The sequence below is a fragment of the Eretmochelys imbricata genome, chromosome 13 (assembly GCF_965152235.1).
Source record: "Eretmochelys imbricata isolate rEreImb1 chromosome 13, rEreImb1.hap1, whole genome shotgun sequence".
NCBI lineage: Eukaryota > Metazoa > Chordata > Testudines > Cheloniidae > Eretmochelys > Eretmochelys imbricata.
Window position 1 is genome coordinate 13,277,880 of NC_135584.1, and position 72,089 is coordinate 13,349,968.

At 41.6% G+C, this 72,089-nt stretch overlaps 2 protein-coding genes across 2 annotated transcripts; both read left to right on the plus strand.

Moving 5' to 3' along the window:
* The first annotated feature begins 16,920 nt into the window (after window positions 1-16,920).
* Window positions 16,921-37,279, plus strand: LOC144273795 (uncharacterized). The gene is made up of 8 exons (XM_077832499.1): window positions 16,921-16,955; window positions 21,451-21,541; window positions 22,117-22,203; window positions 25,010-25,162; window positions 27,774-27,903; window positions 28,015-28,047; window positions 29,661-29,764; window positions 37,175-37,279. Exons 1-8 carry the CDS (start codon window positions 16,921-16,923, stop codon window positions 37,277-37,279), a joined length of 738 nt encoding a protein of 245 aa, XP_077688625.1.
* Window positions 37,280-58,111: 20,832 nt separating this feature from the next.
* On the plus strand, window positions 58,112-64,886 carry CBLN4 (cerebellin 4 precursor). Its single transcript, XM_077832249.1, has 3 exons — window positions 58,112-58,402; window positions 61,164-61,280; window positions 64,689-64,886. Exons 1-3 carry the CDS (start codon window positions 58,112-58,114, stop codon window positions 64,884-64,886), a joined length of 606 nt encoding a protein of 201 aa, XP_077688375.1.
* Window positions 64,887-72,089: the final 7,203 nt, after the last annotated feature.

The window sequence follows — 72,089 nt, forward strand, 5'->3', positions numbered from 1 at the left end:
TTCAGCAACATATCATCCATCCACCGGTGGATTATCTGAAAGATTTGTGCAGACAATGAAACAAGCTTTGAAATTGGCAAGGGGACAATTATCCATTCAAAAGCGTCTGGACACTTTACTATCCTACAGAAACACCCCTCATGCTACAACCAAGGCATCCCTGGCCTTTCTAATGATGGGATGACAGCTGCGCACTTACTTTGATCTGCTGAAACCTTCTGAATCCCGACAAATTGTTCAACATCAGCAGCAAGATCAAGTCATCAGGCGTGCACCCAGTGCAAAAGACTGAACCTTTAGCCCGGGACAGCCGGTTTTGGCTCGGAATAATACTTCTGGAGCTAAATGGGTCCCTGCCACTGTCATCGCTCAAACGGCCTGTTTCCTACACAGTCCGGACTGCAGAGGATCTCACCTGGCGGTGACATGGAGATCAGCTGCTGCCAGGTCCTACCAGTCCTCAGGACACATCTTCAGTTGACTTGCCTGACTTCACCACTTCCAACGAGACACCGAATCAAGAGTCACCTGTTCCTGAGTTTCCCCTCCATTACTGCTGGCAGCAGAGATACCCCCCCTGCCCGGAATGAGCTGATACCACATCCTCACCCTATGAGACCTGAGCCCATTATCAGGCCCGCTCCCAAGACACTTTTGGGAACAACAACACCAGAAGTCCGCCATAATCCACCTAGAGATAGAAGGCCTCCTCAATGGCTGGGTCTTTAGCTAGGGCGAACCCATGGTTATGGGGCAAAATAATCCCGGGGTTTAGCTGGGCACGGAGGCAGTCTACCTTCCTTCTGTAGCTTCATGTTTGTTTTATTTATGGGATGTTCTCATTAAGGGGGGAGGAATATGTTGTGTATTTGGTTGTCGTGGTAATAGAACCTTGTTGTTGCTATGGCAACTGAGTTAGATTATTAGGGGGTAGCCCAGCCAGTTTTGGCTTGTTTTTGGTTAGTTCAGTATGTGGCAATAAATGGCTGCTTTTAAGGTTAACAGCTCTCTGTGTCTCCAGTGAGTTCTTCCTAAAACTGTTTTCCCCAAGGATATAACATGTAGGGCAGAATTTTATTTTCAGACAGACCTGTAAGGCAGCCCATTGGAAAGGGGAACACTTTAACTCTGAAGAGAGAGTCCCTCATGATGAGAACTAATTAGTAGGTACAATTTTCCACCAAGTTAATAGATGACACATTCCCTTAAGTAAGGGGTACAGTTGTGTTCTTAGTCGCATCCCGTCAGCCTCCTTTAACACAGTGGCATGTGGCATATGTAGTCATGTAGCTGTTACGTATTTCAATTTTGTGTGCTGCATCTTTAAATTACTAAAGAGCTATCTGTCTATAGGAGCAGCTGCCATTTTGTTTGTGCAGCATGCTAGCAAGAAGACACACTCTGCTCTCTCAGGGAGACATCACGTTTCTTATTTCCCTGTTTTGTTCTCTTCCTTAATCCAAATCAAAAGTCATTAAGTAAATGGCTGCTTTTAGTGTTGGGAAAGCATACCATAAATGAGACCTGAGGAGTTCTTCTATAACTCACTCTATTGTTAAAGAAACATGTCCAGCTTTGTGATTGGAGGTCCAGCACAAAGAAGATGGATTCATTTCCCTAATTTCAGCTGGAATGTGGTTGGGTTGGGAAACTATTTAAACAAACCAACTCACTTCTCTCCCATTGCCTGTACTTTAACTCAGACTCAAGCTTAAACTTCTCCAGGCAGCTATTTCCTCTTTATATGAGAAAAAATATATATGTAGATATTTATGAGAAAAATGAACTGAGGCCATCCTTGGGTTGCAGAAAGAGTCAGAGGTTTCAGTCTTTCCCCAGTAAAATACAGTAAGTGGCAGGAGATAAAAGTAGTGGGGACAGAACATAATTGAAAACCAACTTGGATACAGTTACTGAAGCTTGCAGTAACTCGGCAATGTAACGTTGTAAGGGCTCATGTGACCCTTCTTTGGTTTGGAGGCTTGCAACTGGTGAGTTTCCCTTTGAGTTTCAGGCTCAGACAAATCCTAAATTTCACCAAATTTCACACTGGGTCTAGATAGATATGAACTGAAGCATCTGGCTCCAAACTCTCCATAAGGGCAGGGATGCTCAGGTCTGGAGATTTGATTCAGCCCATTATATGGGAGGCATTAAAGCCACCTGCAAAGTTTGGGTTAGAATTCAAACTTTCACGATGCCCCTGGGTGTTCTGATTCAGCCAAATGTAGACGTGGAGCCAGCTACAGAGTTCAGGTCTGATTCTGAACTCTCTCAAAATGTGGAGGGGTTTTGGCTCTCGGGTTTTCGTTTGGGCCCATCTCTATTGGAACCTTGCAAAGCTTATGAGAGTTTGCAGGTTTTCCCAACAAAACCATATTTTAGTTTAGATTTGCTCATTTTTCTGTCCAGGTTCATTTAACACTAGGCCTGGGTTCAGCTGAAATGGATCATAAGGCTGTCAATGAAGTCACTCCGAGTCTAGAGTTTGGAATGAGACCTCAACCTAGTCAAATGTTACCTGTTTTTTAACTGAGTGCTTGGTGATTTTCAGAAACTTAAATTGTACAAGTAAGTAAGGAAACAATATGAGAACAGTAACAGAGAGATCTGTGTTTGACAATAAGCCTTTTTAGGAGGAGGATATACCATGCTCATACATCTTCATGTTTAAGGGTAGAGGCATACCAGCAAATTTGCATTGAGCTACATCACTTACTTAGTTAATGTAAGAGAAATTAATCTCCCTCTTTAGATGTCCATTTTATTCACAGATACATTTAAAAAACCCAACCCATTAACATAGGCTGCAAGGGTGTTGGTATGTAAAACATACACTAGCTACTGTCACTTATTATACAGATATCACACCTGGTGAACAAAGTTACCCAGAGTAATTCATACAGGAGACCTGTAGAGTTCTGCTCTGGAAGACCTGCCAAATGTGATGTGATACATGAAGGACTACTGGATTTGCAGGAAGACAGTTTTGCATCCATTAAATGGGTGAAGTATGAAATATATTTTTCTTTTCATAGCAGTAATTTCTATCTCCCAGTTGCAGGAAGGGGGTGGATCTTTCACAGGCTCTGATAATTATTTAACACTAGGATTTTAACTTGTGGATCAAGAAATGTCATTTTGGTTCACTTTATGGATTCAAATTTAGTGAATGAGTCTGTCTGAAATGAAAAGGAGTACTTGTGGCACCTTAGAGACTAACCAATTTATTTGAGCATAAGCTTTTGTGAGCTACAGCTCACTTCATCGGATGCATACTGTGGAAAATACAGAAGATGTTTTTATACACACAAACCATGAAAAAATGGGTGTTTATCACTACAAAAGGTTTTCTCTCCCCCCACCCCACTCTCCTGCTGGTAATAGCTTATCTAAAGTGATCACTCTCCTTACAATGTGTATGATAATCAAGGTGGGCCATTTCTAGCACAAATCCAGGGTTTAACAAGAACGTCTGAGGAATGGGGGGGGGGGGAAGGGCGGAGGAAAAAACAAGGGGAAATAGGTTACCTTGCATAATGACTTAGCCACTCCCAGTCTCTATTCAATCCTATGTTAATTGTATCCAATTTGCAAATGAATTCCAATTGAGCAGTCTCTTGCTGGAGTCTGGTTTTAAAGTTTTTCTGTTGTAATATCGCAACTTTCATGTCTGTAATCGCGTGACCAGAGAGATTGAAGTGTTCTCCGACTGGTTTATGAATGTTATAGTTCTTGACATCTGATTTGTGTCCATTTATTCTTTTACGTAGAGACTGTCCAGTTTGACCATGCCCCTCTGCCATGTACATTGGTGAAACTGGACAGTCTCTATGTAAAAGAATAAATGGACACAAATCAGATGTCAAGAATTATAACATTCATAAACCAGTCGGAGAACACTTCAATCTCTCTGGTCACGCGATTACAGACATGAAAGTTGCGATATTACAACAGAAAAACTTTAAAACCAGACTCCAGCGAGAGACTGCTCAATTGGAATTCATTTGCAAATTGGATACAATTAATTTAGGATTGAATAGAGACTGGGAGTGGCTAAGTCATTATGCAAGGTAACCTATTTCCCCTTGTTTTTTCCTCCCCCTCCCTCGTTCCTCAGACGTTCTTGTCAAACCCTGGATTTGTGCTGGAAATGGCCCACCTTGATTATCATACACATTGTAAGGAGAGTGATCACTTTAGATAAGCTATTACCAGCAGGAGAGTGGGGTGGGGGGAGAGAAAACCTTTTGTAGTGATAAACACCCATTTTTTCATGGTTTGTGTGTATAAAAACATCTTCTGTATTTTCCACAGTATGCATCCGATGAAGTGAGCTGTAGCTCACAAAAGCTTATGCTCAAATAAATTGGTTAGTCTCTAAGGTGCCACAAGTACTCCTTTTCTTTTTGCGAATACAGACTAACACGGCTGTTACTCTGAAACCTGTCTGAAATGAAGAACATATAAAAGGTAAGTATTGTTAGTAGGCTTGCAATAGAACCTAGCACAGTGAAGTCCTGAGTGCATGGCAGATGCTTCTAGATGCTACTGCAATACAAATAAATAATACAATGATTTTAATGGGTGAGCCTGGAGAATTTCCTTCTCCTTCATTTTCACCTTTTTTTCTTTTTACCTTCCTAACTACCCCATTTTCAACCACTAATGAAAAGAAGTAAAACTTCTGTCAAAGTAGCTAAAGAAGGTAAGCATTCACCATAAGTTCTCTGCTAGAGGACAGTTTTCTCTCACTGGACAAATGACTGTTCTGCAGCCAATAAGTCAATTTCTGTAGAGATGACCAACCACTGCCCTAAAGGGAGGTAACTTTAGAGCTATGAATAATGGTGGGCTAGGATTTAGACTGGAACCTCCAACTATTTTACACAGGCCACTAAATAGCCATCTGCTGGTAACAATGACTTTTTATTACCCCTTCAGCCATTATTGAACTAGGAACCTCTCAGTGAAGGCTTTAAAATGGCTCTTCAGTTTGTTCTGTTGTTATGTCAGCTCATCCTGTCAAAAGATTTGGGGGGGAAAGAGGCCTATGGGGACCCCTCATAATGCAAGAAAGAAAGAAAGAAAACATTTAACATTGTAATTATCTGCACATAGTAATTATCTCAAAAGAATTTAGAGTTCCCAGGAAATGATTTTAATTGTTTTTAAAAGGCTACCACTGTATGTCTTGTAAACAGTATCCTCAAGAGCATCTTAGGATTTGCTACCCTGCTACATTTAACAGGTTTGCTAACAAACAAAAATTGACTTTTATTTATCTTGCAAAGCAAATCCCTGGTTGCTTCTCACATAATATTAATCCTCTTTTTCTTTTTTTTTTTTGGCAAAGTAAATAATGACGGAGACACCCAGAGATCCTATTAAGCCATAAGTCCCCGTTTTAAAGGAAGGAGCAATCAATATAGTTGCCAGTTCCATTAAACAATTCTTATCGCTTTGACTCAGCATGTAGGCGTAGCTGTAACTTACGTTTTATGTTTTATGTTTTCTTCTTCCATAGTAACTAAACTTTTTAAAATTATACCCTATGGCCAGTGATGGGACAGTAAATGGGGAGGGCTCTGATTTACTACAGCAAATTCTTTCCCAGGTGTCTGGCTGGTGGGTTTTGCCCACCTGCTCAAGGTCTAACTGATCACCATATTTGGTGTTTGAAAAGGATTTTCCCCCGGCTCAGATTGGCAGAGACCCTGGGGTTTTTTTGCCTTACTCTGCAGCATGAGGCCTGGGTCACTTGCAGATTTAAATGGTGGATTCTCTGTAACCTGAAGTCTTTAAATAAGGACTTCAGTAACTCAGCTGGGGTTGTGGGTCTATTACAGGGGTGGGTGAGTGAGATTTTGTGGCCTGCGATATACAGGAGATCAGACTAGATGATCATAATGATCCCTTCTGACCTTAAAGTCTATGAGTGTAATTCTTCATAATTACGTAATCAACCTGCCACACCTTGGGGAGGAGTGGGAGGGAAGCACTGATGAAACTAGTGTCAGAGTGATAAAGAAGCAAAATAACCCTCAAGAGAAGGACCTTTATTAAAGTAGGGGCTAGACCCAACCAAGATTGTGGCCTTCTTGTGGTAGAGGCTGTATGTAGTGTGACAGTCCTTGGGAGCTTACAATCTAAATAGACAAGAGAAAGGGGAAACAGCCACAGAGAGGTGAAGAAATGTGCCCAAGGTGACACAGCAGATCAATAGTAGAGCTAGGTTTACAACCCAGGTCTCCTGACTCCCAGTTCAGTACCCTAACCACAAGACCACACTGCCTTCTCTGCCTTTAATTCAGCGAAGCGTTGTCCTTCTTCTATATAGTTTAACTTGCATTCACTCATGTATTTTCTCTTCCTCCACATTGCAGAGGAGATAGTTCTTAAGTCAGGGAAAGGGGAGGTGGGTCAGAAACATGGCTAGTATTTAGAGTAGAGGAAGTTGAGCCTTATGTTATTATTTAACACTTATGTTACAGTAGAACCTAGAAACCAAGCATCTCAAAACCCCATTGTGCTAGGTGCTGTACTAATGTATAGTAAATGACAGTCCTTGCCACAAAGAGTTTACCATCTAAAACAGTGGTTCTCAAAGCCGGTCCACCGCTTGTTCAGGGAAAGCCCTTGGCAGGCTGGACCGGTTTGTTTACCTGCCGCGTCCACAGGTTCGGCCAATCACGGCTCCCACTGGCCGCGGTTTGCCGCTCCAGGCCAATGGGAGCTGCGGAAAACCACATGAGCCAAGGGACATGCTAGCTGCCCTTCCTGCAGCCCCCATTGGCCTGGAGCGGTGAACCGTGGCCAGTGGGAATCACGATCAGCTGAACCTGCGGATGTGGCAGGTAAGCAAATTGGTTCAGCCTGCCAGGGGCTTTCCCTGAGCTAGCGGTGGACTGGCTTTGAGAACCACTGATCTAAAAGATGAGATGCAGTCAGCAGATGAGAGAAATAAGCAGTTGGGGCTGGGAGGGAAGATGGGGTAACAAAAATAGTAGGATATGTACAGTTCTTCGCCCTTTAGTCAAGCCTCCTGGGTTTTACTCCTGGATCTGTCATTGGTTCACTGTAATATCATGCAAGGCATTCACCGCCCTTGCCTCAGTTTGCCCATGTAGTAGATGGGGGTAATAAAGCCTACCTTATGGTTGTGGTGTTAGGCTTAATTCTTTAACATTGGTCAGATGCTTTGTGATCTTGGATGAAAGATGTAATGGGAGTATGAAGACTTCTTGATAAAGGAACTTATCTTCTGCTGCTTAAAGCAGAAGGCAAGGCTAGTGGTGATAGCGGTTAAGCGAGGAATGTGCTGATACCTCTATCCCTTTGTCCTTGAGATATTTGGTGCAGCTAAGTGAAACAGAACTGAGCTTATCTTGCATCGGCAACAATGGAGAGAACAAGAATGAAGACCCTGTAGCAAAGACAATTAATTTGTCAGGTGGAAATGTGAGTGTCATTAAAGAGAATGGATATGATACTTTCTCCATCCAGACCAAGGAACACAATTACTTGTAAGTATAGCTAGTAATTAATAATTTGATAAACAGATCAATTAAAAATAAGGTTGAATAACCATGTCTCTAGATGCCCCAAAGTAGAATACAGCAACAGGAAAAAGCAGGCAGTCACAACCATGTGGATAAATGACTGGGTAACTGAGCTGTAGAAGTGGGTCTCAAAGTACCACAGAATGAAGTCAAATGCCTACATTTAAACCTGGGTAACAAAGGCTGTTTAGTCATCACTTTAGAGTTCATGGAGGGATTTATCCTTCAATGGCTATCTTAGTTGTAAATAGTTTCTGACTAGCTTGTAGAGTAAGCACAAGGGTAATACCAAGGGGATTGTTCATCTTTCCCCATGAGGAGAAGAGGAATTATGAGGAAACTGTACCATAGAGTCAATATATGGCAAAGCTTCAGCTCTCTAACTTTAGAAACCTAAGCAATTAACTCTGACTGAAAAGGTCAGAGTCAGCAGCGCTAGTCTCCTTTGACAAGTAAAGCTGTCTAGCACCATTCTGCTTAAATCAGAAATACTTGTGGTTGTGTTAGTCAGCATGTTATTTACACTATCTTGGGTTTATATAATCTCATTCTTAAATTTTAGGTTTCGAATACCCTTTACTGTTCCGAATAACAGGGCAGAGGACATTAGCAAGCTCCAGAATGAATGGGTGTTGCTCATAGACAGGTATTGTCTGCTGTGGAAGAATCGCTCAGAACCTCAGGAAGGCTTTGGAGAAGGCACCTCAGAGGCTGTATATGAAAAACTCATCTTCTCTCCAAATAAGCAGGCAGAAGGAGCCCACTACCTTGCTCTGGGTTCTGAAGCAGCTCCCCGATCAACCCCCCTGACAGAGCAAGCAACCCCAGCATCATCAGCATCATCATTTCCACTTTCCAGAGTTCAGGCAGGGGTGCCGCCACCACCTTCTTTCCTGCCACCCTCCTGCCTCTTGCCAGCATTGAAAAGAACAAAAGCTTTTCACTGGGATGTTGTTCCTCAAGGGAAGGTCAGGATAAAAAGTAACTGCTCTTCATCATGATCAAGTAGCTGATGCAGGAAGGGGAAAACTTTTTTAAAAAATGACAGGACGTGCAACTATGTTGCATGTACTACTGCAGTAATTATCCATGCAAGTGGAGTAACTATGCCATGAAAGAACCTGGTCACCTAACTGCATGTGCAATTATCCACTTTGCAAGTGGGATTGCAGTAAATATTCATTCGCATTGGTTGTAAAGTTGTACACACACATTTTGCACAGGCAGTTGTACCCTTGGTTGAAAATCTATATGTTAATATATTTAACAATTACCAAGGAATGAACGTGACAATGTTCTCATGCCAGTTTTTTTTCTTAAATGTTGAGAATAGGCAAAATCCACAGGCACATTAGCTGAAGATGTTGTCACAGTTCAGGGCAACTGCACCTGTATTACTCCTTCACGGTCCCTCGAGAGCACCCACTCTAGGCTCCCAGCTCCTCAGCCATCACCTTTCTTGGGCAGAAACCTGCATCTCTTCCACTCTTGACTGGGTTTTTATAAAGGCTGCCCGGTTCCCTGCCCACATTGTGATATTCTCGGCCAGCATCTGTGATTTCATTTCTCTTCAGAGTTAAGAACAGCATAATTGCCTGCATTACAGAGAGAACGTATTAAAAACAATAAAATAACCAACATGCATGCTAAAAAGCATAACAGAGGTAAGTGTCAGTCCTTCAAAACCCACAGCTGGATTTTCTCTGTGGTTTCAAGTTCATAGCCATCTCAGATTCAGAAGCAGAGCAACTATGGTTTTCTGTTATACAGCTTGGGTTTTTGATCTTGGTCTCACATAACAGGAGATCAGCAGACAATGACTATGCACTCCTCCGGGCATAGTTTCAAAAGGCTGGGCTTTTGCATTACTGTAGAGGGGGAATTTGCATTCACTTCCCTCTAGATATTCCCCTGCAAAATCTCTTAACACTTTCTGTTCCAAAAGTCCATTCTCGTCTGGCTCATTGGTCAATATAGTCCCTTGAACCCCCAGGTGTCACATCTGTGATGCCTCCCCTCTCTCGAGGTTACACACAGTGCTGGCCCACAATAAACCATTCATTTAATACAGTGGACTGCAAAGATATTTAAAGTGAATTCAATAATTCCCAAGGATATGACAGGTGATTGCCATATCTGTCAAAGATGGGATTTGCCCATCCCATGCACATCCTTAATGGCATCTTTTAGACCACCTGCTCTGCCTTCTCTGTCACTTCTTCCAGCCAGAGCCAGTGTTTACTCAGTCACAACTGGTGGTTGCCTTGAATTCCCCAGTATGCTCCAGAATCCTTTGTCTGAGTGACACAGGTGCTTCAGAGGAAGCAGTGCTGCACTCAACGTTCTGGGGCCCATCAGAGCACCAGCTGCACCTAGAAATAACAGATGGGGAAGAGACCTACCAAGCCACCTATTCCAGAAATGAAAGGAGGGGGGTATTGGTGGGAATTAAACTTCATATCTAGAGAAAAGCAGTTTAAGACTAAACTGCTGCTGAATGATAACAGCAGGATTAGTACTCTTCAGACACTTCCTTAGATGTGATACCCTATGCTGCCACATAGTCTATGCCTAAGGCTACACCTGATAATACATGAAGGCTTTCCCTACACTTGCTAGTGTTGTTTCCTCCTTGAGGAAAACTATGCACACAGCGTTGGGCAGTTCAAGCCTGGTTGCTCCATCCATTTTCTTTATCTGACTGTGCCTGTTTGGCTTGGAGCCAATGGCCTGAAGCTCACAAGATGAGAACAGGCTTTCCTGTGAGATGCCCAGAATTTCCTGCTTCTGGCAAGCCGGCAGATACACAGAGAATGCTCCTGCAGTATTGTTGGCACTGTACTTCCGCTTCGAGCTGAAACAGCGGCCTTGCCCTCGCCTGTGACAACTCATCCCTTCTGAGCTAGCTCCTTTGGTCTTAGTGCCCCCACCCCAAACCCTGGAAACGCGCATGACTTTTGACCTAAAGCCTCCCAACTCGGAGTCTGGTGCTGTGCTTTCCAGCAACATAGTCTGAGGTGAGCTAAAATAGATCTGAGTGTGGAGGGGGGATGGGTGATGAGAGAGTGAGAGAGCACAGTACATATCATGCAGTTAGGGGTAACATAGCTTGGGTGAAAGGTGGAACTTGGGAACAGCTGTTCTCTGTAGAACACTGCTCCGGGAACCTTGTGGTTGTCTAGATAGCATCTAGTGTCAGTTGCATACCTGCATCACCTTCAGGGAGGTTTGGAGCCTGTCTCCTGCTAAAGGGAGGATGTGTTAGAAACTCTGCAAGGTTCAGTGCATACCTTCCCATAGGAGGGTACATTATGGCCACTTACCACACGTGCAGATTGTTTGCAGCTATACCCTGGCATGCACAGAGTGATTTCATACTTCCATGTAGCTGGTAGTCCTGCCAGTTGTTTTCTGGTTTTGTCTTTTCAAATGATGGGTCTGTCACTGTAAGAACAACAGTAATTTAAAGAAGCTGTTTGCATGGAAACTTTGTGGTAATGTTACTGTGACTTAAATTTATGTTGTTACTCCTGTATTTTTAGATTCAGAAATCGATCTGGGCATCATGTAGCCTACATAAGAAAAAAATAGATGAATCTAGAATCTATGACCAGTTTCATATCCAGGACATGGCAGTATTTTCAGGCAATGAACCTTCAGTGAATCGGCATATTATGTTAAATCAAAAAATTGCACATACCTTCAGTAAGTGTAATAATATGAACTGTGTGCACATATTCTGAATGCATAAGGCAAAGCCTGCCTGCAGCTTGTATTTACGATTACCACAATATCATGTGTAAATCAGGTAGGTTCACATGTAAATGTCTAAATAGAAATTTTAGGACTGCATGGCCCAATTTCTCTAAATTTGACTCTTAAAGATTGTGTGTGTATGTGTGTGTGTGTGTGTGTGTGCACCCCTCCTCCTACCCCTCCCCCCCAAAAGATGCTTTGGGAAGAAGGACAAGGGCAAAGTTTACAAATATTTGAAGGGCAGAAGCACCAAAATGAGAGGAGAATTATTTAGGGTGCTGAGGTATAATTAGCAGCAGTGCGATGAAACTGAAAAAAGGGGCAATATAGATTAAATATCAGGAAAAGCTTCCTGACAGTGAGATCTATTAGGCTGTAGATTATTTTCCCAAGGGAAGCAGTTTTAAATTTCATGCTTTGGACACTGAAATCTAGACTAGACAAAACATGTGAGCACGTCCTGCAGAGCATAGTCCTTCTTTGACAGGGAGATGGACTGGATGATCCAAGGCTTTTCCCTCTCTCTTTTCTATGCTCCTATTCCCGGAGTCACCCTGCTTGCTGAGGTTTTGGCCCTATTTCAGGAGGGACCTCCACGGCCACAAAAGCTATCTTTAAAAGTCACAAAGCAAGCTCAGTTGCTGTTTACTGACCTTTTACTTTTAGAACCTGGCTTTCTCTAAGAGGTGAATATATATTTCTGTATGGTAGAGATGTACTCCTCTTTCGTGCTTTGGTGGATATATTGCACCTAGTCCCATGATGTCACAGAAGATGGGCATATGGGGCCTGATGCAAAGGCCAGTGGAGTCCATGGCAGGACTCCCATTGACTTTAAAGAGCTTTGCATGAGGCTAATGGCACATGTCACTGGTAGGGGGTGGTGGGGATAGAGTGAGGTACAGTGTATCAGGAAAACAGTGATACAGTTAATATTCTGAGTGCTTTGGAAATGTGAGAATGTAACTCATAGTCAAGGTTGCACAGGTGCCAATTTGTGGAGCTGCCTCCATACCTAGCCTCAGAAAAGCAGAAATTGTTCATAACTTCCTCTAAATTTCTAATAAAATACACTTATGCTCTTCAGATGTGCCAAGTGCACTAAATGTACAATGTCTTTCTTTTGTTGAATTTAAAACACTGACACACGAAGAGCTGGAGTAATCTAGTTACAGTGGGCAACCTGCAGCCTGTGGGCTGCGAACTGCGGCCCATCAGGGTAATCCACTGGGAGCTGCGGACAGCCGTGCAAATGTAAACAAACGGTCTGGCAGCCCGCCAGCGGATTACCCTGACAGGCTGCAGCTTGCCCACCACTGCCTTGGATTATTTACAGACCCCTGCAGGGAGAGCACTGGCTTTTTTTCCATGCAGGCACAGGTAGTTCAAACTACTAATGTAAGTTACCAGTCTGAATGACAGATCATGAATTGGAGTCTTCCTCGTTGTATCTGGGGTACTACTCATTGGCTCTGCAGAAGACCTAAACTGGAATGAACTCTCACAGCTAATGAAACAGATCAATGGGTTAACTTGACTTTACTAGTAAGATGATGGGAAACTCTTTCAATTACTCTAATGAGGAGTGGTAGTTGTAAAAGGATCAAGTATAATTGTTTTTCAGAGACTATTTTGATTTCTCTTACAAGCTGATCAAACTTTGATCAAAAGTTAAATTAATTCTAAAAAGAAAGTTAGATTAATCTCATAGTAAGTTCTGGCAACCACAGTTCTTAAATAAATTAATGAATAACAAGATGAGTCTCAAAAAGTCGTTAGGTTATAATTTCTTAAAAATTTGCATGTTTTTCAAAGCAAAGAGAGTTGGAAAGGAATTGGAAGAGAAAAAAGAATAAGAAAGCACACAATATAGCTTAAAATATAGCTAGAATTATAGCCCAATATAGTTTAAATTTTTATTTAATTTATTTTTAGCTATTTCATGGTTTCTTGTACAAGAAATAAACTGCTCTAGAACCTGCTTACATGTGTCAGTGTGACAGAGACAAGAGCAGTACTGTCAGTCAACCAGGAAAGTGGACATCTAGGGCAATGGTTCTCAATGAGGTGTACTTATACCCCTGAGGGTACACAGAGGTCTTCCAGGGGGTACATCAACTCATCTAGATATTTGCCTGGTTTTACAACAGGCTACATAAAAAGCACTAGCGAACTCGGTACAAACTACAATTTCATGTAGACAATGATTTGCTTATCCCTTCTATGTACTATATCAGCAGTTCTCAAACTGAGGGCAAGTTCATTTTTTAATTGGGTCACCAGGGCCAGTGTTAGACTCTCTGGAGCCTAGGGCAGAAAGCTGAAGCCTGAGCCCTGCTGCATGGGGCTGAAGCCAAAGCTCAAATTTTTAAGTGAGGTGAAACTTGGGGTACGCAAGACAAATCAGACTGCTGAAAGGGGTACCATAGTCTGGAAAGGTTGAGCACCACTGGTCTAGGGCCTCAATGAAAAATTTATGCTAAGGGGAAAGTGTGTGGTCTAATCTAATGGATAAATTACTGGTGTAGGAGTTGGAAAACCAGACTCTGCTGTGTGACCTTGGGCTTGCCACTTCACCTTTCTGAGCCTCAATTTTCCCATGTGCAAAATGGGGAAAATCCTTAACTGACTTTGGAAATGCTTTGAGATCTATAAATGGAAAGCTCTGTAAGGAGAGCAAAATATTATTCCAAGGAGCTGTTGGTAACACATTTAATTTTGAAGGAACTGTAAAAGTTACTGAAGGTGACTTAGAGTTAGGGAAGGAGAAGTAGATTGGAGATTTCGGCTCAGATACTATGAAAATTAGGGGAAAACCTAAAAAAAAATAGTGGCCATTCCCTTGAATAAACAACTCAATTCAGTTCACCTTTGTGTACATCCCTTTTGTCAGATTTCCATGATTATTCTAGAAAATAAGTTCAATGTCACCAATGTTTAAGGACACGATAAATGTTATGCACCTTTATTTAGAGAATATTAGTGGAAAGCCAATTCTGAACTCAGACCACAAATATTTGCACTAGCAACCTGATTCTAAGAGTTCTAGAAACTGAAGCAAGCCCATTGACCTGTGTGACTAATCAACATACAGCAGCTTGAATTTTAGCTGTTAAATACTTGCATTGGACTGCTCCTGACTAAAGTTAGACAAATAATGGATTTTTTTTTGGTTTGTTAGCAACTGAAAAAATCATTGTTTCAATTTTGAGAATTTTTTGGTTTTAAACATTTTAAAGTTAAAAGAAATTTCTAAACAAAGTCATTTTGAACTGAAATGTTTTATTGTGAAAATGTCAAAACAAAAATGTTTAACTTTTTTTAGAATTTAAAAAAAATTTTTTTTTGACCAAAACAATTTGGTGAAATCAACACAATCTACAAAATATTATGGTGTTGATGAATGTGCATTTTTCACCAGAAAAAAATGTTTGAGTTGAAAAATTTCACCTGTTTGCAGGCCAAAAGTTAGTCAGTGACTAATTTCAAAGTCTGAATATATTCAAGAAAATCATGAACTGTCTGAAGACAGTTCGTGATCAGGAAGAGGCTAAATTTGTTGACTAAATCATTCAGTGCATAGAATTTCATCTCTTCTTCCCATCTGCTCTCCTGTCTCCACAGATTCACTCTGAGCCAAGCATGTTTATAAAATGTCACAGTTCTGATCCATTTGTATTTCAGGTCTCACACCAACAGTATTACTTAAGAGAGAGTTGGAGCAGGAATATATTCTAATCCTGATTCATCCTTTGTAGGCTTCCATGACACCAATGCAGTGGGCAGAACAGGGTGTGGGAGGAGGCACAGATTGAACATGCCATACTCCATCTCTTCCCAATTGGCAGACGGTCCCTTGGGGTCCATTTCCAGCTGGTGCAACCCCCCAAAGCTACTGTAACCTGGGTTGGGATGAGGCAGAGAATCAGTGACCCATAAGTGTGGTTCCTGACAGCCCCCTTCTTCTGTTGAACTCCAGTCCAGCAGAGAACCTGAGCCAAAGTCCATAGCAACATTTAGAAGCGTGTTTAAGCTTCTCACTTTTCCTTCTGTTTCTATATACATTTTCCCCTTTGCTCTGTGTTGATGATACTGAAGGCTGAGAACACAATACCAAACAGGTTGTGGTATTATGGGCTGTGCCTTCAGGAGCTGAACTTTGATATTCACAGAGAGGTTGGCAGTCATTTTTTTCAGGTAGTTGGCTTAGAATGCAGGATCTTTACCCATCATTGGGAACAGGCAAATAAGCCTGTCTGATTATTCCCATTTCCCTTTTGTAGCTTCTAATATGAGCCAGGCTGTCTCTAGCACATTATAAAACCCCCCAAAACAACCATACTCAGAGGATGGAACTCCAGGAAACCATGTCCCTTTAGAGTATGTCTACATTGCTAAAAAGGTGTGTTCTTAACTCAAGTTAGCTAACCCAAGTTAAAATAGCAGCGAAGACATGACAACTCAGGTTAGCAGCTTGAGTTAAAGCCTATAGTAAAGGCTGGGCTTGAACTTTAGCTGCAAAGCTGAGTTGCCATTGTATTCAATGCTATTTGCAGCTAACCTGACTTAAGAACATACTTTTTGAAGTGTAGACATACCCTTAGGGGTAGCCCTTCCAGGGAAGGGTTGAAGTGCAGTGTAAGGGAAGCTTGCATTGCTGCTGCCTTTATTTTGTGGATAAACAGATGACTAGTCACCAGGGCTGTCAATTGGTACCTTTCATGAGCTTTAAAAAAAACAAAAATAAATGGAAGGTTTAATATCTTTGATATTCAAAGCACCAGAAGAAATAAAATAAAGATCAGTGTGTAATTGTATGCTGTTTTTTATTCCAAACAAATGAAAGTGTATTCTGTCTACTAGGCTGAGTTCAACAGGAATGTGAGCTGTAGCTCACGAAAGCTTATGCTCAAATAAATTTGTTAGTCTCCAAGGTGCCACAAGTCCTCCTTTTCTTTTTAGGAATATTTTAATAGTAAGCACTTGTGTGCCTTCAGCTGACAGTATCTTGATAGTTCTGTCTAATGCAACGATTGCATTCTAACAAAAAATAATCTGGATTTTTGATGCTCTACAACTGTTTGTACTTGAAGAGAATATAAAGACAGGGGTTTTCACCTGAACTTTTAGTGGCTGCTAAGTGAAATCTAATTTTATCAGGGAAGTGAATGTGAAATGTTCCCGTGTTTTCCCTCCCTTGTACATTTATCTCCAAGTAATCAAAGAATCATTCTCCCTCTAGACATTTTTCTGAAAAGTTTTCATATAAAACCAAACCAGCTGAAAGAAAAATTATACATTCTACATGAAGACGGTGGCGGACTTACAGATGAGCAGATTACAGCCCTAAGAAGGTAACCTTTTGGATTCAATTCTTTATGATATCTATTACCAGATTCATTTTCTGCAAATAAAGGAAAATTCAGGGAAAGTGTTTACCCAGGCATCTGATGTACCCTGACTGCTGCATTGAAAATTAGAGGAGCATGTATAAATGTCATAGTCTGCTATCCATTGTTCCCCAAAGAAACCAGCAGCCACCTGCTATAGCTAGTGCAAGCTTCAGGAAAGCAGGAGTTTGGGAAGTGACAGCAAGTCAGACATGATTTTAGGTCTAGTGGTTACGTGTAGTGCAAAGTGAGTGAAATGAGAATGCATTGGGTCAGTGGGATTTCCCATGCCCATGACAGCATTATCTTTATGGGGAAAATCCACTATAATCCAATACAGTGTTAGCTTGTTATGCCATCAGTTATTTGTTTGAGAAAAAGACAAATAAAGAGAATCCTGTTTCCCTTTTGAATACCGGTTTGGAGAGGGGCAAGGTGGACGGGTCTTATAAAAGCTTTTTTTGGACAGACGGATGTTATGGACATCATACACAGTATTTATTAGGGGTAGAAATTTTTTGATCCAACACCGAATATGAAGTTTCTGTAACTTTTTAAAATTTGTGCTTATTTATATCCATAGGGACAGATTTTCAAAGGCACAAGTAGGACGTAACCACCTGCAGTGTATAGGAATTGGGTAGTATCCCTTTAAATAGTTTGTGAGCCTGGATGTCTAACTGCCCTTTTTTGCCTTTGAAAATCTTTCCCATAATACATACAGATGTGTATGTGCCTATTCCAGAGGTTTGGTACCTTTGCCATAAATTTAAAATACTCATGTAAAAATTGTCAGGCAGCTGCTTTTCTTCCCCAATCAAGAACATCTTCAACTTATTTGATCAAGATATTGTTGGGGAGGTGAAGGATGCAGGTGTTAAAAAAAATTATTAAAACACTGCTCCTTCTGCTTTAGAGGGTAGGTTTAAATCTGCCCTTTGAAAAGTGATTTTGGAACCCTGACTCTACTCTCCACCGGGCATTTGTCCACATCACACACCACTTATAAATGCCTGGAATTATATTTGTGCTTAGAAGATGACCAGAACTGGAAGATAAGTGGTATTGCATGTACTGTGCGGGGGAAGTTTGTACAAAAACCTGCATGCAATAGAAGAGGATTTAGACAATTCAATAATTCCCCTATCATAGGCACAAGCAAAGTCATATTAATGTTTTTAAAGACATTGATATTCTGGTGAAAGATTTCCTGGTATCTGGGTGCAACTAAGTTACTAGTTTATGCAGTCTGTGGGCCGGATTCTCAGTTGGTGAAAACTAGCCTGGCTCTGTGGAAGTTAATGGTGCTATGCTGATTTACACCAGCATAGGATCTGACTCCGAAGCCTTGGTTACAAAAAGTGACTTTATTCTCTAGTTCCTAACTATCCTGACTTAAGTATGTGCTGGCCAAGAATTAACTCTCCTGAAATACTTTGTTAATCTGTGGCAGTCTATAAGCAAACAGGTGGATGGAGCTAATAGTGAACAAATGCCACTGATAACATAATTTGGCAGAGTGCACAGGACAAGTTCAACCTTACTTGCAGGTGGCAACTATGTAAACTCTCTCTTAGGAGAGAAACACTGGTTATGGGAACTCTCACTGAAGTTAAAGGAGGGAGTTCAGGGAGCATTTTTTTTCAGGAATAACTCAGATATTAAACAATCCTTATGACCCTGGATATTAAACAATGCCCTTACCCTAGACCTACCCTGTATGTGCAAACTCATATCCTCCCCAAACATATACCCCGCGTTCAGACCTCAAAACACCACTCTATATTTACACCAATGTCTTCAGCTGATTTAAATCAGTTCAGCTCCATTGGAGTTAGTGGTGATATACTGATTTACCCCAGCTGGGGTACTAGCTCATTAAGCAATGATATAAAATAGAAAAGGATTTTTTTCAAGATTTCAAAGTGCTGTTTTATATAATGATGATGTTGAGAGAAGCATTAACAGATGCAGCTGTGTGTAGTGTTAGATTCTATATGAGGGCAGGTATTCTGTTCTGTGCTAATGTATTGTCAGAGTCTAATGTAGTTACAAATTTCAGCAAGAGTTCGAGAGCTTTTTCTCCTTATATGAAACAGATTTCATATACATTTCAGAATCAAGAGCCCGATTTTCAAAACAGCTCAGTATCCTTCAGTTCCCGTTTAGACACCTAAATGAAGTGGGCAGATTTTCAAAAGTGTTTGGTACCTAGCAGTTTCTCTTCAGAACACTGGAGTCAGAACAACAGAAGCTGCAGGAAAATGATCATTTCTAAGAATCTGCCCAGTACATCTGGGTGCTGAAATGGGAACTTTTGAAAACTTGGCCCCAATTATTTAGGAAAACTGATGTATGTTCTAGGAGCCTAAACACTGTACACATTTACAATGAGTCAGGAAACTTTTTCTGAAGCATTCCTCCTCTGTGTAAAATGAACCTGTTACAGTATAAAAACATCAATGGGAAATCCAAAGGAAAATGCACAACATTTTACAGCTAAATGCAACATTAAAATATTAAGGTCATGACTAGTGGGCAAAATTCTGCTTTTATTTTGGAGTAAATATGAAATAAATTCATTGCAACCAATTGCATTAGGGGAGCTGGCTGAATGAGGGTTTAATCATATAAATCCCATTGGAGGAGCTGTGTGGCTGAATCTATGAAAAGTTAGGGTAAATCTTTACTTTCCCACTCCTGGCTTTCATTGTTTGGTGCTTTGAACTTTCAATTTTCTATGTACATATTAGACTAATGTATAAAGTTTCCATTGGAAAAAAGTTTTGGGGAAAAATCAGATTTTCAAGTAAACAAACATTTTCGTAGAAAGTGTCATCTTTCTTTCAATTTTTTGGATTTTTTAAATCAGAAAACCTAAAACTGAGTACTTTTGGCTGAAAACCAAAAATATCCCTCAGCACCCAATCTGGGAAACTCTTGCCAACCTACCAACACCTGAGGAGGTCTGCAAAGCAATTAAACAAATGAAGAACAATAAAGCAGCAGGTCCTGATGGCATACCAGCTGAAGTACTGAAAGTGGGGGGAGAAACACTGACTAGCAAGCTTCACTTGCTGCTCGTCAAAATCTGGCACACCGAAGAAATCCCTGCTGACTTATATAATGCTAACATCGTCACCATTTTCAAAAAGGGAGACAGGGCTGTCTGTGGCAACTGTCGAGCTATTGCCCTCCTCTCCATCGCTGACTAATCTAATTGCCTTCTATGATGAGATAACTGGCTCTGTGGATGAGGGGAAAGCAGTGGATGTGTTGTTCCTTGACTTTAGCAAAGCTTTTGCCACGGTCTCTCATAGTATTCTTGCCAGCAAGTTAAAGAAGTATGGGCTGGATGAATGGACTATACAGTGGATAGAAAGTTGGCTAGATTGTCGGGCTCAATGGGTAGTGATCAATGGCTCCATGTCTAGTTGGCAGCTGGTATCAAGTGGAGTGCCCCAAGGGTCGGTCCTCTGGCCGGTTTTGTTCAATATCTTCATAAATGATCTGGAGGATGGTGTGGATTGCACCCTCAGCAAGTTTGCAGATGACACTAAACTGGGAGGAGAGGTAGATATGCTGGAGGGTAGGGATAGGATACAGAGGGACCTCGACAAATTAGAGGATTGGGCCAAAAGAAATCTGATGAGGTTCAACAAGGACAAGTGCAGAGTCCTGCACTTAGGACGGAAGAATCCCATGCACCGCTACAGACTAGGGACCAAATGGCTCAGCAGCAGTTCTGCAGAAAAGGACCTAGGGGTTACAGTGGACGAGAAGCTGGATATGATCAACAGTGCGCCCTTGTTTCCAAGAAGGCCAATGGCATTTTGGGATGTATATGTAGGGACATTGCCAGCAGATTGAGGGACGTGATCGTTCCCCTCTATTCAACATTGGTGAGGTCTCATCTGGAGTACTGTGTCCAGTTTTGGGCCCCACACTACAAGAAGGATGTGGAAAAATTGGAAAGAGTCCAGCGGAGGGCAACAAAAATGATTAGGGGACTGGAACACATGACTTATGAGGAGAGGCTGAGGGAACTGGGATTGTTTAGTCTATGGAAGAGAAGAATGAGGGGGGATTTGATAGCTGCTTTTTAACTACCTGAACGGTGGATCCAAAGAGGATGGATCTAGACTGTTCTCAGTGGTAGCAGATGACAGAACAAGGAGTAATGGTCTCAAGTTGCAGTGGGGGAGGTTTAGGTTAGATATTAGGAAAAACTTTTTCATTAGGAGGGTGGTGAAACACTGGAATGTGTTACCTAGGGCGGTGGTGGAATCTCCTTCCTTAGAAGTTTTTAAGGTCAGGCTTGACAAAGTCCTGGCTGGGATGATTTAGTTGGGGATTGGTCCTGCTTTGAGCAGGGGATTGGACTACATGTTCTCCTGAGGTCCCTTCCAACCCTGATATTCTATGATTCTAAGATTCTTGCTGGATCTACAAATGAAAAGCCGCTGCTTAAGTACTGCATGCCATTATTATTTCCCAGGCCACATGTATGTGTTTAACTGATTACTATGATCACCAGATATGTATGTGGCCACTTAATGCTAGGTTCCCCTGCAGTTGGACTGAACTCCTGGGAAGTATGCTTACTAAATAATCTGAAAGAGAACAACTAGAATATAATACAAAATACCAAAGGTACAATATATGGAATGGACAAACTGTATACATACATACAGTATTTTTCTCGGAAAGAAAACTTCTTATTTTCATTCATTATTTCTCAGATATCTGCCAACTCCAAAAGATTTAGAAATGTATCAGTCCTTCAAGGGATCTCCTTCAGAGCTGCATGTGGTTGATCAGTTTATGCTAGAGGTAAGCAAATGTAGCAGTGATTAAAAACATGTCACGTGAGATTTCTGGGATTCCCTTTTCCAGCATGGGTTAAAACACTTCAAGAAACTGCCCTTCCTATGATATTTTGGCATTTATATTTCTAATCCCAGCCAGAGTCAGGATATGGAGAGGCACTCAGGAGGGAGACCATATGGAGAAAAGTTAAGCACATCTTATGATCCTCCCTGCTCCCACTGAAAATAAGAAGGGATTGGATTGTTTTGGGCCAGATTTCCAGAAACTTTAGACACAGAATTGTGTGTAGAAAGAGCTCATTCTTATTCCCAAGAGGTCGGTGTCATTGTTTTTAATGACATCTGCCCCCAAATGCATGTGTATCTGTGTGCTTAATTTGCACATGCACCTTATGTGTGCAATTGTATGACTAAATTTTTAAGGGGTAGTGTAAAATTAATACATGAGAATAGTGCTATAAAAATCTGTGTCTAGGTCTGAATTGACAAACCCATTATTAAAAGTACACGTTTGATTAATACAATATTTGCTGGATGATCATTTCACAACTGATTCAGATTCTATCCTGTCCTATGCAGATGTGTAAAATTCCTCATTTAGGCCAAAGATTGGATCTCTTGCTTACGATACGAGAACTTCCTGGGTGCATGGGTGATCTGGAGCCTGTAAGTGACATGACTTGCTTATGGTTTGTGTTTAACTCAAATCCACCAGTTACATATTAAAGCACCAGATGTCTTTGATGCAAATTTTAAAAGTCAGTGTATGTGAGGTGAGCTTTTCAATGGGAAACAGTTCACCAGCCATAATGTTGACAGCTCATATTGTAATAATGCAGGCAGCCTGATGTATAAGATGTCATTTCACTGCATTATTCAAAAGCAATGTGCAAAAGTGTTTTGATCTATATGGCTCATGGCTTTTATAACCAAGGGAGTCAAAACTAGTATGAAACTAAATTAGAGATGGTCTAGATTTGAAATACAATATGTACTACCTGCTGGTGTGTTTAAAATACCCTTGGATAAGCCAAAACTTGAGGTCATTTATTAACACAATGCCACCTGCAGAATGCAGGACCTTAGGAATGACATGAGACACAGTTTAAACCAATCAGCGCATCTGACATTTTGTGGATGTTGCCTGGAATACTTTTTTAAGGCACTAGATGGGTGAATCCTTTATTTTGTTTTTTTTAAAAAGCCATAGTAGTCTACAATAATAGTCCCCCCCCACCCCCACCCCCCCAAAAAAGCCCAAACTAGAACAGCATATATTAGTGACATTGCTGTGTTTGGGGAGCTGCTATGGTAAAACACTGTAGCATTTTTTTTTAAATGCTAACTCCTCTGACTCACCCTGCTGTTGATTGGACTGGCAGTGGGAAGGACAGCCCAGAGTAGAGTGGCAAGGGGAGAGTATATGCCTGTGAAGGCTGGATTGGACCCCTCCTCGCACGCCTCCTCAGGTTCTCCATCTCCCATTGGTCAGCCAACAGGAGAAGTGCTCCCCTGTTAATTTAAATCCCTTCCTGAGTTCCAGGGCCTCTTGCCCCTATAGCTGGAGGAATGACATTAAAACTAGAGCTGGTTGGAACAATTTCATGAAGTCAGAATGTTTCACAGAGATGCATTGGTTTTGATGAGAGAGAGACACACACACTCAGAGCTAGGTACTCGCTGACTCTATAGCCTAGTTCAGTGATTCTCAAACTGTGGGTTGGGAACCCAAAGTGGGTCGCGACCCTGTTTTAATGGGGTCGCCAGGGCTGGTGTTAGACTTGCTGGGGCCTGGGCTGAAGCTGAAAGTTGAGCCCTACCGCCAGGGCTGAAGCCAAAGCCCGAGCCCCACCACTCAGGGCCAAAGCCCAAGGGCTTCAGCTCAGGGCGCCGGGGCTTGGGCTTTGGCTTTGGCCTTCCTGCCCAGGGGGCTGTGGCTTTGCCTTCCCCCGCCCCAGGGCGGAGGGCTCGGGTGGGCTCGGGCTTCGGTCCCCCTCCCTGGGTTGTGTAGTAATTTTTGTTGTCAGAAGGGGGTTGTGGTGCAATGATGTTTGAGAACCCCTGGCCTCGTTAGAGTACTGGCCAAAGAGGTGGGATACGCAAGTTCAAGTCCCTGCTTTTTTCTGGTTCAGAGTAAGCTGAGGAAAAAAAACCTACACTGAATCAGGCACAGCAGATACTGGAATTTGCATCTTCCCTCTTCCGGGCCTGAGCCCTAACCACCAGGCTGCGCACACATTTTGAGCTGAAAATGAACATTTTCACAAACTTGTTTTTTGCAAAAATGTTGAAAAGATTTTGTTTTCATTCTGCATTGCAGTGAAAACAAATTAAAGTTGCCACAAAATGGAATTGTTGTCCCCTGTCAAATCTAATTAGGGTTGTCAATTTTGGTTGCCCGTATTACTGGAGGTTCCATCACATGACATAATCTTTAATTCCTGGAGACTCCAGGACAATCCTGGAGGGTTGACAAACCTAGGTCTAATTAAAACCATAGTAACATTGAGCACAATTCAGAACAAGACTAGAGCGAGAACACTGGTGAGACACACATTTCTGACCCTGTCTAGCTCAGTGTTACACTCCTGCCCTCCCACACTGAAACCAAATAACTGAATATTTGCAGAATGTGGTTTAATGATTGCTTTGAAGTTATAATAAAATGGTGATTTATTACTCACTGCACAGTATATTAGTTCCCTAGGTGTCTTATTACTTGGGCTGAATAACATATATGTGTAATGTGTAGAATTTATACATAAAAGAGTATTGTATTATCAATATGCTTTACTACAGTGCCTGACTCTGATGTACAGTTTTCCCCCTTCCTACAAACTTTGTATACTTTGTATCTTGTACACAAGAAGTGTGAGGCACTGGAGAATTTATTTACTTGTTTTTCCTATTTTTAAAAAAAATCTCTTATCCCTAACCATAGAAAGAAGGCAGCATCAGTGGGCAAACAGTGATATTAAATTTGCTGGAAATGATTAGGTTTGTTCCTGGAAAAAATGTATGGAGTATTTTGATAAGATAGCACGGTGCTCAGCTGGTATACTTAGAAATGGGCAGGAGTGGGGTGAAGGATAGAGTCATTCTGCTGGGCTCTAGGCTATCCATTTCCCCTGATGGGGCTATCTGGTGTATTCCAATAGCAAAATATGTGTTCTTCATGGCATTTTTATGGCATGGATAATTTGGCAGGATTCAGGAAGGGCATGTCCTCATCAGAAGCAGGGAAATCGTGCCAACATTCCTTTTATCTTGATGGGAGAATTTTAATAAGGGGTTCATGAGAAGCTCTGGCCTGTCCTCCAAAAGAAATTAATGTAAAGACAGGCCCACAACAGCTAAAATATTGCTTGTGTACTTCAGCTAAGAACAGTTAGACCTAACAAAGAGAGAGAGGTAAAGACCTCATTTTACTCACACCTTCCAGTTGAACTGAAGTCAGGCTTTTGTGTTTCAGCTAATAAACCAGAAGATCCGAGCGTGCAAAGAGCTGCAAGCCAGCCAGAAATTTGTTGCTGTGTTGGAGTACATCTTAGCCATTGGGAACTACTTAAATGAAAAGGCTGGAAGAGAGATGGCCAAAGGATTTCGATTGTCTTCTTTGACCAAAGTGAATTAACACTTTTTCCTAGCATTGAAAACACTGTGTTACAGCACATATTAACTAACATAATGTTAAATGTGATTTTCCTTTAGCCCTATGCAAGCACATTTGGGTTTAAAAATGGGTTAACTAATTGTCATTAACCTCTGAGAGCTTACTAACAAGGCTGTAGCCTGCTGTCCCTTGATCCATAACCCCTTTAGGATCTCTTGACATGGGGCAGAGCCAACTCAGAGAGAGCAGTGATTTAACAAGCCAGCTCTTAACTGACCAGAAGATTTTCTGAACCAGGAAGTTTAGAAAGCTAGTGCAAGAGGCACTCCTTCCAGGTCCAGTTCTGGAGCAGGGGGAGCCCTATGACAGAGTGAGAGTGCATAATAAGACAGAGTAAGACAGAGTGAGCTAACAAGGTAAGGAAAGTTTGGCTGCTGAGTGCTCAGCAGCAGGGGAGGAGGCTAACGGACTATAACATAAGTTCTAGACGGGTGCCAGAAAAGCTTCCCAGAAAAGAATCACAGGAAGGAGAAAAGGGGGGGGGGGTACTCCCCACTCCCCATACATCTAACAAACATACTCTAAACTTAGGCCAATAACTCTCCCCAGCACAAAAACCTGCAAGAGTAAAAATAATGCAGCCCAGCAGCAGAGTGGGGCTATCCAGTTTATTGCCCTGAATTCAGCATGTACAATTACCTTCCTCATGGGCTGGTGGCATAGGTGAGCATACGGTACAAGTTGCTCATGGCCCTCAGAGAGACCGTATGGGCTCTTGAGGCCAGAGTGGCTGCACTGGAGGAGCTAAGGGAGACAGACAGGTATGTAGAGGAGACTTTCAGGGACACAATAGAGTGTCCCCACCCCCAGTCAGACAGCCTGTCACAGATCCACAGGATCGGTGCTATGCCCCCAGTTTTGTGACAGTCTCTAGGAGGAACCCCTTCAGTGTGCCAGATCCAAGGGTCTAACTCTTCCTGCACAGGGTAGGCTATGCGGCCTTTCCACCCCCTGAGTGTGAACCTCTGCAGCTGCAGCACTCCTGTTTTGCAGCCTCCATGGTTGCATTCTCTGAAATTGCTCACATGCAGAGCCAGGAAGAGAGAGAACGAACTGCAGGTTCTCAGTGTGTGGATGAGACAATGGTGCAGGGAGGAGGGTTTTAGGTCCATCAAGAACTGGGGAACCTTGAACCTTTTGGGAAAGAAGGAACCTATGCAGGAAAGATGGGCTCCACCTAAACCAAAACACACCAGACTGCTGGCATATAACATTAAAAAGGTTCTAGAGGGTTTTTTAAACTAAGGGCTGTGTGTAGGGTTGAGGGGGGCGGGGCATGCGAGTGGGGGAAGAGCACTGGTGACTGGAAGCATTACGCCTGCAGAGTCCAGAAGTAGATAGAAAAGTCCCAGAGCTGCTTGGGAAAGCACCATGCTCACTAGTGGTACCTGCTACATCTTTTCAAAGGCAAAGGATTCAGTCCCCCAGCACAGCTCACCAGGCTCAAGCTGGTATCTCTCCATCCTGATATATCCCTTCTGGGCTGCTGCTGCTGACCATCTGAGTGCCCAACTGGCTCCACCAGGCACATTAACCCTATACAGCCATATCAATCCTATGCACTTGCTGCGGGAACATAGAATAAACAGGTTCATAGAATTTCAGGTTTGGAAGGGACCTCAGGAGGTCATCTAGTCCAACCCCCCTGCACAAAGCAGGACCAATCCTCAATTTTTGCCCCAGATCCCTAAATGGCCCACTCAAGGACTGAACTCACAACCCTGGGTTTAGAAGGCCAATGCTCAAACCACTGAGCTATCCCTTCCCCCCAGCCATAATTAGGCCCTTAGTTCTTAAACAATCTCTTAACTGACTTTTCCATCACATCTTTCCCTGCCTCATTAAGATTTGCCAGCAGTAAATGTTGCCACTGAGCACAATTCCCGTCCATGCATCCCCTTCCTCACGCCACTCAGCAATAACAGAATCTGATCTGATCCCAGAACTAGGATTTGAATGCATATTCTATAAGATGCTTTGAACCTTTTAAGAATATTATCAGATTTTGCTTGGTCTGTAAATAGAAGAGAGTTTTTTTAATTATTCAGATTTCTTTTCTCACAGGAGACTTTAGTATGCGAGTGTGTAATTTATAATGCGAATGACAGTTCTGAGACAGTTTATTTTTTTTATAAGTACTGTAATGCCACATCTATTATAATGAAAAATATGTTCAAAATCATTTTCTGCACAAAGCATCTCCCCAGATTCTACTAAGGAATCTTACTGTCTACATGAACACCACATAGTGCTTTTAAATGGGAACCGGGATAGGAGCATATTTGGAGATGCAGAATCAATTGCAGTCAATTAAGATACATTAAGTTTTCAAAAAGAAAAATGAGACATTACAAAGGAACAAGAAAGGACCTGAGAAAATGCAAAGTTAATTTTAACCAGAAATGTATGTGGGATGGCAGATTGAAAAGAGAAAGGTTTAATTCCATTGTGTTTTCTATTCCTGTCAAATTTACCTAGGAGCTATCAACATCCCTGCTTTTCCAATTTTTAAAAAATGTCTAATAACCTAGACTGTCAATTTATTGCTGTATTCTATTTGTAGTTATCGCTGCTGCGGGGTAAGGAGAGGAAGATCACCTTGCTTCATGCCCTTGTGGAACAGATCTTCTTACATGAGCCTGATTTGGCTAAATTTTCTCAGGAGTTGACAGAATTTGAAGCTGTTCCTGGTGGTAAGAGGATAAAAAAACCCTTTTGCAAAAGTCCCTATCTTAACATTATGTGCATAATTTTTATTAACATTTGTTTCCCTCCCTCCAATCTCCCATTCTGTTCCTTTCCAGCTTCCATCAAAGGTCTCCGTGCTGAAGTTGATGGTATGTAAATATGTTTTTTAAATTCACAGAAAAACTTTCATACATTGTGCAGTCACTCGAAACAGGTTTTCATTGCACTTATTTTGTAGTTTGTAAAGAGAGGCAAAAGTTCAAAATATTGAGGTAAGAGGTTGCCATGGCTATATATAACCGTCATGTTATCATGTGGAATTTTAAAGAGAAATATTTGTTGTGTCCATATGGTTTAGAAATGATCTATCAAAATATACTGTCTGATAATAGCAAAATCCATTAAGTTTGCCTTAAATTCAGATGTTAAGTGATACAGGTGCTCTATCAAAATTACTTCTAGGAAGCATGCAGAAAAGCAAGGCAAAACTCAATATAGTTAAGTAATGAAATTCAAGAAGCCGTTTGAGCTAAACCAGTATGTTCAGTTAGTGGAAATGCACCTCTAGTGAAGCCAGTATAAAGGAGCAAAACTGGGAGGTCAAGTATAAGATAGCAATTGGGAGGGTTTTGAAGGAATTTGGGGCTAGATGTAAAGGGTGATTGAATTCATTGGTGTGAGGACCATTGAAGTGAATGGGCTTTGGATTTGGCCCTTGCAGAGCAACAAAGGCATAAAAAACAAATACAAATGTATTCCAATTTTATCAGAAGCAAGAGGCTTACAAACGTTTTATCTACCTTTAAAAAAGTGTGCTAGGGATGATAAATGGAACTGTTGACTAAGAAGTCTATCTTCTATGCTAGGCAAAATGACAAAAGCACTAACTATGAGGGGAGCTGGTAGTGACTCCTATATTCAGATTGCCATTTTTATAAAGGACAATTGTGAGCTTTTCTCAGAGAAGCTCTCCTGCTCCTGTTTGCAGCAGGCCTTTGATCGGACGTACACCCCTGGGCTACTGAAGTGCTTTTTTAGCATGTCCCATGAAATTGCACTCAGCTTTTGCTGAGCTATTAACTATTAAAAATCACTATTTCCCTTCTGTCACTTGTGTTCCTTGGGAGCATTTTGGCAGCCTGCCCAAATCACTGGCCATTTTAAGGCCAGGCACATGCTGCCATGGCCAAATCTGCAACAACAGACACTGTGTACTTGCACCTACTAGGAGCTGCCAGATTATCTGTAGTGTTGGGGGATGGGGCAAAGAGAATTGGACGGGGTTCACCCATCAACATGATACATTCCCCTTCCCTCTGGGGGCACCAAATGTAGCTCTGCCAATTCCCAAGGTGGAGGGAGGAGAAAGAGAGATGGGTCAGACTTCCCGTTCAACCAATCCCATCCCCAGCATGTGGCCCCAGGGGCCAGTCCTACCTCCTGGGGACACCACATAAGGCAGGAGCTCCCCCAACTCCTGGGGTAGAGGAGAAAGAGGGCTGGACTGCACTCCCAGTCAGCCCTCTGGAACTCAGCACCTGGTTCTAGTGGTCTACCCCATCTCTGGGATAATAGCCTTCTCTTGCTGCCATCTACTGCAGTTGGTCCTATAGCTCAAATGGTAGCAGCCAGTGCTATGGAGCTGGAGGTTCAAGTTTGTATGATTTTCTGTGAGGCATAGGCACGCCTTTACACAACTTAATGAGTGTTACTGTTACTGAAGTTCTTGAAATGTTTCACTTCCTCTCTGTTTTGTGGCTAGTGTTAAAGAAAGAATTGGAAAATGTTATTCAGTACAGAAAGTTTATCAAGTCCAAGACTATCAAAGCAACAACCCAAGAGTCACAGTTCTACAAGGAACTAAAGGTAACATTTACCAGAACTTTATTTAGGCTGGAGATAGCTGATGAATAATATATTCTACTTGGTTAGGGCTCAATATAATCTGGCTTTCCACCTGACGCATGGTGTAATAGGGTACAAACCGATGGTTATGTCTCTGTGATGGCTACTTACTAGGGCTGGCTGGAAACCAACGTTTCTGTTCCACAAAAATTCTTGAGATTTCAGAATCTGGTTTTATTCTGATGCAGAATAAAAATGAGGCCTTGTGAAATTTTTTGCAAAAAAACCATAGAATCATAGGGTTGGAAGGGACCTCAAGAGTCTCTAGTCCAGTCCCCTGCACTCATGGCAGGACTAAGTATTAGCTAGACCATCCCTGACAGGTGTTTGTCTAACCTGCTCTTAAAAATCTCCAAAGATGGAGATCCCACAACCTCCCTAAGGAATTTATTTCAGTGCTTAGCTACCCTGACAGTTAGGAAGTTTTTCCTAATGTCCAACCTAAACCTTCCTTGCTGCAATTTAAGCCCATTGCTTCTTGTCCTATCATGAGAGAAGGAAGGGCAATGTGAGCTGTCCCAGAATAGCTGATACGTTGGTGCCTGGGACACTCACCTGGGATGTGTGAAACCCAGATTCAAGATCCTACTCCTAATCCAGCAGGGCAGGAATTTGAATCTGGGTCTCCCATATCGCTGGTGAGTTTGGTAACTCCCTGACTATTGATTATGCTCACAGAGGGCTCTCTTTTCTGACTAGAAATTCCATCCTGGGCCCGAGAAACCTTCCCAAAACATTTTGGTTTTGATGAGAAGGCATTTTTCACCTGAAAAAATTCAGTCAACATTTTTTCAACCAGCTTTACTACTCGCATTATAGGTAGCAGCACGGGGAGGGGAGCAGGCTCTACAGAGCGGCTACGTCCCTTCCCCATGCAGGTGGGTAGGGTGTGGTGGTAGAGCCCCCCTCCTCCCCCACAGTGCACATGGTGTCAGGTCTGTGTTGGCACAGTAGGGAGTACACTACCCCAGGAATACTCTGTCTCCAAACAGCAGGGAGACTGGCAGAGAGACTGATTTCCCACATCACTGTCTTCCTCCTGGCTTCTCCGGAAGCAACGCAACCACGTGCTATCCCTTAGACTGGGCAGATTGAAGTGTCATCTTTTAGCCATTGATGAATACTAAGCTATTGTAATAATACACATTGTTTGATAAGACTAATTAGAAGAGAACAGCTGTTAAGAAACACCCCCAGTTTCAAAATTTAGATTTCTGTAGTCTTATTTCCAGCAGGTAACTTGGATATAAGTACGTGCAACTTAAGCCATGCATGTTTTGATGCACTAAATCCCCTATGCACAAGTGTTAGAATGCAGCAACAGTGCCTGCAGGTGCACATGCATAGTGGCTAATAAAGCTCAAGCAGCAAATCCCCTGAAAATCAGGACCCTGCAATATTTAACTTGCATTTTTTACTTTAATTATTTTTAATAGATTTAAGTCATCTCAGTGGACAAAATTCTGAGAGCTCTCAAATTCAGAAACTCTCTCATTGTCTTTGTTAATCTGATATTTATATGGAAAGGCAGAAGATTTGGGGTATGCTTATATTTTGCATATCTCACAGTCTTGGTGGCACATTGAAAATTTGACCTGCGTTTTCCTTTTTGTTATCAATGAATCATCTGATTGCTGTTGAGTATTGCTTTCATACTGTCTCCTTGTATCTACTCAACATTGTGGGGTTTTTAAAACAATTTATTACAGGGTCTAATTCAGAAGCATGAAGGACACCTTTCCCAATTGTCAAAAAGATGTGATGAAATGAAGAAGCTCTACAGTGACACACTGGTACATATTATATTAAAACATAATTGAAAGAAATCTACATTTTTTAAAAGCTGTTTTCTAAAAATGCATAACCTTCCATAAATGCAACTTACACATGTTTTAGATATACTTCCCTCAGTAAATATGGATTTATGTGTAACTCTGGTAAGAAATTTCATATCCCACATTGTGTATAGATCAGTGGCAGAATTATTTGAATAAGCATTTGCCATTTCTTTTTTCTGAAGATTTATAGCCGGATTTTCACTGGTGCTATGTACTTCCAGCTACTATTGATGACAACAGGAAATGCAGGTGCTCACCTTCAAAATTCAAACCATTATTATATATATATAAACAGGGCTTAAGAGTCCATGGTAAACAAAAGAATAAATATTTAGCACTTGCATAGACGTTTCATCTTCAAGGTCTTTCCAAAACTTAAGTCATAGCACCCACATGAAGTACATCAGGCTGTTATCCCAGTTGTCCAGGAGAGGAAACTGAGGCAGAAACTCTAAAGCTTTGTGCACAATGACATTTAAAAAAAATCTCCTGGCATTGTAGTATCACTGGCTCAGCTCCACTGGCTGTAGGAATAGTGGTGTTATGCTGGAGGTTATTAGTGGCTGCCTGAAAACATCTTTGGTCTGTGAGCTATCACAAACCTCACAAGTTGAGCATGCCAGCTGTCTTTCATTCAGGTGAAATGAGGAAGCAATTAAATGCCATTTTCTTAGTATTAGCTGAAACAATAGAAGCCACAGTCCAAGGCACTAGACTGCATGCAAGCCCAGGGCAGAGGCAGGACTGTGTGGGCCAAAAGGGATCCCTGGGACTGATAGTTTCAGGTGTGTGTCGGAGAGAGAGAGAGAGAGAGACCATGAGAGAAGCAGACAATGTGTTCTGAGAGGGAGAAGAGGTGGAGCTTCTTGGGCACAGGACTGGCTGGAAATCAAGTTTGGATTTCTGAACAAGGAAACTGCCTCCTGATTTTTCCTACTGTGTCAGGGAAACAGCACTTTGTGTGCATTCATTTGTAAATAAACAGGCTTGCCCCAAAGAAATATCCGACTCTTATCAATTTCTCCTCCTAATGGAAACAGCCAGGTGAGGTCCTGAATATTGGCTAACCACTCAGGCCAAAGGAGCAGCAGTAGGAACACTGGTGACTACGTGCTAACATTTTTACCACCATGACGGCTAGACTTCCTCCGAGCATGATTAGAGAACAATTGTAGAAACACCTGCAGCCACCGTACAGTGACACTCCCACCATTTGCTAACACTGGTTGAGTGATAACATTAGAAGATTTTTTTTAAAAGTGCTAGCCTCAATGAATTGAACATGGCCACAGACAGGGTCAACATTAACAGCTGGAACAATAAGATCTTGTGCCCAGGCCTGTGCTCAGAGCCCTGGACCAACACCTCAAAATCTTTTTTGTTTTAAAATAATTGGTTGTATAAAAACAGTTAGCACTAAAAGTATGTTTCTTCCTGCTGTTCAACGTGGTGGTAGACAAAATACTACAAAATATGACGACATCTGAGTGACCTTGGGGGACCCTGTCTGAGCATCAGCAGAAGATTAAAGAGATGTTTGACCAGGAAATTTTAATTAGTAATGTTTTACTAGCAGTAACATTATAACAGTGTACAAAGGTTCCTTGGTATCTCTTGTTGCTTTTTAAAAACAGAAGAACAGCCTCAACATAGTGTAACAAGCCAAATGTGAACTACCAGACATACACTAAGGATCCTATCCTGAGCCTGCAGCCAAAGCCTGTGTAAAAAGAAAACAGTAGAAAAGTGGGGAAAGTAGGAAAGGATGCTTATCCTCAGAACTAGGGCATGGGTCACTCACGGATAGAGCTGGTCAGAACATTTTCAGTGAAATTGCAGCGACAGCAACTCTGAGGTTATAGCCTCGTGTTAGGGCCACTGGCTTGGGATGGGAAAGAGCTAGATTCAAGTCCTTGCTCTGCTTGCTTCAAAGTGATCTGGGATGAATCAGGAAGAGCAAGGACTTGCACCTAGGTCTTCCAGGTCCATGCCTTACCCAGCCTGGCATGCACCTCCCTGAACTGAAAAGCCCAAGTTTTGGTTGGAAAGCAGACATTTTGGCACAATTCCATTTTCGCAAAAACATTCAGAAAAATTGGTTTTGTTCCAGTACCAAAGGAAATCAAAATTTGAAACCATGGAAGTTGCCGCAAAACAGAATTGTTGTCCTGCAGCCAGTCTACCCATGAAGCTGCACCATGTCACCTGGTCCAACTGCTGCTGCATGTGGACTGCTGCTCTGTGGCCCCACCATCTGGATTTACGCTATACACATGCACCAACAAGCCATGCTAGGGTGGAGTGTGGAATCATCCCCTGTAGGACCTCTTTGTCCCCCATTCACAGGAGACCCACAGGTTTCAAGCTGTCTTGTGGACAAAAGGTGCCTCAGGATTTGGTTTTATAATGATATTTCAATATTGTGAGTTTGGCTTAACTCCCTCAAACAGAAAGAAAGGAGTGCTCTTTTCTAGAGGGTCCTATTCTAGAACATGGGTTTATAGGACAGTGTCTAAAGCAAGCAGACAACTGTGTATGTTTGCATGAATACTAAACTATACTATACTATAAACTGAACAGCACCCATAAGCAATAGGCCTGTTGGGAGGCCTGCCAAAGACCAAAGGCTTCCAGCACCCAAGAGGTGCAGTTAGGAGTGCAGTGTCAAAACTACTGAGCTGATACCAACCTATAATGTTTTCGGTGGTCCATCTCCTTTTCTCTAGATCCTAGACCCATGGTCACAAATAAGAATCTGATTATTGGAATGATAATGTAGAGAGAGAGAGACAGGAAATTGTTAATCAACTGAACAAGTAATATCTCCTTAATCAGATCATTCATTCTGTTTCAGTTGCAGCTTGTAATACTACTAGAATGCTATCCAGTCTTGGGAGGACTGTAGCTCTCAGTTATAGACAAGATAAAGCCTTGAAGAATTACAAAATGCCTTTTTAAACTTCTCTTATTATGAACCTGTTGAGCTAGTTCTCTAGATTTCTCCTGATCTGTTAGAAAAGCCATTTCTAACACTATAGGGTCTTAACTTATTGATGACATTGAGGAATTGCCCTTGAAAATGATGACAAACCTCTTTAATTAAACCCCAGTAAATGATTTAAAGTTAAGAACCATCATATGCCCTAAAGCCAGAGAACTTATACGAGGGCTGTAGTTGATCTGAACCTTAAATCCCTTTCCCAGCTCTAGACTTTATAGTCTGTCTGCTTTCACTTGTTGTTTTCTAATAGATTGCACATTATGTGAATTATCTCTAGAGAGCATCAAAATTCCTCCCCCAAAACTCTTTTTTTTTAATTTGGTGGAATTTCTGTTTTTAATTAAATGAAATTCTTTTCAGAGTTTCTGCTTTCCGCAGAAATTTTGTTATTTTTTTTTTCATTAGAAAACCAAATGACTGAAAACAGAAATATTTGGGTCAAAGGAGAAATGTCCCCATTTTCTTCTATGTAGCAGGACTATGCCTCCTCCTGGACTACGCCTCCTGCGATGAACCAGGTCCAGCAGCTCCCAGGATGTGTTGCTAGAGGGGAGAAAATGGTGCATTGCAGGAGATGCAGTCTGACCAGGGTGCTGGGGCTATAGAAGATAATGGGAGCATGGGGAGAGCTATGTGAAGAGGGTTTTTTTTAAAAAAAAAAAAGTTTGCTAACAGCTGAAAAAAATAGGAAGAAAAATCTTGGTTCTGGTCTAACTGAAACTGATTTTTTCAGAATTTCTGGTGACTCAAAAGAAAAAAGTTTCAGGTTGAACCAGCTGTGTCATTCAGCCTGAAACTCAGTGTTTTGTTTTAACAAGAGGAAAGGAAATTAAGGGTTTGAGAAAGAAAACAAAGGAAGAGGTAACGACATCCCTGCTTCTACTCAGTACCCCAGTGGTTAGCGAACTAATTTGGGAGACCCATGTTTGAATTCGTACTCTGGAGCAGGGAGTTGAATCCTTTCTCCCAGGAGAGTACCCTCACCACCAGACTGTAGGGTGCGTCCCCATCAATCTCTCTTGCCAAAACTGTTCCGTTTTTTACAAATAGTTAAATATTAATTGGAGCAGGGACTGAAATCCAGTTCTGCCCCCAATCCAGGTGAGTGCCCTAACCACATGGCTATAGAGCAGTGGTGGGCAACCTGTGGCCCGCAGGCCACATGCGACCCATCAGGGTAAGCTGATTGTGACATTTTGCTGACATTGACCATCTGCAGGCACAGCCCCCCGCAGCTCCCAGTGGCCGTTCCCAGGCAATGGGAGCTGCGGCGGGCCAGGCCTGTGGATGGTCAATGTCAGCAGCATGTCTCGCAGCCTGCAACCAGCTTACCCTCATGGGCCGTATCTGGCCTGCGGGCCGCAGGTTGCCCACCAGTGCTATAGAGTAATTCTCTGTCTCATTGTTTCTCACAGTGATTATTCAAGCATTTTACACAAAGTAGAACAGTTTCAGCAAGAGTCATTGAGAGATACCCATTCCAGAACTTTACTGTTTTTATTTGAGCTGGTTGAAATGATTTGAATTTTGAAATTTATGATGAAATGTCATAATTTGAAAAAATAATCAAGAAAACTGTAGATAAAACTTTCAGTTATTCTTATGTTTATTTTTATGAAATCTAGAGCCAGTCAATTTAAATTTTTTTTTTAAATTTCAAATAAAAAACAAGAAAAGATTTCCTTTTTTCATGATTTCCCCCCTCTTTTTTTTTGAACAGCTCTATTTTTTTGTGGTTTGGCTAATTGATTTAATTAAAATATAGGATTAAAAATAGTCTTAACACTGAATGTGTTTATTGTGTAATCTGTCAAATTGCTATCCCTGGAACACAAAGCTATACATTTAGCCAAAGCATAGGCAACAGCTGTATAATTTTAGCCACACTGCGCCCTCTGTATGTCTCAGCTGGGACATGAAAAAATCAGTGGTAGGGATAACTCAGGTTCTGTGGTTATTTAATCTCTTTTCTCAGTTGTCACTATGGGTCAGTGATAAGTTCTGATGATTTGTTGATGGACCTGGAATTTTGGTGATGTAGGCGTTGAAACCACAGAATAACACTAAATTGAGGGGAAGGATAATCTTGAGCTAACCGCAATGTACTGAGACATGGGAGGTCTGGATTCAGTTACCAGCTCTGCAAAAGATTCTTGTATCACCTTGGACAAGTCATTTAATCTTTCTGGGCTTGAGCCGACACCATTAATGTGAATGGAAGTTTTTAGGAGGAAGCCCTTTGTTCTGTATTACCTATCTGTAAAACGGGGGTAATTATACTTCCATTCTCAAACTTGTCACGTTAGATTTTAAGCTCTTTGCAGCATGGACCATCTGTTGTTGTATGTTTGGATGATGTCTGGTGGAAGGGAGCCCCAGTCTCAACTGTGGCCTCTAGATGTTCCTAGAATTGTAATACCAATAACAATGAATGCATTTAATATTGCGCACTGATCATGAAAATCTTGGATGCTGTTCAAGCTATTTGGATAATGTTAAACATTTAGTATTTTTTCTCTTTCATATTCACAGGTAAAATTTGGGGAATCACCAGATCAAGACTCTCAAGAACTATTTGGCTGGATTTCTGCATTTATTAGGGAATTCAGGAAGGTCTCTGCAGACATTGTGTCATAAAGTCACCAATGTAATGTTAAAGGAAAAGAACTTTTTCTTAAATTTTGTGCCATGGAGCTTTGTTGCCTGGAGGGCTTTAGGGGTACTAAGATGGCACATAGAAATTGTACTTGCTCTCTGAGCAGGGATGAATTTTGCCTTGTGTGGTATAGTTAAAGTAGATTCTATACACTTACAAGGTTTTAAAATTTGATCTTCAAAATCCCAGATTATCTATGTGCATCTGTCTGGTTTTGTTTCTAACTTTCTTACCAACGCATCTATTTTGGGGGACAAAAATATTTTATCCACTGAAATGTCTGTACATTGGGAGGGGAGAAAATCTCAGCATATTATAAATTCTTTTTTTAATACTTTTCTTTGATACTCAGTCTTTCGAGTGAATTTTATGTATTCCTCCCAAGGAAAAAATAACTGTGTGGTGTTCTAATTTTTTACTCTTCTCACTGTACTTTTACTAAATAATGTATCATCTGCTTTGTAATGAAATGTGGACTCTTTACCCACAGAGGAAAATGTTTAGCAAAAATTCATGTTCATCTGCATTTATTACAGCCTGGCAACTAAGAATGAATAATGAGAAGAGTGCAAGGCTGCATAAATTTTTTTTTTTTTACAAAGCAGTACAATAAAACTGTGCTTTTTTTCAAGACTAATGTTGTAGATTCAGGTGACATGCTATTGGAGTGACTGAAGAGCTGAGATTTTAGTTGTGTTGGCAGGCAGGGTACAACATCAGAAAAGCAGAATGAAAACTTGTCATGAGGCATCTAAGTAATGGATCCTGGAAAAGATCATCCATGATTTTCAACATGAAAAGCACTTTGGGTGCATTAGTTGGGGAAAGTAAAGTTTTGAATTTGAATAATTAGCAGAAGCTCAACAAATTACAGAAGGGAAAAAAGCCTACAACTGCAAAAAAACTTTGTCTTGCATATTGTAACCTTGAAAGGAGGAAAGTGGTACAAGCCCTTTATTGATTAGCCATTCTGTCTACTGGTGCTGAAAGCACTGTTGATTGAGGGGACTATGTTTCTCAACTTATTTTAGATCTAAATGCCCAGTCCTGGAAGATGCTACTCACCTCTAGTGAAGTGCTGAATTTGACTTCAGCTTCTAAGGCACTTACAGCCTGAAATCACACACTTGCTTAGATTTTGGCATGTCATTTGTCTTTTGGAAGACCTATTGCCTGGTACTACTCATGCTTAAATTTAAGAACAGGATTTTCAGGAGATGGGGATTAACAGTGAAGGTTTGAAACACTCCCACCCCGCCAAGGAAAAGGAACATGACCCTAGGGGGAAAAAAAATCTACAAACGTATATGCTACATTTTACTCAGATCAGCATTAGGGCACTGCAGTAAGGTTGATGTTGGAGTCAGTGGGACTTAAGCATGTTGCTTAAATGCTTAGCTGAATTGGGTCTAGATCACCATTTCCTCTACATAAGGCAATCCCCTGTAATTTTTATGCATCTCCATTATTATTGTCCACATATTCTATAGTCAACAATATACAGGTATTACAGCCACATGGTTTGCTGTGGACCATTAAATTCCCAAATCTGAATCGTCTTCGTTTATATGTGAATCAGGTAAAATAACCCTGAATACAATTGCCATTTCCCTGGTATCCAGATCCCTGTGTCCCTGAACAGCACCCGTGATGGCCATGATAATTTTCATGTTTTTCTTCCATTAAGTTAGCACTAACTAGTTTTCTTTTTGAGAGATGCTTCTCCCACCCACACACCCCATAGCCTTTTTTGTTAGAAATAATAATAGCTTTCACTTCTTTTATGGCTCAGTTGGCATGGTCTCTTCCAATTAAAAAAAATCATATTCTGTAGTCAATATCTACATCTTTGTGTGAATATACTAGAGCATTAATTAAAAAAAATAATATCCAAGTACTTCATTGGCAAGGTGTTCTAGCCTTTGTAGAGGGAATGAAGCTTTTTTGCTGGGTGGAATTTGATATGAAAACATGCTTCAAGTTTCTTGAACAGGCTACCACATCAGTGGCCAGGAGTTTCAGAGCTCTCCCTGATTTAATTTCAGAAATTCCCTCCTCCTCCACTGCCTTCTTTTTTATTGGCTTTGCATCTCTCTGACAGTTTTTTAATGTCTGTTGAAGTCAAAAGTATTGCAATAATTTAATATTTACTTGTAAAGATACAGAACTGCCACATCCATGCCCTCATTTGCTTTTCTGATAACATACTGATCATGGATAGGCATTCCTAGCCATTTTGAGCAGTTCTAAGTCTTAAGGACTCCTAATCTTTGAGATCATAGAAGATGACTTCCATAAGATTCTGAGAGTCCATTCCTGCCAATCCTTATTCGTGAAAGTAGTCCTCCTTCATGTGACCCCTTTTATACAAACATGTCACCAATGGCAGGAAAGGCAGGTTGCTTCTTGCTAACAAAGCTAGTAATGTTGCCCTGCAAATATATAGTGTAAACAAAAATACAGTATGGGTTTTGAACATTCTTAGATTGTTCTGAGTGTAACACCTTAGTAGTCAGAAATGTATGCTAGCCTTTTAGTTTGACTTACTACAATTCAAATATAAATGCAAAATGTGGCAGAAAGGAAATTATATCAAAGAGAATAAAACCATGGGGCCTCTAAAAGAGAGAATACTGTACCCTTGCTGTAGAGCAATAAAGAGGCTGGTGAGCATTCCTAGAAAATGCTTACTTCCTGATGCAAAAAGTCACTGCTGCTGATGCCTCAGCAGAACCACAAACCAACTTCAAGCTGCTCACTTAAAAAAGGATACGTCAGCAAAAAATCCAATTCAAGCGCTGATTCTGCATAGTGCTGAGTGGCATAAATTCAGATGGTCAAATTCTGGGTGAAATCCTTCCCCACTTGCTTCAATGGGAGCAAGATTGATTGTAAGTTAATTTCCTAACTGCCAGAATGCTCACCGGTAATAAGAAACTCTATTGCCAAAAGTTCTGTTGATCAAATAAATTCACACTTCCATTCTTTCAATATTACTGGTTGTTGTATACTGTAATTAAAACCAGCCACAATATTATGAAGTTGAATAGTCTATTTCATTCAAGGAACTTCTAACAAACAAGGAGCCCCTTCTTGGAAATCCCCTCCTCCTACTCCTGCGTGTAGCTCTTACTCACATATGTGTGGCCCCTGTGTGTGAAACAGTTTGCAGCACTGAGCCCAGGCAGTATACTTTAAAAACAGTTACATTAATGTGGCTGACACTACATAAATATGCTCTAGGAACATTACTGCACCTCTATTTGAAGCAAAATAAAATAAAATGACTGGAGTTGTACTCTGCATAACTATATTGTAATTGAAAATACCTCTGTTGCTGGTTTTCATTTATACCTTACACTTACAGGGTGAAATGCCTACCTCTCCAGGGGTATAAGCAGGCCGTGTGCTGGCTGCATGCCCGGGGTGAATTTCACCCATGAATCTGATTTCAGCTAAGGTCAGCAAAAATTAAGTTATGAAAAACTCCCACAAGGTAGTAAACCTGGTTTTACAAGCTTTTTTACAACTGTGGAAAATGAGACACAAACAGACTAATGTACAGATTTCCAAATTTGTGCATGCGATATGGGATCTCTACATGCGTATAGGTATATGAAAATCTGAGGCTAAGTGACTTGCTTAAGGATACACAGCTAGGAAGTAGCAGAGCCAGGAAAAGACTCTAGGAATCCTGATTTCCAGTCCCAAGCATTAACCCCTCAATGATCATCCCCTATATTTGTTTGGGTTTATTGGTTATTTCAGTTGTTTTCCATCTTTATATCACACAGTGCCTTAACACACTGCTTAAAAAAGTCACTTAGAATAAAATAAAAAAAGCACAGGATAAAATATATGGCCCAGCTTGACAAAGCCCTGGTTAGGATGATTTAGTTAGGTTGGTCCTGCTTTGAGCAGGGAGTTGGACTAGATGACCTCGTGAGGTCTCTTCCAACTCTAATCTTCTATGATTCTATGATTAAATATTGCAGTGCTTACTCAGGCAAAACTCTCTGTGTAGCTAATTTAAATTTTGCCTAAGAAATTACTTCAGACTTAGCACAGAAAACACAAAAGTGATTTAAAATAGAAATTTGTTTGACTCTTCAATGGGTCTTCAAAACATTAACTCCCATCATCTAGCAACAGTCTGTCATTAATGCTGAAATTGAACTTTGTTATTTGGAGCCTTGCCATTTAATACAACCGGACGTCTTACTTTGTTGTCAGGAATTAAGCTGATTAAGAAAATTAAAAACAAACAACCCCCTTTTTATTATGGATGTCATGATCTTGCCCTACCAAAGGACAAGAATAGACTCTGGATTAAAGTACAATTGTTATTGCATTTGATGGAGTAAACATGTAGAATCTTCAGTGTGCCGAGCTAACCAGCATCTTTTCTGCCATCTTTGGACATATAATGTAGAGGGCCTAATTGTAGCCACTTCAGTGCATTTGCACTAAGGGCGAGAGAGAATTCCCCTGGCATACTCACATAGAAGGAGCTGTGACTTGTCTGAAGGCCTGCAGAGAGCAAAAAGGGGCAGGTATCTAGTGCTATCTACCTCTGGATGCTTGTATGTGCTTTAGCCCTTCCTGATTTAGAGTGGGACCAAGTGTAGACATATTATCACCTGAAAGTCTGTTTCTGAATGATTTACAAGACACGTTGAAATCATGCAAGAAACTCTGTTCTCTGAAGTTTTTTAATCTTATTTAGGCCACTGGGGTTCAGATAATTCCTTAGCAGCATCAGACATGCTGGGCATGTCCTATACAAACCTTGTAAACCAGGGGTGGCCACCCTGTGGCTCTGGAGCTGCATACGGCTCTTCATAATCATAGAATCATAGAATATCAGGGTTGGAAGGGACCTCAGGAGGTCATCTAGTCCAACCCCCTGCTCAAAAGCAGGACCCATACCCAATTAAATCATCCCAGCCAGGGCTTTGTCAAGCCTGACTTTAAAAACTTCTAAGGAAGGAGATTCCACCACCTCCCTAGGCAACGCATTCCAGTGTTTCACCACCCTCCTAGTGAAAAAGTTTTTCCTAATATCCAACCTAAACCTCCCCCACTGCAACTTGAGACCATTACTCCTTGTCCTGTCCTCTTCCACCACTGAGAATAGTCTAGAACCATCCTCTCTGGAACTACCTCTCAGGTAGTTGAAAGCAGCTATCAAATCCCCCCTCATTCTTCTCTTCTGCAGACTAAACAATCCCAGTTCCCTCAGCCTCTCCTCATAACTCATGTGTTCCAGACCCCTAATCATTTTTGTTGTCCTTCGCTGGACTCTCTCCAATTTATCCACATCCTTCTTGTAGTGTGGGGCCCAGTACTCCAGATGGACACAGTACTCCAGATGAGGCCTCACCAATGTCGAATAGAGGGGGATGATCACGTCCCTCGATCTGCTCGCTATGCCCCTACTTATACATCCCAAAATGCCATTGGCCTTCTTGGCAACAAGGGCACACTGCTGGTTCATATCCAGCTTCTCATCCACTGTCACCCCTAGGTCCTTTTCTGCAGAACTGCTGCCTAGCCATTCGGTCCCTAGTCTGTAGCTGTGCATTGGGTTCTTCCGTCCTAAGTGCAGGACCCTGCACTTATCCTTATTGAACCTCATCAGATTTCTTTTGGCCCAATCCTCCAATTTGTCTAGGTCCCTCTGTATCCTATCCCTGCCCTCCAGCGTATCTACCACTCCTCCCAGTTTAGTATCATCCGCAAATTTGCTGAGAGTGCAATCCACACCATCCTCCAGATCATTTATGAAGATATAGAACAAAACCGGCCCCAGGACCGACCCCTGGGGCACTCCACTTGATACCGGCTTCCAACTAGACATGGAGCCATTGATCACTACCCGTTGAGCCCGACAATCTAGCCAACTTTCTACCCACCTTATAGTGCATTCATCCAGTCCATACTTCCTTAACTTGCTGACAAGAATACTGTGGGAGACCGTGTCAAAAGCTTTGCTAAAGTCAAGATACAATACATCCACTGCTTTTCCTTCATCCACAGAACCAGTAATCTCATCATAGAAGGCGATTAGATTAGTCAGGCATGACCTTCCCTTGGTGAATCCATGCTGACTGTTCCTGATCACTTTCCTCTCATGTAAGTGCTTCAGGATTGATTCTTTGAGGACCTGCTCCATGATTTTTCCGGGGACTGAAGTAAGGCTTACTGGCCTGTAGTTCCCAGGATCCTCCTTCTTCCCTTTTTTAAAGATTGGCACTACATTAGCCTTTTTCCAGTCATCCGGGACTTCCCCCGTTCGCCACGAGTTTTCAAAGATAATGGCCAATGGCTCTGCAATCACAGCCGTCAGTTCCTTTAGCACTCTCGGATGCAACTCATCCGGCCCCATGGACTTGTGCACATCCAGTTTTTCTAAATAGTCCCTAACCACCTCTTTCTCCACAGAGGGCTGGCCATCTATTCCCCATGTTGTGATGCCCAGCACAGCAGTCTGGGAGCTGACCTTGTTCGTGAAGACAGAGGCAAAAAAAGCATTGAGTACATTAGCTTTTTCCACATCCTCCGTCACTAGGTTGCCTCCCTCATTCATTAAGGGGCCCACACTTTCCTTGGCTTTCTTCTTGTTGCCAACATACCTGAAGAAACCCTTCTTGTTACTCTTAACATCTCTCGCTAGCTGCAGCTCCAGGTGCGATTTGGCCCTCCTAATTTCATTCCTACATGCCCGAGCAATATTTTTATACTCTTCCCTGGTCATATGTCCAACCTTCCACTTCTTGTAAGCTTCTTTTTTATGCTTAAGATCTGCTAGGATTTCACAAATAAGCCAAGCTGGTCGCCTGCCATACTTACTATTCTTTCGACACATCGGGATGGTTTGTCCCTGTAACCTCAACAGGGATTCCTTGAAATACAGCGAGCTCTCCTGGACTCCTTTCCCCTTCATGTTAGTCCCCCAGGGGATCCTACCCATCCGTTCCCTGAGGGAGTCGAAGTCTGCTTTCCTGAAGTCCAGGGTCCGTATCCTGCTGCTTACCTTTCTTCCCTGTGTCAGGATCCTGAACTCAACCAACTCATGGTCACTGCCTCTCAGATTCCCATCCACTTTTGCTTCCCCTACTAATTCTTCCCGGTTTGTGAGCAGCAGGTCAAGAAAAGCTCCCCCCTAGTTGGCTCCTCTAGCACTTGCACCAGGAAATTGTCCCCTACGCTTTCCAAAAACTTCCTGGATTGTCTATGCACCACTGTATTGTTCTCCCAGCAGATATCAGGAAAATTAAAGTCACCCATGAGAACCAGGGCATGCGATCTAGTAGCTTCCGCGAGCTGCCGGAAGAAAGCCTCATCCACCTCATCCCCCTGGTCCGGTGGTCTATAGCAGACTCCCACCACTACATCACTCTTGTTGCTCACACGTCTAAACTTAATCCAGAGACACTCAGGTTTTTCTGCAGTTTCGTACTTGAGCTCTGAGCAGTCATACTGCTCCCTTACATACAGTGCTACTCCCTCACCTTTTCTGCCCTGCCTGTCCTTCCTGAACTGTTTATAACCATCCATGACAGTACTCCAGTCATGTGAGTTATCCCACCAAGTCTCTGTTATTCCAATCACGTCATAATTCCTTGACATCACCAGGACCTCCAGTTCTCCCTGCTTGTTTCCAAGGCTTTGTGCATTCGTATATAAGCACTTGAGATAACCTGCTGATCGCCCCTCATTCTCAGTATGAGGCAGGAGCCCTCCCCTCACAGACATTCCTGCCTGTGCTTCCTCCCGGTATCCCGCTTTCCCACTTACCTCAGGGGTTTGGTCTCCTTCCCCCGGTGAACCTAGTTTAAAGCCCTCCTCACTAGGTTAGCCAGCCTGCTCGCAAAGATGCTCTTCCCTCTCTCCGTCTCTGCCCAGCACTCCTCCTTCATGGAACACCATCCCATGGTCAAAGAATCCAAAGCCTTCTCTCCGACACCACCTGCGTAGCCATTCGTTGACTTCCACTATTCGATGGTCCCTACCCAGGCCTTTTCCTTCCATGGGGAGGATGGACGAGAACACCACCTGCGCCTCAAACTCCTTTATCCTTCTTCCCAGAGCCACGTAGTCCGCAGTGATCTGCTCAAGGTCATTCTTGGCAGTATCATTGGTGCCCACGTGGAGAAGCAGGAAGTGGTAGTGATCCGAGGGCTTGATGAGTCTCGGCAGTCTCTCCGTCACATCGCGAATCTTAGCCCCCGGCAAGCAGCAGACTTCTCGGTTTTCCCGGTCAGGGCGGCAGATAGATGACTCAGTCCCCCGGAGTAGAGAGTCCCCGACCACCACCACCCGCCTCCTTCTCTTGGGAGTGGTGGTCGTGGAACCCCCCATCTCAGGACAGCGCATCTCATGCCTTCCAACCAGCGGAGTCTCCTTCTGCTTTCTCCCCCCAGACATATCATCTGGTCCACTCTCCGCAACGGTACCTGTGGACAGAACATGAAAGCGGTTAGTTACCTGTGTCCGCGTTGCTGGAACCTGGACATTCCCCCTTCTTCTTCTGGAGGTCACATGTTGCCAAGCTTCTTCACTGGCCTCTTGGCTCCGCTGTGCAACCTGCTCTAAATCTTTAGAGCTTTGTGCCCGTAGAAGCATATCCCTGACTTTTGTCCAGAAAATCCTCTGTTTCTCTTATGCAACGCAGGGTTGTTATCTGTTGCTCCAGACCTTCAATCTTCTCTTCCAGTATGGAGACCAGCTTGCACTTTGTACACACAAAGTCGCTTCTGTCCTGTGGAAGAAAGACAAACATGGCACATCCAGTGCAGGTCACAACAGCTGAACCCCTCCCTTCCATACCACCTTCTTACTATGAGCTTCCTCAGAGAAGTTGGCAAGATGTAAGCCTCACTGGGCTCACTCTAGCCGAACTCCCAGGCAAACTCCTGCTGTGTGCTGCTCTGCTGCCCCCCGCTGCTCAGCTGGTTCGCCGCCGCTCAGCTGGTTCGCGAAGCTCTGGCTATTTTTAAACAGCCAGGCTCCCCTGAAACAAACAAACAAACAGACAGCCCCACTGCCCGCCCCCTGCAGGCTACCAGCCAATCAGACACTCGCTCAGGCTCTCACACTGCCCTCCCAGCAAACACACGCTTGGATACTTACTCAGCAAACACGCACTCGGATACTCACCAATCCCAGGCAAACTCCTGCTGTGTGCTGCTCTGCTGTCCCCCGCATAAGTTAATATGCGGCTCTTTGCATAGGCACCGACTCCGGTGCTGGAGCTATAGATGCTAACTCCCCAGTGTGCCAGGGAGTGCTCAGTGCTCAATCCCCTGCTCTGCCCCAGGCCCTGCCCCCAATCCACCCGTTCCCCCGAGCTTGCCATGCCCTCGCTCTCTCCTCCCCCACCAGAGCCTCCACATAACAGCTGATCGTGGTGGGCAGGAGGCGTGGGGAGGGAGGGAGGGAGGGAGAAAGGGAGCGAGGGGGAGGCGCTGATCAGCGGGGCTGCTGCTGGGTATGAGGCGCTGGGGGCGGGAACTGATAGGGGTGGGGGCTGCTGATGTATTACTGAGGCTCTTTGGCAATGTACATTGGTAAATTCTGGCTCCTTCTCAGGCTCACGTTGGCCACCGCTGCTCTAAACATGGTAGGAGCCAAATAATGGCCTAGCTGAAGTCAATGGGATGTTTTCCATTGCCTTTAACAGAGCCAGGATTTCCCCCTGTAAATCCAGTGCAGATATCCTCAGAAGTACTCGCAATTTGGATCTGGTCTTTCTACTCCTTTCTTTCTTGAGTAGTTTGTCTGTACTATTTGGGTATCCCCATAAAATACACCAGTAACTATTGTATGATCTGTATTTCAATAAATCTTAAGACAGACATTTTAAGAGAAGAAAAATGACAAGGGTATATCAGTAGACAAAGATGTCTGTCCTCTGAATGATAGAAATTAGTGATTTTGATGGACAGTATTTGAATGAATGGAAACATTACACTACTTAATTGTTAGATGAAATTATTGTTTTCCTCCTTGTACCTTTTAAAAGCATTTATTTTCACAGTTTAAGTAACAGATATTTGTTGTACTTGACAGCTTTTTCTTTGAACTAGAAAGGTTTGCATGAAAATTACAGAATGGAAGATTTGGTAAAATTATCCAAAGTTGATGGAAAATTGCTGTTAAGTTGCTATTTTTTTTTTCATCTCGGCAGGGTCTGTAGTTAAGTAGCAGGGGAAGCATTCTACGCTGTATATAGTTAATTTGGTACTGTTTTGGGGTCCTCTGAGATGAACCTGTCCTCACTGAAATTCCTCCTCTAAACTCACTTCTTCAAAGCCTTTCACTATTGATCTCTCCAGTACAGTACCTGTCTCCTTTAGAGTGGCTGATCATTGTTTGTATTGTCTTGGTTGGAATTTGATTGTAAATTCTTTGCTCCAAGGACATTTACCGCGGGTCTGTCTGTAAAGTGCCACAAATCCTTACAGTAGTCTATAAATAATAACGAAAAATGATTGGAGTTTATTTATTGAGTTTATAGACTGGAATGGCAAGACATGTTAGGAACGGGGTTTATCTAATGTACTGCTGATGCACTATTTAAATGGTAAAATGATTTAGGAACAAAGCTAGAAAAATACCTTTTATAACGTTTGCCAAGGAAATGATGTAGGCACAGTACAGGGGAAAAGCAGCCCACATGGCGTTGTACCTTATTCAGTGTGATAAAATAGGGTGAAGCTGCTAAATAATACGGACGTTCCTAGCATGACCGTCTTCATATTTAATTCAGGCCTCGGAATCTGTGTACACCTTTTTTTATCCAGGACACATCATATACTTCAACAGGGATACATCAAAATGCTGTTTTATATTCGAGTTTTTAACTGCTGCTTTCTGTGAAAAAAGCAAAAATTGTAAGTGATCCGCCTGGCTCTTCTCACCAAAGTCCTTATATCAGTAAAGGAGTTTTGAAAGTTTGTAGGGGGAGCATATGGATGAAAAGCTCAAATATGCATAATATTTGCCTCGGCACTAAACCCTGAATTACAGCAGTATCCAATCATAATCATTGTGTTATGTGCTCTACAAACACACAAAACCCTGTGGTCCTTAGTCCATAGAGGACTGGGAGTTGTCCCATCTCAGATGTGTTGATTGTTGGTGGAACTTAGTCAGCAATGAAAAAACCTTTCCTTTGATATCTGGAAATGAATTTGTTTCAGCCACGTCCATGGCCTATTAAAATGCATCCGTTATCGATTCAGTCAGTAGTACAAATACTTAGGATAATATTTTTTTCATCTTGAATGATCCAATAGTCTTCAAATGTGAATTTTGACTTGTACACTGTATTCAGTTGTAAAATTCACCATTCATTTTTTCACTTCTTTTTTAACTGATCCCCTGGCATATGTCAATGGGGGTTTACCAAAAATTGTAAGGCAGAGTATTCCTCCTGGGCTTTCCCTTCTGAATATTCTCAAAATTACTCTTCTAAGATGGAAGATTTACACAGCGTCTTTCTTTTTAAATATCCGTCAAGCATTAGGATCGGTATATGCGCTGCTAATTCCATATCCCCACTTCTGGAGTTTTAGCACACGTAGAGGATGACACTTTTGCAAGTGTTACCATTACAATGTTTATGTGGCCATTAGCTTCTGGAGAGATCTATGCAAAAACTTGAATTCTAGAAGTATCTGGGCCAGATCTTCAGCTGTTGTAAATCTGCATAACTCCATCAGGGTCAAATGAGTTATGCCAAATTACACCAGCTGAGCATCTGGCCTTCTGATATCAACTGTTTTCCCTGACACTGAATTGGTGGTTATAGAATCCTCCAGGGTATTCAAGAAGTAAAACTAAATTGACTACCAAGAAAGTGCTGAGTGAGGGTCCATACAGAATCTGTTCTGAGTGTATGGCACATACATTGCTCAGCTAAATGGTCTCTGAGCATGTAGCAGATGGCAATCCAAGCAGCGGGAGCCTATTGCTCCTGCTTATGCTATATTGGGAGGAAATGGTTTTCCCATGCTGGTTTTGTATTTGTCCTACCTGATTTTGGTTTTGGCAGTACCAGCTGTTTTAGTTCCACTTGGGTGAAACTTCCCATTTTTCCTTCATTAAAATGTCATGTAAAACATCTCCACTGTGTAATCTGGCAAAATGGCCAGCACTTCACAAAGTTAATTATTTCATGGACCTTTTTGAAATGTATCAGGTAAAATTTAGTTGTAAAGACCAAAGGAAAGGAGACTTTTATTTTTATAAAAATTAACGGTGAGGTGGAATGTAAAAGGGAATTGCATTTTGTTCTGTAACAAGGTTAACTACAATTTATAAAGTCAATTAATGTGTAGTTTGATTTTACATTCTTGGCCCAAACAAAGTTTTTGACCTTACAAATAGTGAACAGTGTAAATTAGTGAGAAATGTAGCTGAAATATTTTGAATATCTCAAATTTAAATTTAAAAATTATTTATTTTTTTATTTATGAACTTTCCACAAACTAGAAAAAATGATGAAAGTCAATTACTTCATTTATTTGTTGCATTTGTTATTTGTTGTTCACCCAAGTCTTAAAGCCAGGAGGAAATAAGTCATTTACATGAGTGTAAATCCAAAATAACTATTGGTGTCACCATAACCAGTATAAATCTGGAGTACTTCCAGTGACACCAATGCAGTAACTCCAGACTGACAGTAGCATAAGTGGTAGTAGAATTTGGTCCAGAGTATTAAGATCTGTTCCGCACTCCTTGGTGTGTTTGAGGTGGTTCCTGGATCTATGAAGAAAGGTGTGGTGATCCGTGGATTTCTTGTATATAGTTTTCTGTAGGGTTCCATTGCTGAAGCTGATTGTGGTGTCCAGGAAGTTGATGCTGGTTTGGGAGTTTTTGAGAGAGAGAGTTTAACGGATGGGTCGTAGTTGCTGAAATTGTGGTGGAAATCTGTGAGGGAGTTTAGGTCATTTGTCCAGAGGATGAAAATATCATCAGTGTATCTCAGGTATACCATTGATTTTTCTGGTGCGTTTGTCCAGAAATTCTTCTTCAGTGTGGCCCATGAAGAGGTTGGCATATTGAGAAGCCATCCTAGAACCCAGAGCTGTTCCCATGGTTTGGACAAAATGTTTGTTGTTGAATGTAAAATTGTTATGGGTGAGGATGAAATGGATAAGTTTGGGGCGGATATCTGAGTGTTGTTATCCGTTGTCTTGTAGATATTTGGGGCAGTGATGCCATTATCATGAGAGATGTTGGCGTATAGGAAAGTAACCTCTATGGTGACAATTCTGGATGGTATTCTGAGGGAGGTTGTTAATATTGCAGAATTTCTGGAGGAAGTTGCTTGTGTATTTATGGACTTTTTAAAAGAACCATTAAGCTCATAATTAGTCAGTAGAATTAGTTTTAGATTCAGCCAACAAAATGTTTATCCAGCTAAAAGCCACAGGGCCAGCTGTCTAAAAGACAAGTTAGTCTGTATAAGAGCCAATCGACAGATAGGGAAAGGGCCAAGTCTGTCAGTAGTCTAGTTAGCTTGAGAGTCTGTCAGCCAGCAAAGGAATGAGCTATTTAGAACAGGAGCCATCACATTGTATTTTAGAGCCACCATCTACATTCTTACACCTCCATCTTCCATTCTTATATCTATAGCCCTCTGTTTCACCACCCAAAAATATAATTTTATATGGCTGCCCGTTATCTTAAAATCAACAAATTATGAAGGATAGGTAGAACAAAAGACAGACCATTAAGCCTATAAGGTGGCTAAGTAGACAAGCAGCCAACTATGTACAAAACAAAGTTAAAAATTCAGCAGCTCCAGAAAGCTACAGATTGATAGAAGAAAAAATGTTATAAAGATTAAGCAAGTGTAGCTAATAAAAAGGTAAAAGGAAGTAAGGCTTCAGTTATTCAGAGATAAGCAGGATTCTTAGGACCTCTGGGAACAAATTAGCACTTCAGAATACAGAGAAAAAATTTGGGGTGGATTCCTTGTCCCTGTTGTAAGCCAAAGAAAGTAATTATTCAAAGTTACAAGTATTTCCCTAGTGATCTGGAATAGACTGTGTGCAGTATTGACACAAGCTATATTTAATGTAAGGTTACAAGCCAACTTGTGAGAAAGATTTTAAAGTTAAGTCTGACATTCCATCCTTAGCTCATTCCTTTCCATCTGAGTATTGAAGCATGCTCTATCGGGCAGAGAAAAATCATTGTGCAAAGGGCTCTAAAGCACTGTTGGTTTTAATTAAAGATGGGTGCTGGCCTTTCTCTCTATATATAATAAATTCGCTTAGTCTCACTGACTTTCCATTATTGTAATGTTGTTGCCATTAAATTTCTTTTTTTTAAGGGAGAAAAAACTCCCTGCTAGAGGGAGCTATACCATGACTAAGCAACTCCCTGCCAGATGCAATAAGAATGACCACTAACCTTATTGCTTCAAAACTAAAAGCAAACCCCACCTCTTCAATTTAGCCTTCCCATGGCATCTCCCTCAGAGATACCACACTTCATACGGTTCCTAAACTTTTAAGCTTGCTCCCTACCGGCTGGGCTGGAAGAAAGAGAGTATCTTTGTCTTTTGCTTCTTGTGGGAGTGATTGCAATACCATGGTGATAGGTGCTCAAATAAGCACCTTCATAGATAGGTATAGGAGGATGGATTATGCTAATTGCTGTTTATTAACTAAATAGATCATCATGGGAATACTTTCAATGTTCATAGAATCTCAAAGGCTGTGACCCAGCTAGCAGCTCTTCACAAATAGGCCCCTGGTGTTGGCATGGAGTCCCTTTGCAATCAGCAGGGCTTAGTATGAGTGCAGGAGTCTGCCTACCTAGAACTACTTCCAGGATGAAGGTCAAAGGTAACATAGGCCCAATTCTGAAACTTGTGAATCTAAAATAGTGTGCCCACTTCCACATTTAGATGGGCTGATTAGTTCTTAGGCACCCAAATATCTATTTTAACTGCCAGCATGAGTGCCAGGTTGGTGGGTCTTGGTGCTATGAGCAAATATTGAAATAATAAAGAGTTTGCTTTGCTTTGTTGATGATATTGATATTATATCTGCTTTTGCACTGCCAAGTGCACTAGTATCAACATTTTCTTAATCTGATTAGTATTTTTTCCTAGAGGGAAACATTAAAAAAAAATCAGAAAGCGTCATATTGCATTTTGACTTTTACTTCATGTTACTGTTCTGCACTAGAGTTTCCTGGATGACCTCTCCACTGTTTTGCCTGGGGTAGGGGAAACATTAGAGGTACCATTTCTCCTTCAGTTATTGAGTTTTGTTGCCATGTGGGAATTGTTTTTGGTCCTCTATTCTGCTGCTTTCTCCTCTTTCCCCTTTTTCCACCCTGCAGGTGGGATATTATTAAAAAAAAGATTTTAGTTTTGGTCCTGAGCTCTTGAATTTGTCTTATTCAATAATGTTACTTGGGTCATCAATATCTCACTTTCTCTTTTATTAGTAGAGTACTTTTTTGAAAACTTATTAGTATTTTTCTATTCTTAACTGGAAATAAAACTCCTGGCTGTGATCTTATCAGATTTTTAAGATAAATAATCCTGAGGTTCTTCTGTAGTGGGCTGCAAACTCTGAAGGATAACCCAGGTATTGTAGGAAGTGGTGGTTGATACTTCTTACTCTGAGTCAATATGTTACCCGTGACATGAAATACTGCTCAGAATAATGAGCTGTTACAGGGTCTGATCCAATGCCCATTGAAGTCAATAGCACATTATAGCCAGAGATCTCTAAGTGCTTCATATAGCCAGGTAAATTCTATCAGAACCATTTTACAGATGAGGAAACTGAGGGGCCATGCCTAAGGTCATGTACACACACCAGTTGTCAGAGCCAGGAATAGAACCCAGGGCCCTAACAGCCTAGCCACCAGACCCCACCACCTCCACTGATCTATCCCTCCCCCCAAGTTAGATGTCTCACTATTTGTCCACAAAATGACAGCAACTGATAAGGGCTTTAAATCAATTATTAGTATATTTCTTACTTGGAATTTACTTTGCAAATTGAGAAACAGTTTTAGCCATATTTTGTTACATTTTTGGATGATTCTTTCTGAATAGATTATGTGAACTGAAGCACTTTATGAAGGGTTTGATTTTTAAACAAGTTACTCATATAGCTGTGCATGCAAAAAGTATATCCAATTATGTTCCTAATTTGCATTCATATTTACCACAATTAAGTAGTGAAATTAGATAACTGCACACACAAATTGCCATAATTAGTTATCTGCATGATCAGCTACTGATTTGCATGTGCAATCAAGACATCTGCATGCACAAAACATTGGCACAATTAAAAAAAAAAGACCAGTAAGGCCTGCTTTTCAGCCTGGGCGGAGTTGTGTGTCGGCAGGGGGGCGGGGGGCATTGGGAGGGCATTGCCCCCCTGCAACTGTATACAGTGTTAGTGTGTGTGTGGGGAGGGGTAATGTAAAGGTTCAGCTGCTCCCTGTACAGCTTGAGTCAGTCCCCTCAGGGCAGGCCCCCTCCCATCCCACTGCCATATCTGACTGGGAAGTGGTCAGTGATGAGGAGTCCCATGCTGGGAGCCAGCCAGCAGCCCCCACACAGGCGGAGTAGTGTCAGGTGGCAGCAGGCAAAGCAGAGTCGCCAGGTGGAGGGTGAAGAGAAGAGGCTGGTCCCAAGAGGTGGCAGCTCCCAGTGCAGCTGGAGGAGGCTGGAGGGTTCATGGCCGTTCCTGCTCCGAGCCGCCTCACCTCGTGATCTGTGGCTATTGGACCCCTGAAGTATGGGCCCCAGGGACCAGGGCTCGGCAGTGCTGCTCTTTTTCCACCTGGACAATGCCGTGGTCAGGTAATGGCTGGGCCAGGGTTCAGTGCCTGCCTCTGCCTGGCACTGGCAACCAGGGCCCCTGGACCCTTCCCTCATTCCTGGGCAAGGGGTGCCTGTGAGGCACTCCAGGGTGCGGGGTGAGTGACTGGGGCAGGGCTGCCAGGTGATGAGCTCAAGGCACTCAGCAGGCTGCTGAGGTGGAGGGTGTTGGTGGGGGCTGGCTGTGGCACTGGCCTGACCCCTTTGCTGTCTTGTTTGCCCTGGTCCCTGCTAAGGTGGGGGCTGCACATGCCCTGTGGGGCCCCTGTCCCAAGTGGATACGTGGGGGCCCGAAGAGGCCAGGCTGCATGCTCGGCAGCTCCTTGCCTGATTTCCCATTTGATTAGCCTGATGACTCGCTTGCCTGGTGGAGGGGGCACTATCATACTGTGTACATTGTGTGTGGGTGGGGGCACAATTTAAAGGTTTGGCCACCAACTGAACAGCTCGAGTCATGCCCCCTCGCCCTCAGGCAATGACCCCCCTCCTTGCCCTCAGTCTCCTCTCCTGAAAAGCAGCGGCACCTCCCTGCAGTGCCCAGTTGTTGTTCCTGCCTCTTCCCACAGGGTGCAGATCGTAGCACAACTCCTCCGGTCTCCAAGGTCACTCGACTGGCTTGGCTCTGCCAGCTGCCGTGCAGGGAGGGGGCCCGGTGGCACCAAGTGACCGAGCATGGGGCCAGCTCTAAATCAACAGGAAACCATGCTATGGTCCTGGTTAAGTCCCCCCCGTGTCCATGTGCGAGACCTGAACAAACACCGGGGCAGGTGCCTGGCCCCACAGACCAGTGGCAACCCCATGGCAGGCCGAGCTCTGCAAGCCTCACGTAGGCATGGAATTCTCTCCCCCCCACCATGCACGGCATTGGCCTCACCGGAGCTGCCCCCCCAATATAGAAGGTAAATTATGCCTATGTTTTTCAGACCAACCTTAACCCAGCTTCCCTTTTTGTGCCTGCTCGTCTCTGTCTGATTACGTATTTAGACATCCAAGGTGAGATATGCTAAATCTGAAAATTGTGGTTCCAAAATTGAGCTTCCAAATATTTGTGCCTGCAATTTGCAGATTCAGAAAAGGAAAAGGAAACCAACTTTTTAAATGTTGGGTCATATTTTATCTTCCTCACTCTCTTATTTCTCATGATGTCTTTACTTATGCTGATCAGCACAATAAACAAGGTTTCATCTCTGTCCTCCTTTTTTCCTATTTCTGATCTCTCCACTTGAGCTGGTCAAAATTTTCTCAATTTGATTTTTTCCAATGGAAATTATTGTTGACATATTTTGATTTTCAATGGGAAAAAATGAAGATATTTTCCTATTTTTTCAATATTTGGACATTTTGATGGATTTTTCAAACTTTTCAAAATTTTGAAATTTCAAAATTTCAAAATAGTATTTTTTTTGAAAAAAATCACAACTTTTCCACTGTATTTTTGACTAGTTCTGTATGTTCCTGGACTACAACATTGTTTTCGGCATGAAGTAGATAACTTTTTCGCGGGAGTGGTGAGATGAAATTGTAAATTTTTTTTGCACGTGCATAATTTCACAGAAAATATATTTCACACAGCTCTAGTGTTTGGCAAAAGAATCTACTACGCAGATGTTGTCATGTGGTAAGAACCTTTTAGCTGCAGGCACACTTTCTACATAAAGAGCAATATTTGGGTATGAGTCTTCTTCATCTCCTTTTCATTTTTGCCTCTTACTGCTTCTGGCTCTTCTCAGTTTGGCTGTCCTATTCATCTCTGTCAGTGTCAGGTTAAGGAGAAGGCATCCGCATGTGGCTTGAAAAGAATAACGCTAAGACTTCTTTAAATCTGAGTCCTGCTTTCTGTAGTTTATGAAGAATGACATTTATTCCTGGATGGTTATTAAAGTTCAGGAGTCTAAAATCTAAGCATTTTATATGCTTATGGCTTTTCAAAGACTTTGCAAACAATTGTGGACTTAATGTCCCATTGACATCAATACACCCAAAATGTTTTCCTAAAACGCTGCTCCATAGTGTTTGCCCTGAGAAGACCTTAAGGTTCAGCAAATGGTGAGTTTTTCAGACTTAGGAAAGTTTCTCAGCAAATCCTCTTTAAGACTCCTGAAATGCTTCTTGCTTCTTGAACCCTTTTATTTTGTCTTTTTGTCACAAGACTGTAGCCAGCTTCTGCTTGCAAACTGAGCTGATCCAACAGCTGAGCTGTCAGTTTCCCAACCATCCTGCTCAACACAATGGCATCAAATCTTCCATTGACATGTGAGTCAAAATCCAATCCAGGGGTCCCCTGCATTTAGGAGATAGGAAAGATGGAGCCAGACAAAATATTATTACTGAACAAGAAAGGAATGAATGCTATTGTTTTATAACAATTTGATCAAAGACTGGTGTGCTACCATAATGTTAAGTGCATAGAAATATGCTGTACCGATATTCTCAAAATAGTTCTGACTCACCCTATACACAATGGCCACTGTTTGTGTGCTGTTGTTATGGAAGAAAATCTATTTTATCCTGTTCAGCTTTTAGAAGGACTGCACTTTTTTTTAAACCAATGGCCAGAATAGGTAGGAGGTCCTGCAGCTAGAATATCAATGGAGGAAATATTTCCTGGAGGAAAGTGCAAGGAAATATATGCTCCAGGAAACAAAACCCAGGCAGGTTTAAAACAACCTTGAAATAGGGAATCCGAGGCAATGCCACTTGCCTACTCCCCTAGCATCCCTATATCTATCCTTTCAGGATACACACACAAAAAAAATACCCTTCAACTCATATGCAATGTCTCTTATAAAAACATTACCAAAAGGAGCCACTTGGCAGCGCCATCAAGTAAAATCCAGGGACGTTAATCTCCAGAGATGGGAAATACAAAAGAATATGTTAATTTTCTAGCCCATCATTGGTCCTCATTTGTTTTTGAGTAGGGCTGCATTCCTTCACATGCTGCGATGAAGGAGTGTGAGCACATCTGCCTGGTGTATACGGCAGAAGCCTGCACTGCAGGATGCTCAAGTGAAAATCAAGTCATGCCATTGTGCTATAAATTCCTGACCCATTGCACTTTCACGGCATCATTTGACCATGGTCCTGGCGGATCCCTCCCTTCTTTGGAAGTTGTATTCCAGGAAGCTTTTCATTGTCTTTGAGGTCAATAGTTTCCCTTTCCCCCTTTGAAAACAATAATAATTAATAATAAAAATACGTTGCACGTATTCAAGGGGTGTAAAATGTTTATTGTTTTCCCGTAAGCTTTATAGTCTCTTGAAAGAAGTTAGGTCTGGGACACGTGTGTGTGGCTCATGTATTACTGTAGACTCGCAGTTCCGATAGGTGATAGCTGGGCAGGTTTATTATGACATAGCTCTTCTGGGAAGTGTGGCAAAGAGAGAGAGAGAGAGAGAGAAAACTCCGCTCTGCGAGCGCCCCGGCGGTGATATCAGGCACCGAATCTGGGCCAGCGTTGGGGGTGAGCGCCCGCCCCTGGAATCAGCAGCCCCGTTCCGCCCCCAGCAGCCCCAGAGGGGGCGAGCAGGGTCGGACAGAGGGAATCATGGCCACGGCAAATGTTTCTATTTCTTCGTGATCTCTCGCGCTTTTCTCGCTCATCAATAATTCACCTTCGGGCTGCTATTTTTTTTTTTTTTTCACATGTGGAGGTGGGGAAGCCAAACGGGGGGGCGCTGGGAAGCGGGGATGGTGTTTGTTTGCTTTGGTGGGGTATTTTCAGGCGACCGTTAAAGGACAAAGGGTTGGGGTTGGGGTTTTTTGTTGCTTTTAAAAAGGCAGCGGGGAAGACTTTGACTTTCCCCCCAGCCTTGCTGGACCCGCGCGTGGGGAAGCGGCGGCGGGCGCTGGTTCCCCCCGCCGCTGCCGGGCTTGCGGAGAGGTGGACGGAGAGGCTGGGGCGCTCCAAGCCAGGCTGCGCTGCCTGCCGACGGTGCTGAACATGGGCGCTTCAACCAGGGCGCTGGCCGTGGTCCCGACCGTGATGCTGGCCCTGGCTCTCCCCAGCCTCCCGGTCTGGGCGCAGAACGACACCGAGCCCATCGTCCTGGAAGGGAAATGCCTGGTGGTTTGTGACTCCAACCCGGCCGCCGATGCCAAGGGCGCCTCCTCCTCTCCCTTGGGCATCTCGGTGCGGGCGGCGAACTCGAAGGTCGCCTTCTCGGCCGTGAGGAGCACCAACCACGAGCCCTCGGAGATGAGCAACAAAACCCGGATCATCTACTTCGACCAGGTAAAGAAAATCCCACCCCACCCCCAGCACCGTGTTTTCGGGGCGTGCGTGGTTTGAATCGATCCCACACAAGCAGGCGAGGCGTTAGGGAACCCGTGTTTGCCCAAGTGTTAAGGAGCCATTGCTTCAGGATGCACCCACTTCCCTGGCCAGGGGACTTGCGAGCCAGCCGGGATCTAGACGGCGGCTAATAAAGGGGCTCATCAACAGGTGCGAGCAAAGCTGCGAGCTTGTTCAAATCCAGGGTCCCCGCTGAAAGTGAGCGTCGGGAAAGTTACTCCGGCGGCAGGCTTGGCCGTTGCTGTGTATTTCAGACCCGCACTTTCTGGGTCTCCAGCACTCCCTGGAGTCTGATACTTTAGTCATCTCACCCGATCAAGATTGTCTTCATTTAAATGCCAGCCCGGCACAGACCAGGCAGGAGTATTTTTGCTTTGCTCTGAAGTCCAAAGCAGCAGCCAAGACTAATTCGCATTGAGCCTTCAAGTACTTTTAAAAAGTTGCGTGTATCTCAAGGCTCGACTGAGGGCAATGTAGACAAGCAGCAGGTTTTCAGCTAGCTGAGGGGGGAACCGAGACTTTATTTACATTTTTAAAAAGCCTTCAGCTCGCACTGTTGATGTGGACGCTCTTCAAATGTTATGATCCTGTGGTATTTCAGTTAAGTTTATTAAACATCGTTTCATTTAGCACTGTAAAGCCAGAGGGGAGTATTCAAGGAGACTGGGAGCTCCCTTGAGGTTTGCAGCCTACCTACAGTTTCAATAACACCCCTAACAGAGTAGCTTTTGGGTCCCCTTATTTCGGAATACACATGTGCAGTAGAGAAGGTGGAAAGGAAAATCAGTGCCAATAATGTATCATTTGTATGGATTACATTTAGTTAATACTGAAAACACAGGACACATATATAGTTTCCTAAAATACCCATCACATCTTAGTTGCATCCCTACAATATTTAAAATCATTTGTCTGAATTTTTAAATATTTTACAACCCTAATGAACCCCCCCCCCTCAAATACATCACCTCAGTGGATGAGCAGTCTTTGCAGACAAAATAAAATCATATTTGAAAAAAATTCCTCTTAAATTAAAAACCAGAAACTAACACAAAACACTGTGAGGTTTTTGATTTAAAAGAGATCATGCTGTTCTTCTAGAACCTTCGTGTCAGTTATAAATAAGAAGGGAGGTCTCCTTCACAGAAATCTGAGCACACACAATTTAAATAAGTGTCTTAGGATAAATGATAAATATAGCTGAGATAGACATAGTCATTATGTGAAGTCAACTCCACTCAGAAATTTACTTTAAGTCTTGTGAGCTGCCTTTCCTACTCTGTAACCAGAAAGACTTATTTCAGCCCTTGGATAGTATATAAAATAGTTAATGAAACCTAGTTAGCTTCTTGGAATGATTAGCTGCTTGGTTAATTGATCCTACTAAATTACACTTTTTAAGGTCCAGAGACTCCTATACTCAGCCTAGAGATGGGCAATAACTAGGCTTTTCTGCACTAAAGTAAAGACAAAATGTGCCTGGAATTCTTGAGTTTTATTCACCACATTGTCAATAATCTTTTCAGGATACAAGAAGACCTATGGGGATGTGTAGGAGACTTGGAAATGTGCAAAGCATCTGAGAGTTAGCCCTTTTTAAGTGAAAGGAAAGTCAGAGAGAGGTTTAAAAGGTGTTTTCTCAGATGCAGCTGATGCACCCAAAGTTTCAACATTGTTTCATTAATTCTTGGGAATTAGTTCACAAAATTTCAAATGATTTTTTCCCCTCTAAAATCCACAACTTGTAATAGTACTATTTTCATCTCAGTCATACCTATGAATACACACACATCTGCATTCCTGTTTCATCTACCAGCGTTGTGCTAGAGCAGATCCAAAATAATTGAGATTGAGAGTTATTTTCCTTACTATATCATATCAAGATACCTCACATAGTTTAATTTAGAATGCTAGAATTAAGCAAACTTCCTGGTTACTCCCATTATTTGAGAAGTCTGTTTCTTTAAGAGATCTTGAAAATATAAATTAAAATAAAGGATAAATAATTCAGAAGAAGGACGACACTTCATTATAGAAGATATTTAAAATGTGAAGGCTGTAATTGTTTAATGTCTTCTCCTTGGTTACTTGCCTTTAGCCATTTAAGAAAGTCTAAGTTGTTAGAAGAGTGTTTTCAGTTAGAGATACAACAGAAAAGAGAAATAGCACATATTTGTAAATCCAGGGTTGTTTAAAATAGGTAGGTCAGGTATTTTGGCAACTCAATCCACCTTCAACCCAATGTCATGAATTATGTCATTCATATACGTACTGCCTCATAGCTTGATACTTTCAGGGATGATGGCATTGCCTTGACCAGTACTGATTGGCCAATGCTAATATGTTATTCCGGGAATTATTGGTGTTTTGAGAAGGTATTGTGGGACTAATGGGAAGATATGTCATCCCCCTAATATCAACTGTACCCACAGATAGTCTAATATTTGGAGATATCTACAGGCAGTCAAGTTGGACACGTATTTCTATGCCAGTTGATTTTTACTTAAGTTATACTGATAAATATGACTTACAAATGAAACCAACCCATAATTTTAAATGCCATATTTTAATGTCTGTGAATATAGGAATAAAAACAGAATTCTGTAAGTCATGCAGTTAGATGGAGAAAAATGTGATTGGATGCCTTGATCTTTTATATTCAATAATTGTATTAATTCCCATTATGTATTTTTATTTGTAGATCCTAGTAAATGTGGGCAATTTTTTCACATTGGAGTCTGTCTTTGTAGCACCAAGAAAAGGAATTTACAGTTTCAGTTTTCATGTAATTAAAGTCTATCAGAGTCAAACAATCCAGGTATGTTGATTTAATATGAGAAATGTATATGTAAATTGTTTGCCTTCTAGAATGAGACTAAAATGGTGACAACAAAATATTATTACACACAGTTCACATAAAAAGAGCATTTTTTGGTTCATTTAAAAACCCAGTGACTTTATTGTATAACATTCCTTAATTATACAGTATAATGTATACATCTGAAATTAATGGATATAAAAATGTAGGGCCAGCTGATGTAAACCCCCATAGCTCCATTGCTCTGTTCATTCACACCAGATGAAGATCTGGGCTAGACTGTTTAAAATAATAAATATAAAGGTCACCCATGACTAAAATACACTTTTTAATTTAATTTAATTCAATTGAGTGAATCCCTCATAACAATCTTATATTGCTAGTTAGAAACTAGGTGAAATCCATTGTAATGATGTCTAGGTTTCTGGGGACACATTCTGGATAAATAAGTCATCTTCATTTTTGGTAATTTTTTCTAACATGAACTTCTAGAAACCACATGATGACACCAGGTAGCTGTTTAAAAAATGGCCTTACTGTGGGCCAGGACTATTTAAGTTAACTTCACTGGGCCACGACTATGATATTATAAATCTTCAGTGATGATGGTGGTAGTGGTGACTGTCTTAGAAAGGTTTGTAGTTATTTTACTGTGTTATGTTGGAAAAACACAGAAAACTATACTTTTCTTTGCAGTTCAATAGCAATGTTGAGCTCATAGTCTGACATACACACCAGCCCCGAGAAACAACCTCTAGGGTCCTGAGCGTCCTCCCATTAAGCCGCGAGCTAAACTCCTAAAGAGTGAAATTCACCCCAGGGTCAGACTGTGGGGCTACAGTGCAGTCTGTCATCGCAGAGCTGATATGCCAGGGCTGGAATAGTGACTGAAGCTTCCATTGAGACCACTGGATCCATGGAAAACATGATCTGTGGTTTCTCTTTAATCTGCCTCTTTTCTAACTCTGGTCTTCCCTGAACATGGCCTTCTGTACTGGCCTATGTGAGAGCGGGGAGACCTTTCTGCAGCATGTATATGATGCACGGGCACCTTTGGGTGGTTGCTCTGCCTGTAGACTGCCTATACATTCCCTGTGCAGGATTCAATGGAGCAGACTGGTGCAAGAATCCTCTGTATCACAAGTGAATTTCATCCTAAAGATATGGAGTGAAATCTTGGCCCCCACTGAAGTCAATGGCAAAACTCCCATTGACGTCAGTGGGGTCAGGATTTCATCCATAATCTATTTAAAGGCTATATATTTAGCTCATACTTTTGTTCTTTCTACCCTATTAAATGTGTATTTGATGGAAGATTAAATGTGTTCTAGAATCACTGTGCCATTAATGGTCTATGTGTTTAACACACCTGTTGGCAAAGGAAGAGATAAGATGTAAATTTTGTTATGGGACAATGCAGGGCCAATTGCGGCATGGTTTCCCATGGAGTTTCAGTTCATAGTTTCATGTTTTTTCATGTATATGGGCTAAAATCTCAGAACTGTGGGTTTCAGGCCTGCAACTGTGAAACACAACAAAATTATATATTTAGGAGTAATTTCTGAAGCCAAGATTTTCAAAAGTGCCTAGAGATTTTGAGTGCCCCAATTTTTGGATGCCCAACCTGAGACCCCTTGAAACTCTCCCACTCTCTGAAAATTAGATCTCTTTTTAAGGTGTCTCAAACAGCACAACCCAAAGCGAAGGTACCCCAAATCACTAGTCACTTTTGAAAATATCTCTGTTTTATCACTTTAAAATAATGTCATGATATTTACATGGATAGGGCCTGATTCTCCTCTCACTTCCATGGGTTTAGATCAGGAATTGCTCCATTAAATCCAGTGGACATATACCAATGTAAGTATGAGTAGTACAGGTCCAAAGTTTGCATCTTTTACTTAGCTGCTTTTTTAGCTCTATTTAATTAGACCCTTTCAATCAGGTTGTACTGGTAAATGGCCTTTCATTCTTAAGCCAGTAATAATGCGGGCATCCAAGGCAACTGTTGAGCTTTAATAAGCCCTTCACGTTAAAAGTCCAAATAATTGGAAGGACGCATTACCTCCAATGGGATAGGGACTAAACCTACTATTTCTCCAGTACTGTGACAAGGACACCAGTGAGATGCCCAACATGGGAGCTGGTGCCCAAGGAGTAAGATAGTAGCAGGGAACAGGCAGTGATCAAACCCCTCATGCATTTTTTGCATGTATCACAGCTAAGGAGGGACTGGATGCTATTGCAGCGGCACCAACAGAGTAAACCATTTTGAGTCTCAGACCCACACAGACTTGAACACCACTAAATTACCGGAAGGCTTCCCACATAACTGGAATTACCACGTCCCTGAAACATCTGTTAGTGCCATTAAGTATCATTAGAGTGAAATTGGTTCCCTGGAGACATCTGATTAAGTGGATTTCCAAGATAAGCAAATCCCAATTAAGGGCCAGATTCTGCTGCCTTACTCTACAAGTGCTCCTATTAAAATTAATGGGAGTACTCACCACGAGGGAATACTTAATATGAACAACGATTTCATAGTCTCTCCCTCTGTGACTGCATTACGGTTAAGGCTTCTAAGAAATGTTCTAATTTTTGGCAAAAAATACATTTCACCAATTTATTTAAAAGTTAGAAAATATTTGTGTTTTCTCCCTCATTTTCTGACCACCTTTGCATCTGCGTAGGTTCAGAAGCCTAGGCATTTGTGAACGACAAAGGTTTGAATAGAATCAATACTGAAATACAGTGGAGCGGCATATAAAGATGATGATTTGTTCTAGATTTTAAAACCAAATTGCAATCAAAAATCGAAGAGCCATATATTGTGATTACAGTGGGAGTTAGATGCCTAACCTACTTAGGGCTTTTGAAAAATCCCACTAGAAAAATCCCATCATCTGCATCTTTGTGTACCTAAATACTTTGAAAATCTGTCTCCTCTACTGATATGTACATGCAGTTAGATATCTAAATGACCTATGCAATCCAGGCATGCAAAGAGGGCTAAGGTGATGCAAGTGTCTTACAGCGTCACTTTGCCAGATCATTATCAGTGGATAGGGAGCTCCTATAGACCTTTAAAAAATAAAGCGTGTACATAATCATGAATTGAAAGTCCACATTACCTAGAGGAACTAGCATATTATCTGAGCCAGAGCCCATTGAAGTCCATTGACAGCATCCCATTGACTCCAATGAGCTTGCAATAGGCACATAAACAATAATACACTTGACAAAAGAGCAAATAATCATACTAACCTTAATTATTCATTTGAAAGGAAATAAAGTATACATGCTGTACAATGGGATTTTAACCAGGCCCCACCACCCTTTAGATACTTGATGTCATCAGATGCTTCTCTGTTAACTACAACTTTTCAGTGGGTTTTTTTCTTGTAGGTTAATTTAATGCTAAATGGAAAACCAGTAATTTCTGCCTTTGCTGGGGACAAAGATGTCACTCGTGAAGCTGCAACTAATGGAGTCCTGCTCTATCTAGACAAGGAGGATAAGGTTTACCTGAAACTAGAGAAAGGTAATCTGGTTGGTGGATGGCAGTACTCTACATTTTCTGGGTTTCTGGTCTTCCCTCTGTAAAAGTCAACTTCCCTGTCACATCCATCCAGGTGTGGACCAGTCATTGCCTCTGCTATTTGAAGATCATTTTATCATCATTGGGATTGATGTTTCTTTATTGGTTTCTCATGGGTGAATATGGATTCTATTTATGGATTTTGGCCCTATCTGAACTACTATGAAGTTTCACAGAATTTTGTGTGTTTAAATACAGTATATTTGGATTAAGACTTAAAGCAGACCATAAATATCTATGCTTAATGTTACAGTCTAAAGCTGCCTGCAAGATTTATTCAGATTTCATTTACTGGACTTATTGGATTCGTGGGAGAAGTGGATTTTCTTTTCTTTTTAAAAGACTGGCAACTGGGTCTATAATTTAGGAGATTTTGATTTCAGACTTCAATCAAGAGTTAGCGTGTTGCTGCCAAAGAACTGTATATTGACATATTTGGTTATACATATTTTTGTTCTTTTGGACACTATAGACATAATTTATTCAATTTTCTGGAGAAAGATTATTATTATTGATAAGTGATTGACTTTATTTCTCTTCTACATGTAGTGGGGTTGGATGGTTCACCAAGATATTTACTCTCAGTCAGTGATCATAATGAAGACTACCCTACTGAAAGCTAAGAAGCTGTATGTTAATTGGACATGTAGTGCAGATTATAATACTAAAAAAGTGCTTATCAGGGTTAAAAGTGATCAGTCCAGCATATCTCTTCAAAACAGCTTTGCCCTGCAGGAAAGCTCCCATTTGTTCTTCAACTTTAATTAACATGATTGATAATATCCACTTTATTAAAAACCGAAGGGATGCCTTCCTTAGACATAACTACTTTATTAGCTGGAGATAAGACCCCTTGTTTTTAATTGTGTCTATTTTTCAAGTCTTCTGTTGTGTTAAAGGTATCATATGTTTTTTCCTTAACTCCACAAATGTGTATATAATTATAAATCATCTGTTTAGCAAATATTCCATCCAAATAGCTGGTATCTAACTTTTATGTCTTTTTGTACAGGTCGTATGAATTCATAGATTTATTTATTATGTTGCATTACATAATAAAAGTTAATATATTAGCTGGATTTTTTTCACGGTTGGGTTTTCAAACTATGACGCTCACACGCTCTCTTTAATTAGTTATAATTATTATATGCAAAGTTAAGCTTTTTGGAGTCACAGAAACTGGTGGGTTAGCTTTGCCTGGCAGAATCCTAAAGGTAGTCTGCATTAGCTAGAAATAACCTGTGCATTTTATAAATAAAATACTTAGAGTAAAATCCTGACCTCCATTAAAGGCAATGGCAAAAGTCCCACTGACTTCACCCTTAGAATCTAATCTAAAACCCATAGAAGTCAATGGATCCTGCTGACTTCAGTGGGCTTTGAATTGAGGCCTTGGTAGTGGGATTTTACCATTGTGAAGTCAGAGCCAATGCAGTCACACAAAAAATCTAATGAATAAGAGAGTGTATGGTCTTCTTAGTGGAAGAGCTTTTACACAGATTGTCAGTAAAGCTCTCAGTCCTGCATTCCTTGTGCATCTAAAATACCCACTGACCTCAATGGGAATTTTGAGTTTGCATGGAATGCAGCATCTGACCCAAAATGAGAGACAATGCAGAAATGCTATGAAAATGAGAGTATTCATGAACATGTGAGTGTCCAGGCATTGATGTCCTGATCTAAAGCCCATTGAAGTTGAGGAAAAGACTCCCATTGACTTAAATCGGGTTCTCCCTCAGAGTAATCTTTTGCCACCTTGTACAGAATGTCACATTTTCCCTACTATCATTGCCTGGCATTTCAGAAATTCCACTCGTTTTGGGGCCTAATCCAAAGCCCATTCATGTCCCTGATAAAACTTCCATTGTCTTTAGTGGGAAAAGATTGTGCATAAATGTAAAATACTTTCAGAAGTGATGCCAACATATACACAATTCAAGATTGTGTGTGTGTGTGTGGAGAGTATCACTTTTTAGGGATGGTAAAGTGTTTCCAGATAGAACATTTCAGTACTGCAAATTGGTAGGTAACAGGAAGATATGGCCAGGAGGTATCTGATTTACATTTGGTAAAAATATGAACATATTTGTCATCACAATTAATCAGAATATATCACCACATAAAAAAGTATATATATTCATTAAAAAGTGGGACTGCAGTGCCTAATTTGTATGGAATATGGGAATGGTAATTTGTCTCATTGCCACAGGAGTTTCCAGAGAGGTACATAAAAATTTGAATAAAATCTGCAAAATCTGAACGTTCACCTTACCCATCATTATATAAATAATATAAAGGAAAACACTGCATTCAGATTTATGGAAGGAATAAGGGTAAAACTGGCAGTCTGCATTTAAATCTGCTGTAAAGTGAGTCTGGTGTTTAGACCCCATCCAATACCTTATTTGAGAAGGACCCTGTATAAATATAACTGCTTTAATTTAGGAACAGATGATTTCTTAAGGCTGCCTTTAGCATTCACCAATGATACCAAAACGCCTTAATATACAAATAATTCCTCTTGGCAAAACATTTCCAACTGCATCAGAGTCATTAACAGTCATTTAAAATTTCACCAGGAAGTCCAAGCAGTTATTAAAATATGGAGGTATGTATTGATGAGATGTTCCTGTACTCTCTTCTCCGAGCTCCAAATAATGCACACAAAAAACCTACTTTGACTGCTATATTCTTATTTAAAACCTGTCCAGTGTAGACACATCTAACTTTATATGATCTATAATCTGCGGAACTCAAAGGTGGCCTCTGAACTGATGGAACAAAGGTGCACATTGGACCATTGAACATATTTCATAATTTAACAAGAGCAATGAAAACTTTAGCAGCATAGCCAAAGTGGTAATAAAAAATGGCCAATTGTGAAAAACCTCTTAGGGCACAGAACCCTGGTACATCTTTATCAACTGGAAATAACTAAGGTCCTGGGTCTAAAAACTGGGATAGGATAAAGTTATCAAGTTTTCTTAGTATTGTCCCAGTCTTGATGGCCTTACTCAGCTCTTTCACAAAGCTCTCAGTGATATCAATGACTGAAAAAGGCATTCAGAATAGTGGTCTAGTCTATGAAAAGTAGAGTTTAGCATCTACTGTTTTCTTTTTTCTTTCACATGAATCTTAATGTTTATATTGTTGAGAAAAAAAAGATAAAGAGACAGACTGTCTCTGCTCAATTGGTATTTAAGGTTATTTTTTTAAAGCTTTCAAATATTGCATTTTAATAAAGGCAAAAATTGGTTCTGGAAGAAAATATGAATCTGTCCTATTGTGTATGTTGTATTGAGCTGTCTACTAAAGATTAGTGGTGATATTCTGTCCCCCATTGAAATCAATGGCAAAACTCTCATTGGTTTCACGGAGACTGGGGAATGTCTTCTGCAACTAGACACTCGTGGTTGGCCCATGCCAGCTGACCTTGGCTTGGGTTAAGGGGCTGTTTAATTGCCGTGTAGACATTCAGGCTTGGGCAGTAGCGTGAGCTCTGGGACCTTCCCACCTTGCAGGGTCCTAGAGCCTGAGCTCCAGCCCAAGCCCAAATGTCTACACAGCCCCTTAGCCCAAGCCTTGCAAACCAGAGGCAGCTAGCATGGGTCAGTGGTTGGTTTGTAACTGCAGGGTAGACATACCCTGGAATTTCACCCTATATATACAACCAAGCTGCAATATGTTGCAGGAATTTAAGCTTGGTATTCCCTATCTTCCCTCTCTATACAAATATGCATTTTATAGTCATTTGCTTATATAGAAAGGCTGAGCATGTTAGGATCCTGGAGAGCTTTCTTGCCCATCTGTCGTAAACACTGAGACATATGTGATTAATGTATCTATCCCTCGGTTCCAAGCAGAGGCCACTCAACACAATCTGCTGCCCCAGGCAACTCTTCAGTTTGGCACCCCCCCATGCCACTTAAATTTGGCCCTTCCACCCCCTCCATCATGACAAAGGGGTGGGTGAGCTAAATTTGAGCAAATGGCATTGTGACATGGTGCATGGGGTCTTAGTGTCACTCAGATTTGGTCCAACTGCCCCTCCATTATGATGGAGGAGTGAGAGGGCTAATGCCTACGTGATTTATGAGTTTAACAATACAATTTTCAAAAGCACCTGTTATTAAATCACTTTTGAAAATGGGATGTAGGCTCCTAAATCACTTAGGTGGATTTTTGTAAATTTTACCTATTATCTTTTTCACAGAGAAAACTTGTTAAACTAACTTTAAGGTACAAAAAAGAAAAATGAAAACTTGATCAAAGTGTAATTCCTTGCAGTAACTTCTGTATTGCTCTGAAGCAATGTTTTATATTCATATTGTACCCTAGCAATGTCAAAGCATTTTCCAATTAACTCATCCTCCCAGGAACCCCTAGGAGGTGGGTAGGTAAGTGTAGATGTCCTCATTTTATAGCTGGGAAATGGAGGCAGCAAAGTTTAAACAACTTGCTCTAGGCCATAGAGGGGATCAGTGTCAAAGCTGGGCTTAGAACTTGGCAGCTTTTGGCTCCTAGTCCCATGCTCAGTTCACTGGATCACCCCTTGCTGAGTTAATGCATTCTGCATTAAAGGACAGTGTCAGAATGAATGGTACAAAGGGGTATTTCATAGATTCATAGATTCATAGATATTTAGGTCAGAAGGGACCATTATGATCATCTAGTCTGACCTCGTGCACAACGCAGGCCACAGAATTTCACCCACCACTCCTACAAAAAAACCTCACATCTATATCTGTGCTATTGAAATCCTCAAATCGTAGTTTAAAGACTTCAAGGAGCAGAGAATCCTCTAGCAAGTGACCCGTGCCCCATGCTACAGAGGAAGGCGAAAAAGCTCCAGGGCCTCTTCCAATCTGCCCTGGAGGAAAATTCTTCCAGACCCCAAATATGGCAATCAGCTAAACCCTGAGCATATGGGCAAGATTCACCAGCCAGATACTACAGAAAATTCTTTCCTGGGTAACTCGGATCTTACCCCATCTAATAGCCCATCACAGGCCATTGGGCCTATTTACCATGAATATTTAATTACCAAAACCATGTTATCCCATCATACCATCTCCTCCATAAACTTATCAAGTTTAATCTTAAAGCCAGATAGATCTTTTGCCCCCACTGCTTCCCTTGGAAGGCTATTCCAAAATTTCGTCTTTATACTATGTATACTTCTGTGTCTAGAAAGCTAAACCAGCTGAAACAGATCAGTTATAATAATACCTCCTTCTTATAGTGTGGTTTTCATCAGTAGCTCTCAAAGCACTTTACAAAGGAGGCCAGTATCATTATCTCCATTGTACAGGTGGGAAAACAGAGTTGAAGTGACTTGCCATGATCACCAAACAGGCCAGTGATAGAGGCAGGAATAGAATCTAAGTCTCCTAACTCCTAATTAAGTGCTCTAGGTTATGCTGCCTATAAGTACTCGGAGACATTAAAAATTAGTTATCAACTCTTTCCTTTAAAAAATGATACCTATACAGTGCAGCCAGTTCTCTTAGCACACAGGATTAAGGATGGAGAAGATAAATGCAAGAAGCAGTATGTCATAATAATAACAAGTAGCTGACCCATTAACATGAAATACAGTCTGCAGCAAGAATATGAGATATGATCTACCCTCTTTGTAAGGGTTGCTGTAGGCAAAATCCTCCAAAGTATTTAGATGCCTAACTTACTTTCATATGAATGGGAGTTAGGTATCTAAATATCTTTGAGAATCTGGGCCTGAGTTGCTAATACTTTACCTTAGCAGTTCTCTCCATAGTTACTCTGCATATAGCAACATGTCTTTATAATATTCAAACTCTTTGTCTTCTAAAGACAATATTAAACAGAAGGTGCCCTATGCATAAAAGAAGATCTCCAATGACAGAATTTATGGTTTGTCACAGGCTACATCAGTATATATTTTGCACTATTCTTGTCCATACTGAATGAGTTCCTTTGAGAAAACACATTGTCTTAGACACTGGGCTGAGAAGTTATTTATCTGTTGCTGTTTAGTATGGGGGGAAAAATATCCTTCCTACTCTAAAGCACTAAGGGAAAAGCATACAAAGAGTGGTGATAAAATCAGCCACTGTTATATAAGTGATTATGAGAATAATGGAAATATGGCTTGAATAGTCTGTTTAGTGAAAGCTGTGATCTAAGGCGTTTGATGGAAGCAATCACTATTTTAATCTTCACAGTCTGGGGGAGGGAAAAACTGGTTGAATTTTTTTTAGATTCTTTCTTTTCTTTTTTCTTTTCTTTTGCCTTGCAGTTCAGCTTAGCTGTAAAAATATGTGATCATAAACAGAGCTAAATCATCAGAAAATTTTCAGTTCTAAAGAGGGGGGGTGCAGAGTAAATCTTTTTACTTGTGTTTGATGAGGGAAAGAAGGGGGGGCAAAAAGAAAAACAAGTATAAAAGCTTTATACTGTGCAACTCAAGTTGACCCGCTACATTCTTGACCTATTGTCAAATTCAGTAGATTGACTAGATATATAATAATATGTATGCTTAATATTTTTCTACAGCGAATGATATAATGATGGTCCCTACATGGCCACCATATTGTAATCAGATCACCCCAGTGGTGCTGGAAAAAAGCAGCTGTAAGAGTGTAGAGCAGATTGCTTGAGCTCTGAAAATAAAAGAGCATTAATCCTTTGCCAGTGTGTGTGCCTGGATTTACTCCCACAAGACACTGCAAACCCCAAGTTAACATCTATCCCTTTGGGGGTGTCCTGGTGTGGAGGACAGCTGAGTGTTGGAATGTTTGAGCAATGGGCTTGGGAGGACATTGCAGTGGTGAGGATGTTTCAATATGGTATAAGCCCCCATTCCTGAAATGAGGTAATCTCTGTACCCACATGGAGACAGTAGGGCTCCATGAAGTGTGGCCTAAATATCTAGAAAAATAATACATGCAAAAATGTATGCCTAGTTGTGCACTTTGTACGTGCAGTTACTTCAACTGCTTATGTCATTATAGGAACTGATGTTCCTGGGGGTGCAAAGTTAGAAACAATGAGTTTGCCCATCCCTACTAGTGCATATATTTTCTCATTCTGGGTACCCCAGAAGTCTAATTGCTTTCTCCTTCCCCCATCTCTCTCTCCCCACACATATACTGTAGTATATGTTGTGTAGATTATTGATCTCAGTGGGCATTTGGAATTAAAATAGGATCAGAAGAACGAACTCTAGT

Coding starts and splice junctions, on each gene's coding strand:
- LOC144273795 (XM_077832499.1), top strand. CDS start 16,921: ATGATTTTAGGTCTAGTGGTTACGTGTAGTGCAAA. Junction 27,904..28,014: donor ATTTGAAGCTGTTCCTGGTG/GTAAGAGGATAA, acceptor GTTCCTTTCCAG/CTTCCATCAAAGGTCTCCGT. Junction 29,765..37,174: donor AGTTCTACAAGGAACTAAAG/GTAACATTTACC, acceptor TCATATTCACAG/GTAAAATTTGGGGAATCACC.
- CBLN4 (XM_077832249.1), top strand. CDS start 58,112: ATGGGCGCTTCAACCAGGGCGCTGGCCGTGGTCCCGACCGTGATGCTG. Junction 58,403..61,163: donor GGATCATCTACTTCGACCAG/GTAAAGAAAATC, acceptor TTTTATTTGTAG/ATCCTAGTAAATGTGGGCAA. Junction 61,281..64,688: donor ATCAGAGTCAAACAATCCAG/GTATGTTGATTT, acceptor TTTTTCTTGTAG/GTTAATTTAATGCTAAATGG.